General features: G+C 44.5%; 1 protein-coding gene across 1 annotated transcript; it reads left to right on the top strand.

Annotated features, from left to right (window-relative positions):
* The first annotated feature begins 11,649 nt into the window (after window positions 1-11,649).
* On the top strand, window positions 11,650-68,634 carry PPP1R27 (protein phosphatase 1 regulatory subunit 27). The gene is made up of 3 exons (XM_077458849.1): window positions 11,650-11,952; window positions 15,757-15,907; window positions 63,932-68,634. Exons 1-3 carry the CDS (start codon window positions 11,787-11,789, stop codon window positions 64,053-64,055), a joined length of 441 nt encoding a protein of 146 aa, XP_077314975.1. The 5' UTR covers window positions 11,650-11,786; the 3' UTR covers window positions 64,056-68,634.
* The last annotated feature ends 1,824 nt before the right edge of the window (window positions 68,635-70,458 follow it).

The raw sequence follows: 70,458 nt of genomic DNA, 5'->3' as shown, positions 1-70,458 counted from the left end.
GTATAACCATGCTTCTTACCAGAAAGATAAATCCCAAATTATAAGGGTCAAAAGCGCTCAAGTCAAATGTGATGAGCTGCAGTGCTCCATCCCATCGGCTCTATCAGGAGACTTGATAATGTTGGTTGCTTTGCCTGGATATGAAATGCTTCCAATATAAATCCAAACTCCAATGGTTACGCTGTTTAATGCTCACCAGCACAAGGATGTCAAGACAGTGGAGCACAGCAGGCTGTACCTCCTGGCATTTCTACACTTTTTTTTGTTGTCTCCTTGTGCTGGTGAGCATTTAGCAGGGCAACCATTGGAGTTTGGAAGATTTGGGTTTATAAAGGAAGCATTTCATATCCAGGCAAAGCAACAAACATTAGGTCTCCTAATGGAGCACTGCAGCTGATCACATTTGACTTGCATGGTTTTGATCCATATAATTTGGGATTCATCTTTCTGGTAAGAGGCTTTGTCACACAAGTGTGAAGTTCTTAAGATTCCATAGTAAGGCACCTATGGACATTTGTTTTCTGGAGTCACAACCACCAGTGGACACTTATGAAATTTTATGTGGATCATTTGCTTTTGTGTATATATTTTTGAATTGGTAATTAGATTCTCAAGTAGCACTTGCACACTACTCTACACTTTTCTTATGGGGAAGTGCAAATTTCTATATAGTTGTAAAATAATGCATTCAATTTTAATTAAACCCATTTGTTTGCATTTTGGTCAACTAAAATCCAAGTCAACTCAAGATTAAAACTGTTCTTCACAGACAGATCTGGGGGTCTAACAAGTCCCCACATCTCTATGCTGTAAAGACTGAGAAAAAAAAATTGGATCTCAGGCTTTCCAGGTAAATGGCGGTATTTACTGGAAGTGACCTGATACTGCTGGACTCAAGGGTCATAGAGATGACACTGGAAAGGCCAGAGAAGCATTGGAAGGGGGCCTGTAAAAGATCAAGTAGCTAAGATGGCTTTTTTTTTTTTTACTACATGTGTGGGAATCACTGGTGTAAAAATCTGAATGATGCCTGCTGCTGCAGGCATCATTCAGATATCACTATGGGCAACGCTTTCATTTTTGGATAGTGAAGGGTTGTGTACTTTTGAGTGTGTATATATATATATATATATATATTTTTTTTTTGGGTTTGACTTTGTCCCATTTTGGCAGATTTCCTGTCCCGTAGCCAAAGTGACAGAATTGCTGCAAATTTAGGGAAATTTGCAACCCCCAGGTCAGAACTAGAGTCCCCATTGGAAGATTGCTTTTTAATTTATTTTTTGGGAGACTACACAATGTGGGTTTCTTTCAATAATGGGATGAGTAGAGGGTGCATCTCCTTAAAGTGGGAGTCCCGCCGTTTTTTTTAATATATAAATGCAGCTGCTGACTTTTAAAATGGTGACACTTACCCGCCCAGCGTGCCTGCGATGTCAGCACCCAAAGCTGGTCTCTCGATCGTCTCTCGGGTGCTGCCGCTGCCATCTTGGGTATGGGAATCAGAAAGTGGAGCCTTTCGGCTTCATTTCCCAGTTCCCTACTGCGTATGCGCAATAAGGATGGTCCCCACTGTCTCTGGGATCTGTGTGTTTCCCAGCAGGCAGCGGGGGACTTTCGGAAAGGTGCGTCGATTCTGCAGAATCAACGCCGGCAGTGGGTGCAGATACCTGTACTGTACAGGTACCTGCACCCCCCCTCCCCCCCTGAAAGGTGCCAATTGTGGCGCCTGAGGGGGGAGGATTCCAATGAGCGGAAGGTCCACTTTAGGGTGGACCTCCGCTTTAATGGGGAACAGACAGCAATAAAAACTTGACATGCCTAATTCAGTGTTTCTCCTCTTCAGTCCTTCAAGAGGAAGTAAACCCTGACGGTGTTTTTTTTTTTTTTTTTTAAATACTTCCTCTGTCCCCCTGCATAACATCTTGGGCTTATACGTACTGCATACTGGATCATTATGTGCTACTTACCTGCAATCGAAGCCTATGCTGTTCCTGCTGATGGTAGCATCCATCTTCTACCCTCTTTCTTCTGGGGCTGTGGACTCCGGCTCTGTGACTGAGTGAAGAAATGGGAAGGTGGTCTGTTCAGTGCATGTGCTGAAGACATTGGTGCACTACAAGGTAAATATTGCCTAAATGACGCATGTTTAGGAGCTATTTCCACTACCTATAGGTAAGCCTTACTGCTAGGTAAAAGCAATGCAGGAGGGTTTACAACCACTTTAAGGTGCACCAACAGGTCATGTTTCAGGATTTCCCTCAGATGAAACGGCTGTGGTAATAACTAAGGCAAGGAAACTGATCAAATCACCTGTGCTAAATAATGGAAAGCCTGAGTGCATGACCTGTTAGGGTGCCTTGAGGACTGGAGTTATGAAACAGTAGTCTAATCTGTCGCCACTCTGACTGGACAGTCACTGCTAGCGAGGAAGACAGGGACATCAGGCAAGTGTCACATAATGGGCTATCATGTGATGTATAGTAGCCCATTATGCTTTACCTTTGCAGGGAAACAAAGAGGAAGTAAAACCCATCGGGGTTTACCTCCTCTTTAAAAGCAAAAAAAGTCACTTTACTTTTATATAAAAAAAATAATAAAAATGGGCCCCTTAAGGCCAGACATGACAACTGACGTCGCTCTAAACCACCAAGGGCATAGTCGAATGGGGGAGTTTCGTCCCATATGGCTAGCCATCACATTTGGCTACCTGCTGGAGTGCGCATGTGCGACGCCGGATTCCCTGACCCGTCAGAATGTGTAACGGAGGTGACGTTCCGTCGCCGCCATCATCTTGCTACACTTTGCACTTCTCTACAGTAAGCATACACTGAAAAGGGGAAAGCGGACATCTTGTTACACCCACCGGAGTTGTGCATTTTATACTTCTTTTTTAATAGTAAAGCGAGTTTCTATAGTGCAGTGATGGCGAACCTTGGCACCCCAGATGTTTTGGAACTACATGTCCCATGATGCTCAACTACACTGCAGCGTGCAAGAGCATCATGGGAAATGTAGTTCCAAAACATCTGGGGTGCCAGGGTTCGCCATCACTGCTATAGTGAAATACAGCACTTAGAACTCCATCTGACTGGTTAGATGTTGAATTTTAAAAGCAGCGGCAACATCTAATCAGTCAGACGGAGTTCTAAGTGCTGTATTTCACTATATAAACTCACTTTACTGGTAAAAATAAGTGTAAAATGGAAAACTCCAGTGGGTGTAACAAGATGTCCGCTTTCACCCTTCTCCAGTGTATACTTACTGTAGAGCAGTGCGGGGTGTAGCAAGATGGCGACTAAAGGTCACTTCCATTACACATTCTGATGGGTCGCTTAATCTGATGAATCATATGGGCAAGTTAAGCATGCGCAGTGCAAATGTGACGAAACAGGGCCACCTTGTCCTCACTCAACTTCCTGCTCATCAGTCCATCATACTGGATTGTACTTCGCGGCTACTAATGTCTCCGGTAAGCGGGGGGGTTCACCTCTCTCACTGCCCATAAAAGTGACCCTGTGGCGAATCAGCTGCCGGGACCACTTTTATCTGATCCCAGATCGCTTGCAGTGTAAAAAAAATATACCGGGGGGGGGTTACGGCAGCTATCTGCTGCCATAGCCACGGTATATAACATCAAAGTAGCAATGTATATACACAGTGGGTGGTCTGTAAGTGGTTAAGTTGACAGTTTAAAGGCAATAAGCACCTAGAAGCTACCGATTTGCTTTTACTGGCATTGTGCATCCTGTCGTATGCCAACTGCCTGAAACAAAGGTGTCAAACAATTTCATTGTGGGTCACATCAGCATTATGGTTGCCCTCAAATGGGCCAGTTGTATCTGAATGCCCATATAACTGTGTCTGCTCAATATATATGATATAATTGCCTCTGCATTAGATTATTACTGGTTTTAGTAACGATGTATAACTTAAGCTGTGGAGGGCAGTACGGAGCCCACCTAGGTAGCAGATGGTGGAAGTTTGAAAAGGAGTGTCACACACCACTGATATCCACAGTAAACTTCATGGGAGACCTGGTTCTGTCTGGGCAGTCTAATAAAGTGCTTGTGGATTATACCAGTGGGATGTGACCCTCCATTTCAACTGGCATAGAATTGTGTTACTCTCATTAGCAGATTTCCAGAGAACTCCACCCCCCCCCCCCCAAAATCAGAAGTCAAGAGTCCCCCAACCTCCCTTATGTCACAGTGCACCCCCTTATCCTGTGCTGCTGCTGCTGGGGGTGGAAATGGAAAGCAGAAAGTGTTGGGTCTAGAGGAGGGCTGCTGAATAGGGATGAGCTTCGTGTTAGAGTCGAACATACGTTCGACTCGAACATCGGCTGTTCGCCCGTTCGGCGAATTCCGAACGTTATGGGCCGTTCGCACCAAATTCGTGTGGCGCTCACTGCCCACAATGCACTGCGATGGCGCAGTGCATTGCTGGCTCATGATTGGCCAAGCATGCACTGTGACCCCACATGCTTGGCCAATCACAGCGCCGGCAGCGAGGAGAGCCATGATTGGCCACAGGCAGGATGCCTGTGGCCAATCATAGCTCAGGCTGTGTAGTACACGCCCCACACTATATAAGGCCGCCAGCGCGGCGGCCTTGTGTAGTGTGTTGGCATCTGTAGCAGTTAGTGGGTGTTCTGTGTACCTTCAACACAGTATACACCGATCGTTATCGGACGATTTTTCGTTCTTGCTCTTCTGTAGTGGTTGTTGTCTACGTGCCCTGACCGCAGTATACACCGCTATATTCACCTATATATCTAACGATATATCTATCTTTTATAATAGAGCTGTCAGTCAGTGTTAAGAGATTGTGCGTGCTGTCTGCGTGCTCTGAACACAGTACACACCGCTATATCCACCTATATAGCTAACTATCTTGCTCGTTTTAAATAGAGCTTGCAGTCAGCGGTAGGAGATTGGGCGTGCTGTCTGCGTGCTCTGAAAAAGACGGACGGCAAAACAAATTATACAGGGGTGATAACCCTTCCCTATGTTTTCCAAAAAGCTTAAAAATAGTTTTTTTGACTGGAGCTACACTTTAAAAATGTACCGGTTGAAAATTACAAACAGATTCAACTTAACACAACAAACCTACACAGTCCCTGTCTTGTTTGCACCGCCTGTATACTGCTGTTCTGAGTATATAGGGCCTGGGGGCCACACGTATTTCCTTTTTTTAATATGGGTACGGGGTTCCCCTTAATATGCGTACAAGACCCAAAGGGGCTGGTAATGGGCAGGGAGGGCTACCCATGCCATTTTTCTCAATGATTTTCAACCATATTGCAGGAACCAGATATAACATTAAAACCGCAAGCAGCTTTAAATGACGTTATTTCCGTTAAATGTCATTTTGTGCAGGGACTGTTCTAAACACGGGAAACACGTGGCACTTCACAGGCATACTACAGACACCCCCCAGGCACCATATTTAAAGGAATATTTCACTTTTTTTTTTTTTCACTTTAATCGTCATTAAAATCAGTGCTCCCGCCAAAACGGCCGTTTTTAAAAGTTTTTTTTGCATTGACCCATGTCCCCTGGGGCAGGAGCCAGGTCCCCAAACCCTTTTTAGAACAGTATCTTGCATATTAGCCGTTAAAATTAACACTTTTCATTTCGAACGTTCGAGTCCCATAGACTTCAATGGGGTTCTAACGTTCATACGAATTTGGGGTCCGTTTGAAAGTTCTGGTGCGAACCGAACCGGGGGGTGTTCGGCTCATCCCTACTGCTGAATGCTGAGACCAGTGGCACCGGAGGGGGTGCTGCAGAGGTGCAGAATCTGAAGGAAGTGTTCTGCCCTCTCTGCTTACTGCTAAGGCAGGATTTGGCAGAGGAGTTCTGTCCTCCTCTCTGTTGCCAACTGCTAAGACAAGGTGGGGCGGAGATGAGGGATTGCTGCAGCTGCAGGAGAGGTGTGAGGGCCACATGAAATGGCTTAGTGGGCTGTATTTTTGCCCGTGGGCCTTGTGTTTTTCACAATTTCCATAAAGACGTGGATGAGCGAGTTTGTGGTGGAGGAACTTGACTGGCCTGCACAGAGTCCTGACCTCAACCCAATAAAACACCTTTGGGATGAAATAGGGTGGAGACTGTGCGCCAGGGTTTCTCGTCCAACATCAGTGCCTGACCTCACAAATGTGCTTCTGGAAGAATGGTCAAACATTCCAATAGACATAATTCTAAATCTTGTGGACGGCCTTCCCAGAAGAGTTGAAGCTGTTATAGCTGCAAAGGGTGGGCCAACTCAATAATGAACCCTACGGACTAATGCTGCGTATACATGGTTGGACTTTCCGGCAGAGAAAGTCAGACGGAATCTTTTCATCGGATATTCCGATCGTGTGTGGGCCTCATCAGACTTTTTTTTTTTTAATTCTGACGGACCTAGAAATAGAACATGTTTTAAATCTTTCCGATGGAATCAATTCCTATCGGGAAAACCGCTCGTCTGTATGTTGTTCCAACGGACCAAAAATGACGCATGCTCTGAAGCAAGTACGAGATGGCAGCTATTGGCTACTGGCTATTGAACTTCCTTTCTCTAGTCCCGTCGTACGTGTTGTACATCAACGCGTTCTAGACTGTGGGACTTTGGTGTGATTCAGCAGAACTCCGTCGGAAAAACCGTCAGGGTTTATTACATCGGAAAAACCGGTCGTGTGTACGCGGCATTAGACTGGGATGCCATTAAAGTTCATGTGGGTGTAAAGGCAGGCGTCCCAATACTTTTGTCAATATTGTGTATCTTTAAATGACTGTTGAGACCATATCTATTGAGACCATATCTACTGAGACTGTTGACCATATCTACACCAAGGTTTCCTGACTAGACAAGATGCTGACGTAAAAGACCAGTGACCTCAGCAACTGCAGAATGACATGGAAGCAGAGGTCACATTTCTCTGGAGGAGTAAAAGACGCCAAACTGACGTTTTTGGACTTCTGAAAAGTGAAATGTGTGTTTTTTTGTTGGATCACCAAACACTCTGCTGGCTGTTGAATTCTTAGTCCCCAGAAGTGATTTTCAATCCTATCGAATTTAGGACCCAGCCAATTTAACCACTTGACTATAGATTATTTCTTGCTATTCAGCACTGCTATTTTACCTGGCGATTGCACGGTCATGCAACACTGTACGCAAACAACATTTTTAACATTTTTTTAACCACACAAATAGAGATTTCTTTTGGTGGTATTTAAAAAAAAAAAAGATACAGAAAATTTTGAAATATATATATATATATATATATATATATATATATACATATATATATATATATATATATATTTTTTTTTTTCCACAAGGTTTAGGAGTACTTTAGAAGCACTTTTGTGAGGTCAGGCACTGATGTTGGACAAGAAGGCCTGGCTCGCAGTCTCCGCTCTAATTCATCCAAAGGATGTTCTATCTGGTTGAGGTCAAGACTCTGTGCACGCCAGTCAAGTTCCTCCATTCCAAACTCTCTCATCCATGTCTTTATGGACCTTGCAATCAGTTAGTGGAGGGGGGATTATGGTGCGGGGTTGTTTTTCAGGGGTTGGGCTTGGCCCCTTAGTTTCAGTGAAGGTAACTATTTAGGTATGGGTGCTCAACCTGTGGCCCCCCAGCTGTTGCAGAACTACCTATGAGGCACTGCAAGGCTGACAATTACAAGCATGACCCTCAAATACAGATGCATGATGGGACTTGTAGTTCCACAACAGCTGGAGGGCCACAGGTTGAGCACCCATGTCTTAAGGTGTCAGCATACCAAGACATTTTGGACAATTTCACACTCCCAATTTTGTAGGAACAGTTTGGGGATGGCCCCTTCCGACACCCCTCCTGTTCCAACATGACTGCGCACCAGTGCACAAAGCAAGGTCCATAAAGACATGGGAGAGCGAGTTTGGGGTGAAGGAACTTGACTGGCCTGCATTAAGAATTAAAAAAATAAAAGACACCTGTCCACAGAATCTTTCTTCCATTCAAACCTTCGCCATCATAGGCAAGACCAAAGAGATGTCAAAGGACATCAGGGACAAGATTGTAGACCTGCAGAAGGCTGGAATGGGCTACAAGACCATCAGCAAAAAGCTTGGTCAGAAGGAGACAACTGTTCAAACGATTATTTGCAAATGGAAGAAATACAAAATAACCATCAATCGCCTTCGATCTGGAGCTCCATGCAAGATTTCACCTCATGGGGTGAGGATGATCATGATAAATGTGAGGGATCAGCCCAGAATTACACAGGAGGAGCTTGTGAATTATCTCAAGGCAGTTGGGACCAAACAAACCATTGGTAACACAATACGCCGCCATGGATTTAAATTCCGAAGCGGCTGCAAGGTCTCCCTCTTCAAGAAGGCACATGTACAGGCTCACCTGAAGTTTTCCAATGAACATCGAAATGATTTAGAGAAGGATTGGTAGAAAGTGTTGTGGTCAGGTGAGATCAAAATTTAGCTCTTTGGCATTAACTCGACTCGCCCTGTTTGGAGGTAGAAAAAATTCTGACTATGACCCTAAGAACACCAACCCTACCGTCAAGAACGGAGGTGTGGAAACATTATGCTTTGGAGCTGTTTCTCTGCTAAAATTGAGGGGTCAATGGACGGGGGTCATGTATTATAAACTCTTGCATGAAAACCTTCTTCCCTCAGCCAGAACACTGAAGATGGGTTGTGGGCAGTGGCATCGCTAGGGGGTGGCTTTGGGGGCTATAGCCCCGAATATGGGGCCCATAGCCCCGAGTCTCTGCAGGGGTCATTAAGGGGAGAGGAGGCACTCTGGGGACCCTGATGTAAGTGGGGGGCTCCTGATGCAAGGGAGAGGCTCTCTGGGGACCCTGATTTTAAGGGGGAGGCTCTCTGGGGACCCTTATTTTAAGGGGGAGGCTCTCTGAGGACTGTGATTTAAGGGGGGCTCTCTGGGAACCATGATATAAGTGGGGGCTCTCTGGGGACCCTGATGTAAGGAGGAGGCTCTCTGGGGACCCTCATGTAAGGGGGGTTCTCTGGGTACCCTAATGTAAGGGCGGGCTCTCTGGGGACCCTGATGTAAGGGGGAGGCTCTCTGGGGACCCTGATGTGAGGGGGGGCTCTCTGGGGATATATATATACACACACACACGTATATTACTGTATATACATGTTTATGCCCGCCGAAGCGTATGACTTTCTTTACTACACTGCTATGGGCTCTAGCCCCAGATCTTTTGTAGACCTAGCAACGCCCCTGGTTGTGGGTGGGTTTTCCAGTATGACAATGACCCAAAAGCACATTAAGTTCATTGAGTGGCCTAGCCAGTCTCTTATAGAAAATTTATGAAGGGAGCTAAAACTTTGAATTGCCAAGCGACTTCCAAAAATCTTTAAGGATTTAGAGAAGATCTGTAAAGAAGAGTGGACCAAAATCCCTCCTGAGATGTGTGCAAACCTGGTCACCAACTACCAGAAACGTCTCACCTCTGTGCTTACCAACAAGGGTTTCCCCACCAAGTACTAAGCCATGTTTTGCTTGGGGATCAAATACTTATTTTACTCACTGAACTGGAATTCAGTTTTTTTAACATTTGTATCATGTGTTTTGTTTTGTTTTTTCTGTATTTTTAGTTGATATTCTGTCTCTATCTTTTAACCACTTGCTTACTGGGCACTTAAACCCCCCTCCTGCCCAGACCAATTTTCAGCTTTCAGAGCTGATGCACTTTGAATGACAATTACGTGGTCATACAACACTGTACCCAAATGAAATTTTTATCATTTTTTTCCCCACAAATAGAGCTTTCTTTTGGTGGTATTTAATTACAGCTGGGAGTTTTATTTTTTGCTAAACAAACAAAAAAAGATGCAAAAAAAAAAAAAAAATCATGTTTAATAGTTTGTTATAAAATTTTGTAAACAGGTAATTTTTCTCCTTTATTGAAGTGCGCTGATGAGGTGCACTGATAGGCTGCACTGGTGGGCACTGATAGGCACTGATAGGCATAGTTAAGGCGGCACTAATAGGCACAGATAAGGTGGCACCGATAGGCACAGATAAGGTGGCACCGATAGGCACAGATAAGGCAGTACTGATGGGCACAGATAAGGCGGCACTGATGGGCACAGATAAGATGGCACGGATGGGTGGCACGAACGGGCACTGATAGGTACCACTGATAGATGGGACTAATGGGCACTGATAGGTGGCACTGCTGGGCACCGATGGGCGGCACTGATGGGCACTGGTAGATGACACTGATGGGCACGGATATGTGGCACTGGGGTGCAGCACCGTTGTTGAGGCAGATTGTGGGCACTGCTGGGTGGCACTGTGGGCACTGCTGGGTGGCACTTACAGGGGGCACTTATTTATTCCTGAGGGGGGCAGGTGGGCACTGGTAAGCTGGCCGTGATCGGGACTGATGTCCCGATCACGGCCGCCGGTGATCGGCTCTTTTTTTTTCTCCTCGCACTGTCAGCGCGAGGAGGAATAATAGCCGATTACCGGCTCCGTTGTATCACATGATCAGCTGTCATTGGCTGACAGCTGATCACGTGGTAAGGGGTCGGGATCGACCCCTTGCTCGGATCCGTGATCAAGCGAGTCTTATAGACTCGCCGATCACAGAGCGCGCCACGCACGCCCCTCAGGGGGCGCGCAGGCCGCTCGTGCACGGGACGACATCAATAGACGTTGTCCCGGCAAAGGAGGTCCGCGCTGTAGCCGTCATTTGGCTATAGCGCAGATCTCTAGTGGTTAAAATACACCTATGATAAAAGTGATAGACCCTTCATTTCTTTGTAAGTGGACAAACTCACAAAATCTACAGGGGATCAAATAATTATTTTCCCTGCTGTAAAACTATGTTACATGGGGCACTCAGAAAGCCAATAACAGCCGTGTTAATGCTGGAGACAGACTGTATCATATATGCTATTTTTTTATTTAACCCATGGTTCTCTAATAATATCCATATTTGTTTATGCGGTACTGCTGTAGGATATCTTTAAACTGTTTACCACATGTTTGGTAACGCAGCCTTCTCCTTTCAATTCATACGTGCTAAAGTCTTTTAATTCTTTTATTAATCTGTCTTGCAATTTAAACCATGTAGCTTTGAGAAAAGAAGAGTGGGGGATCTATTTTCTTGGCATCAGGGTAGCCATTTTCTATAGCATTAAAGCCTTCCTTTTTGCACTCGCCGATAATTTTGGACCTGGCTAGACAGCTTGACCTAGCATGGCTGACCCCCCATATAGCGAGTCGCGGCCTCCTCGTGTGTGTGGACAGATAGCTGTCTGATCACGTCGACGGGGCTTGTCAGGGATCGCCGCGCGAGCGCTCATTCCCCACCCCAAACTTGCAGCCAATTTTTGTTTCTTGCTTGTGACCCTGCAAAGCTCTGAGTAGCAGCTGCTCTCTCGATCAGTTGACCTGGTAAGATGAGCCTTTCCATGAACTGCAGTGGGCGTCTGCATCGGTCGTTTGCCTTACAGTGAGATGAGATGAGTGTCCCTTAAATAGATAGGAAGGCAGAGCTATAAAAAGGGGGGTTTTGTGTGCCGCTTCTGCTCGTGTGGAATTGGTCATCAGCCTTCGGATCTGTGTCTCAGGGCAACGGACCTCAAAAAACAAAATTCAAAAAAAAAAAAAAAAGTGGGCGAACGATTTGCCAACGGTCGGTGGAGCAGTACCCAAAAAACCTGATTCTACCTTTTGTGGAGACAATCTATCAGACAGCGCTGGCGCTAAGTTCACCTTCCGGCACCCCCGATCACGGCATCCTCAAGATGAAGTTGTATCCCACCCGGCGGTCGCGGAGCCTGAGGTCGACGCGGTCGGTGCGTTTTCCAAACGAAGTCGTCTTCCTGGATCACATTCGACAGGGTGACCTGGAGCAAGTTGGGAGGTTTATACGTGCTAGAAAAGTGACACTGGATAAAATCTACCTAACAGGTGAGGGCATCGATAGTCGATAGATATGGAGCTAACAGAATAAGGACATTTTTTTGGGGGGGATTCGGTCAAAATGTTCCAGCAGGTAAAGGAAGCCTTGCTGACCATCTTTAAAAATAGCCACAAATGTTGCGCACCATGGCTCCCTGCCTCCAGGGGTTTGCCCACTCTTGGTCATAATTGTAAGCTCCAACAAGCTGGACCCTCTCCACCAATGACATGCGTTTGTAGGTGGATCTTGTTTGTTTGCTGCTCGGGAGTTGATAATGTTTACTTCTCAGAGGTACAAATACTAATGCAAAACATGTGCTTTATGCCAAATTTTTTTTTTTTTTATTGTGATGAGGAACATCTGTAGATGTTGACCCAAAATTCTTTCCGAATTTCCGGTGCCGAATAAAGCATTTCTGTAGACAGCTATTCAAAAATACTAACATCAAATTTTTATTGGTTGACCACTAATGGGGGGGATTTTAATGTGTGAATATTCTATACCACCAAAAACTCTTTATATACTTAAATGATGATAATTGGTCAGGGGACAACCTCCAACAATACTATGTAGCGAAGGGATAAAGAAAAGAGAGTCTTATTTTAATGCGCTCAAAGAAAAATATGTTCTACAAATTGACTAAAAATTTTAGAAAATTGTGTTCAATAATTCTAAAAACCGGTCGGGTGTAATAAAGCCAGACAAATATAGAAACGTGTGCATTGTCTATATATTTCTATATATATTGTTTATATGTTAAGACGTATTTCTATAGTTCTGTATAGGAAATCTATAGACGTGATAATATGCCATTATATTTATTGACTTAAATTGGAGAATATTGTGTTTAATAATTATAAAAGCCCAAAAAAGGAGGGGTATAATATAGCCAAAAGAAAGTACAACTTAAGCACTGTCTATATATTGAGATACTGAGACAATTCTATATGTCTCTATAAAGCCTTGTACACACGGTCGGAGAATCCGTCGGAATGCATCTTATCGGACCGTGTCGTCGGATAATCCGACTGTGTGTGGTATGCATCGGACTGATTCCATCCGAATCTCCGTCGGACCCAATTTTCCAACATGTTGGAAATATTTTCCGACCAACTGGTTTGATCGGACATACTCCGATCATGTGTAGAGAATTTTGATCGGACCAAGTGCCACGCATGCTCAGATCAAAGCTATTGGCTACTAGTCCCATCGTAACGAAATTACGTCATCACGTTCTGAATGATCGGATTTTTCGACAACTTAGGCCGACCGTGTGTATGCAACAGTTTCGGGCAAAATCCGACGGACAAAATCTGACGGATTTGGTTGGCAGAATGTCCGACTGTGTGTACAGGGGCTAAGACCTATCTGGAGAGATATATATGTGATTATATCAGTCATTATATTTATTGACTTAGAAGTGGAGAAAATTGTGTTCAATAATTCAAAAAATCCAAAAAAGGGGTGTAATATAGCCAGAAAAAAATGCACAACTTAGGCATTGTCTATATATTGAGAGGCTGAGGTATTTCTATGGGGTTGAGTTCCTAAAACTGGAGTGTGCAAAATCTGGCGCAGCTGTGCATAGGAACCAATCAGCTTCCAGGTTTTATTGTCAAAGCTTAATTGAACGAGCTGAATTTAGAAGCTGATTGGCTACCATGCACAGCTGCACCAGATCGTGCACCTTCCAGTTTTAGTAAATCAACCCCTATACAGTATGTCTTGTACAAGACATATCTCGAGAGATATAGACATGATAACCCGTCATAATATTTATTGACCAAAAAATAAAATGTTATTCAATAATACTAAAAGCCTATACAGGACTTAATACAACTAGACTGATGTACAAACTTGTCCATTGTTTTTATATATATATATATATATATATATATATATTGACAGATTGACAGATTTTATATTTTTTCTATATGTCTACATAAGACATATCTGGAGAGATACAGATATGATTATATCAGTCATTATATTTTTTTACTAAAAATTTAATAATTCTAAAAGTCCAAATAAGGTATAATATAACCAGAAAAATGTACAACTTTGCCATTGTCTAATGTCTATATATATTGTATACATATAGAGAGATTGAGGTATTACTATATGTCTTGTATAAGACAAATCTGGAGAGATATAGACATGATAATCAGTCTTTATATTTATGGGCTAAAAATGGTAGAAAAAAAATGTATTTAATAATTCTAAAAGCATATATGGGGCATAATACAACCAGACTAATATACAAACTTTGGCACTGTCTATACATATTGTTTATATGTTGAGAGATTGACGTATTTTTATGTTTTTCTATATGCCTATATAAGACAAATCTGGAGAGTTATAGATTTGATAATATCAGTGAATATATTCATTGACTAAAAATTGGAGAAAATTGTATTTATTAATTCTATGAGCCCAAATAAGGTGTAATATAACCAAAAGAGTGTATGACTTGGACATTGTCTATATATTATTCTCTCTCTCTCTCTCTCTCTCTCTCTCTCTCTCTCTCTCTCGCTCTCTCTCTCTCTCTCTATATATATATATATATATATATATATATATATATATATAATGTCTGCATAAGATATATCTGGAGAGATATAGATATGAGTTATATAATTTTTTATATTTATTGCCTAAACATTGGAGATAATTGTTTTCAATAATTCTATAAGCCGCAAATATGGTGTAATATAACCAGAAGAATGTACAACTTGGGCATTGTCTATTGTCTATATATTGAGATATTGTGGTATTTCTATATGTCTGTATAAGACATATCTGGAAAGATATAGACATGATAATATCAATTTTACATATGTGAGATTATTCTTCACTTGATGAGTACAGTTTATATTCCAAGGCTCAATATGCCCAATTTTGTCTAGTAATCTGATTTTGTTACACCTTATATAAGCTTTTATTCAATAAAATGTTCTACAATTCTTTAGTCAATTTTGTGGAGTATATTTTTCTTTGTTCTATGGGGACAAAATACGCCTGTACTTCTTTTTTTTCCTTATTCACATCTATTCAAAAATATTAAAGTTGACTTTGTTGACAACTAACTCTATATAGAGGTGCTGAATGCAAGGCCTAATGAGCATTCAAAAACAGTGGCTTGGTTGCCTGAAGATAAAAATAGACGTAAGCAGGGCTTTTTGTTGGAACTCCACTCTCCAGAATTACCCCCTTGTCTCTGCCCCTACACACCTCCAAGTACCATCCCTTGTTTCCACTTCCTACTCACCTCCAAGTAACCCCCTTGTTTTCCACCCACTACCCAACTGCCAGCACCGTCCCTTGTTTCCACCACCTACCCACCTCCAAGCACCGTCTCTTGTTTTCGACTCCCTACACACATCCAAGCACCATCTCTTGTTTTCGACTCCCTACACACATCCAAGCACCGTCCCTTGTTTCCACCACCTACTCAGCTCCAAGCATTGTCCCTTGTTTCCACCCCCTACCCACCTCCAATCACTGTCCCTTGTTTCCACCCCCTATCCACCACCAAGCACCGTCCCTTGTTTCCATCACCTACCCACCTCCAAGCACCGTCCCTTGTTTTCACCCCTTAATCACCTCCAAGCACCATCCCTTGTTTCCATCACCTACCCACATCCAAGCACCGTCCCTTGGCTATAAAAATATATATATAAATTGTCCATATTGGCTATAAATTCTCCCCAAAAAGCAGAAATATGGAAATCCTGAAATATCCAACAAGAAAGTAGAAACGGAGTAGGGAAAGGAAGTACTAATTGAGATCCCTGTATTGTGTTTCCCAGGCATGGGTGCTTTGCATGAAGCTGTTCTCTCTGGGAATCTGGAATGCGTCAAGTTGTTGGTGAAATACGGAGCGGACATCGAGCAGAGAGATGAAAATGGCTGGACCCCTCTGCACATGGCGTGTAGTGACGCACATCCGCACATCGCCAGGTGAGCTCTGTGATAGCATGAAATTGAACTTCTTACTGTATGTATTGTAAAAAGGGCCGTGGAGTGCAGAAAGATGAATCGATAAAGGTTGGTTGCAGGTTGGGATCAAGCAGAAGCGTAGTCAAGGAACAAGCCAAAGGTCGATTAAAATGGTTTTAGGTTGGGATCAAGCAGAAGCTTGGTCGAGAAATAAGCCAAAGGTCAGTATTAAGTGGTAATAAACATAAAGACAGCTGCAGGTATACAAAGGAGTGATATATCGGCTGAAGAGAGCACAATAATCTGACCAACAGGAAGTGCAGAGACAAGGCTTAAATCAGGAAGTTAGTTGGAGGAGCAAAGAGTTCAAGGTTCACTGGAAACAAGAGAAAAGGCAAAATTTTCCAATAGGTCAGGCAGAGCACTGTCTCGCATCTCAGGTAGCACAGTGAGAAGAAAAACAGCCAGGCACCACAGATGTCATTGGTTCAATTCTGGACCCCGACATTACCTGATGCAGAACAGTTTCCACTCAAGCCCCCTTGGAAGTTGAGACAGGGTCTGCAAGGCAGGTGGAAAGTCACAAGTGCCAGGGTGTTGACATTGTGGACTGGAACTTGTACTTGGTAGTACACTGAGGATGTGCTTAGTTCAGTTAAAGTCCGATCCCAAGCCTGGTGTGGTAACAGCTAAATGGGAAGGCACCAAGTTGTAGGCAGGATCAGAGTCAGGGACAGCGACTGTGTTTACAACAGAGTCACTGTTGGCAACAAATGGGCAGTGAGGTATGAATTCATTAGACAGGACGAGGTCGGTAATCCAGGTAGAGGTCAGTAGCAGAGATAGACAGCGAACAAAGCTGACAAGGGTAATTCAAAAGTGAGGTGAAAGCTGGGTCAATTGCAGAATCAGAATGAGTATCAGTATCAAAAACACTTGTCAGGAGTCAACAGCAGGGATGACCAGATCTATGTGGCTACGCTTAGAAACTGAGATTAGACTATATATAGTAAGTGTATTATTAGTAAAAGAAAATACATCCACACACCAGCAAAAGAAAGCAAGCAAATCTGAAAATACAAGTGAACAACAACCACATAACCAAAATGCCTAAGTAACAACATAGGTGTTTGCAGCCTATTGCATTAGCGTGTGCACCCCAAAGCTCAAACGTGTGTGTGTGTCTATATATATATATATATATATATATATATATATATATATATGGCACACTGATTTCCCTGCTGGCATAGTGAAAGAGGAGTGCTGTGCACTAGGTAACTAGGGCGTGCCCAAGCACATCTGGAACACCCTGTGAGCACGCCTATGAGTAACAGTAATGGGATGGAGAGACTTCTGATGTGATGGGGGGAACCTCTGGTGGGTTGGGGGAATCTCTGATGAGACGGGAGGACCTCTTATATGATGGGGGAACTCTAATATGATGGGGAGACCACTGTTGTGATGAGGAAGTCCTTTCATGTGAAGGAAGGCTCTGATGTGATGGGGGGTCTTTGGTGTGATGGGAGACCTCTGATATGATGGGGAAAACTTTGATGTGATGGGGGAACCTCTGATGTGATGGGAGATCTTCTGATGTGATGGGGGACCTCTGATATGATGGGAGAACCTTTGATGTGATGGGGGACCTCTCAAGTGATGGAGGATCCTCTGATGTGATGAGGAACTGCTAATGTGATGGGGAACCTCTGATGTGATGGGAGATCCTCTGACTTGATGGGAGACCCCTGATTTGATGGATGAACCTCTAATAAGATGGGGAGACTCCAGGTGTGATGAAAGGGCCTCCGAGGTGATGGGAGGACCTCTGATGTGATGGAGGAACGTCTGATGTGAGAGTGGTGTGATGAGGGACCTCTGATGTGATGGAATGACCTCTGATGTGATGGGAGGACCTCTGATGTGATGGGAAACCACTGATGTGATGGAGGAACCTCTGATGTGATGGGAGATCCTCTGATATGATGGGGGAACCTTTGATGTGATGGGGGAACCTCTGATGTGATGGGAGATCTTCTGATGTGATGGGGGAACTCTGATATGATGGAAGAACCTTTGATGTGATGGGGGACCTCTCAAGTGATGCAGGACCCTCTGATGTGATGAGGAACTGCTAATGTGATGGGGAACCTCTGATGTGATGGGAGATCCTCTGATTTGATGGGAGACCCCTGATTTGATGGATGAACCTCTAATAAGATGGGGAGACTCTAGATGTGATGAAAGGGCCTCCAAGGTGATGGAAGGAACCCCTGATGCAATGGGAGGAACCTTTGATGTGATGGGAGGAACCTTTGATGTGATGGGAGGAACCTTTGATTTGATGGGGGGACCTCTGATATGATGGGGAGACCTCTGATGTGATGAGGAAGTCCTTTCCTGTGAAGAGGGGCTCTGATGTGATGGGGGTGGGGGTCTTTGGTGTGATGGGGTGAACTTAATTTATTAAGGCTGTTGAGTTCATCGTCCCAGGCTCAGGTTTCCCAATGATAAGTAACATTTTCTGTATATATTTTACATTTTTAGACTGGGGTGCCTTGAGATTTTGCTTAATTTTATAGTGCGCTGCGACTGAAAAACGGTTGGGAAGCGCTGCACTAACAGATACTAAATCAGATCCTTTTCATGTGCCTCGTTATCTAATTATGAGTCACCTTTTAGCTAATATAATCCTATAAAGCACTTTTGGTATTAGTTATAATCTTTGTCCAGGGGCAGACTGACCATTTGGCCACACTGGCATTGCCCGAGGGCCCCGGGCCACTAGGGGGCCCCATCAGGTTTGGCAGCCTCAGTAAAACCAGGGACAGTATGTAAAAATCTGTGTTTTTTTTATATCTGTCTCTGAAATGTCCCTTACCAACATCCTTTTGTTCTAAAAATCCCGAGATTATAGCTGCCCCACCTCTCCAGTACCTTCTTAGCCAATAGAAACATGTTTGTGTATACTGTGTGGCCCCATAATCTCTGATTGCCTGGGGGCCCCATAATCTCCTATTGCCCGGGGCCCCATGAGTTGTCAGTCCGCCCCTGTCTTTGTCTGTTCCTACATTTGGTCCATGTATTGTCTGCGACAGTTCAGTCCTGTTGTCTCCTTATTTTTATATTCCTAGCAGACCTCATTCTCTTGTAGAAATGTGAAAGTCCTGTTGTTCTTAGGGAAAGACTCCTGTGAATGCAATTGCATGAGACATATTTCACACCTCCATCAAATATCAGTGCATTTAAAGGGATTGTAAAGTGAATTTTTTTATTTTTTTAAAAATAACAAACATGTTATACTTACCTCCACTGTGCAGCTCGTTTTGCACAGAGTGGCCCCGAACCTGCTCTTCTGGGGTCCCTCGGCGGCTGTCTCTGCTTCCTCCCGCAGGTGCTTCTCACGTTCATGTGAGCTCCCTCGCATGGTGAGAAGCATCTGCGGGCGCGCTCCCGTGATACAGCCGGCGGCTATAGCGGCTCGCTGTATCACACGGCCCTGCCCCCCGACGCTCCGCGTCAGTGGATGTGATTGACAGCAGCGCGAGCCAATGGCTGCGCTGCTTTCCATCCATCCACTCCAGCCAATCAGCGGCCAGGCTGAACGGTGGAAAGGACGTCGGGGGACGAGCGCGGGACTTTCAAGGGGTGAGGTAAGTAAAACGGGGGGGCTGGGGGCGCCGAGACTGTCAGATGTTTTTTCACCTTAATGCATAGAATGCATTAAGGTGAAAAAACATTTACCTTTACAACCCCTTTAATATTTCTGGTTTTATTACAAGTATAGTTGGTGTTTTCTTTAGAAATAGATCACCCATTAGCCAATAGCAGATAATAAGGACAGCAAAGTATCAATTTATTGGTAAACGACATTCAGTCTTGATTAGCCCCCTGTTCACACCGGTGCGACTTGTCATGCGATTTGACAGGTCCGAATTGTGCGACAAGTCGCACCCTATTGTCGTCAATGGAACTGTTCAAATCAGTGCGACTCCAACTTTGTGGTGCTGCACCGAATTGAAAAATGATTCCTCCATTATTTTTGCGATTTCAGGCACGACTTGCATATATATCTGTGCATGAAATCGCACAGATGTCAGCCAAGCTGCACCTGAAGTCGCACTGAACTGCAGTTTATAAATTGTGCGACTTCAAGTTAAGTCACACGATTTCAAAGTTGGATTTAGTGTGAAAGGGGGCTGAGTGTATTTCTTAAACAAATGACATTTGTTTCATCAAAGAGTGTTTTGCGAGAGACCCTTTCAGGCTCCCGTTCACATCTGGCAATGTTGGATTGTGGGAAGAATCGCCACGATTCTGCCCGCCACTCCAAAATTGCACTGCAATAGTGGCAAAACGCACCATGGGTGTTTGGGTGGCACCTAAACACATTGTGGTTTTGGCGTGATAAATTGTGTTGCAATCTCTGCAACCTGCATTGTGCGAAGCTTGTTGCATCAAAAGAAGCTCCTGCTCCTTTTTGGGGCCACATGCTTCATGCAATACGTTTTATCAAGCGACAATCACGACAAAACACAAAACAGCACCGTGTTTAGATGCTGTTATAAAATGAATGACACCCAAACATGCATGGTGTGTTTTGCCACTATTGAGGTGCGATTTGGAATTCTGCCTGTGATCCCAAATCTCCAGATGTGGACGGGACCTGAAGATGATAGGACAATTGCACAGTATTGGCTATGTGTTTATGTACTATCGAAAAAGAACACATATTTGCAATTGTTCCTATTATGATGAGACAATATTCGATCCAAACATTGCTAGAAGCCTGACCTTGCTTTCCAGAAAAGAACAGGGACTGGCCAGATTTCGATCCATGTGTAGCAAGGTCCCCGGCCTCCCTTGATCTAATGAAAACCTCCAGGGATAGCTGACAACCTTCTATATGTTGTGGGATGCGAAGCTTGGTGGGTATATAGTTGTTAAAGTTATTGGGCACCAGACACTTCTTGGATGCAAAAGAAAGTTTATTTCTCTTAACAAACTTTTTTTTTTTTTTTGCGGGGAGAGAGGGTTAGGAAAAGGACACCCTTAGGTAGTTGCAAGATTAATTGGCAGAGTCCGAGACGTCAACCGGAGGACAGCCGTGCAGGGAAAGGCATCCAGCAAGACGCCACATCTGCATGTGTAGGATCGATGTCTCCCATGGTAGCAGTCTTTAACAGTTCCTAATGCAAAGCTTAACAGTTCCTTCACTTTCACTATAATCATTTCATGTAGTTCTTCAGCCCACTGAGCTCCCAGTCTCTCACTAGACTACATGATTCCCTGCCACTGAATCCCTTGAGCTCTTCCAATCTTCACTGTAGTATCTTCCTTAAGCATCACCCCCACTCCTCTGCTGGGTCCCTAGCTTGGCACACAAGATACTTCTCAAGCTTCACCCATGTTGGCCCACTCGGCCCCTGGCTTGACACACAAGGCTGCTCTGCATGGGTCACCTCCGCTGGTTGGGTCCCTGGCTTGATTCCCACTGAAGTTTCCCGATTCTTCACCGTCCCCGGGTTGGTGAGAATACTGCTCCGGTACTTGATTCAGTTACTCACTATGGTCCCTGGTAACAAGGTTTTAGGTCCCTTAGTGGTGACAGCTTCTCCTCTCCCTCCAACCACGGCAGGTTCTCCGGCCAACAGAACCGTCACTTCTGGTTGGACTGCAAGCCGCAATCGCAACCCTGTGCTGCTCTCTTATTTCTGGGTAGGCTCTCAGACAGCCCAGCAGCCAGATGTGCCGGGGATAGGCCCAATTTCCAGCCTAGCAACCCAGGCAATACAACACACGTCCACCCAGACAGCTGTCCTGGTGACACAGAACCCCGATCACCTGACTCCACCTGAATATATAGATCAGTGATGGCGAACCTTGGCACCCCAGATGTTTTGGAACTACATTTCCCATGATGCTCATGCACTCTGCAGTGAAGTTGAGCATCATGGGAAATGTAGTTCCAAAACATCTGGGGTGCCAAGGTTCACCATCACTGATATAGATTCTCCCAGCAGGCCAAGGGATTCAAGAAAACCCCTGCTCATTGGCCAAGATACCCCACATACCCATAACCTGACCTTGGGTTGCCCTTCTCATATCTAGTACAACCAAGTACCCGGCCACCTAGTGGTAGAAGAGAAAAGTGCAACAAGGCCAAACTTAGGGAGAAAACAATGGATCTCTAACAATCAACCAGGATAACTACTCCTGGCAAGTAGATTTGTGAGGAGCATCCCCGCCTTAAAGTGGTTGTATAGGCAAATTGGGGACTTTTACCTACAGGAAAGCCTATAATAAGGCTTACCTGTAGGTAAAAAAAATATATCTCCTAAACCTGTACGGTTTAGGAGATATTCCCCTCGCAATGCGCCTCTGACTGCAGCGGCGCATGCGCACAGGGGATTCCCGGCTGGAAGCCCGGCATACGCCGGACCCTGCCAGAGAGAAATCTCCTGCGTGCATGCGCGGGAGTAACGATATCGCGGCTCCAGCCACTCACAGCGCTGGAGCCGCGACACCCGGAAGAAACGCAGAGGGAACACGTCAGCTCCCTTGGCGTGGATCAGGACAGATGTCGGGGCCTCGTTCTAAGGTAAGTATTTCATAATGAGCTAGTATGCGTTGCATACTAGCTCATTATGCCTTTTGCTTTGCAGGTCAGGAAAAAAAATAAAAAATTCAGCGGGTATACAACCGCTTTAACTCCAGCGGGCTACATATGTATGAGCTAGCTGGTTGTACACAAGTCGATCTATTGATTGGAAAGCTCTAGCTGTGTGTGTAGGTGAGCCTAGCTAGCCTATTGCATTAGGGTGTGCATCCCCAAAAGTTCAAACACACATACCTTCCTCTGCAGCCTCAGCTGCACTGGACATTGAATGAATGGGAAGTGCTGTGTGCTGAGCGGCTTCCTGTTCATTCACAAACGGAAGCATAGTAAACACAGTTGGAAATAATGTGGGGGAAAAATGGACATCAATTTATTTATTTGAGTAGAGTGTCGCATGACCGCTCAATTTTCAGTTAAAGTAATAAATGGTCTGGTCATGAAGTGGGGTAAATCTTACAGAGGGCAAGTGGTTAAAGGTCTGACAGCAGCCATGTGTTCTTCAATCTGTAACAACCCCTGAAGGAGACTGGCCTGTCACGTCTTGACATAAGATCACTGTCACATTTTTTTCCAAGTGGTCACCCAAGAACAACAGCAGGTTACCTTTTTAGATGAGGCCAGAGGATTTCTTGTGAACCGCCAGATGACAGATGTCTTCATGTGGGGCCAAATAAAAAAAAAAAAAAAAAAAGAATATTTCCCAAGAAGTTATTTTAGGTAATTTGTTCAAAAGTGTATAATTATTTTACATTTTTCAATGATTTTAATATCTTGAAATCTACAAACCAACTAAAAGATGAATTTAGGTTTCTGGCAGAAGTATAAGTGGCAGTTGATGAGTCAGAGATAGGGACTACTTAAGGGGATTACAGGGGCTTAGGAGTTGCTACGGGCGGAGCGACATACTGATGTCGATTGTGGAGCTCGATTACCGGAAGTGTGGGTTGCTTTCTCTAAGCCGGCCAGCAAGACTGTTTTAGCGTTTTACAGTGCCTCCGGAAAGTATTCACAGCACTTCACTTTTTACACATTTTGTTATGTTACAGTCTTATTCCAAAATGGATTAAATTGATTATTTTCCTCAAAATTCTACAAACAATAACCCATAATGAAAACGTTAAAGACTGTTTGTTTGAAATCTTAGCAAATTTATTAAAAATAAAAAATGAAAAAAAAAATCCCATATTTATTACATAGTAGGTGAGGTTGAAAAAACAAAAAAACACAAGTCCATCAAGTCCAAATTTTAGACACATAAGTATAAGCCCTTGAACACACGGTCGGACATTCTGACCACCAAAGTCCGAAACTTGCATACACACGGTCGGACAAAGTTGTCGGAAAATCCGATTGTACATAACGTGATGACGTTATTTCCTTACGACGGGACTACATTCAGGCTAGTAGCCAATAGCTTTGGTCTAGGAATTTGATCTGAGCATGCGTGGCACTTTGTCCGTCGGAGTAGGCTACACATGATCGGAGTATGTCCGATCGGAGCATTTTGTTGGAAAATTTTACCGGCAAGTTGGAAAAGTTGGTCCGTTGAATAATTTCCGACGGAAACAGTCCGATGGAGACCACACACAGTTGGAATATCCGACAAAATGGTCCGATAGGACACATTCCGTCGGAATCTCCGACCGTGTGTACAAGGGCTTACAGCCTTTGCTCAATACTTTGGTGAAGCACCTTTATCACCAATTACAGCTTCACGCCTTTTTGAGTTTGATGCTACATACTCGGCACACCTATTTTTGGGCAGTTTCTCCCATTCTTCTTTGCAGGACCTCACAAGTACCATCAGGTTGGATGGGGAGTGTTGGTGTACAGCCATTTTCAGACCTCTCCAGAGATGTTCAATCAGGTTCAAGTCTGGGCTCTGGCTGGGCCAATCAAGGACATTAATAGAGTTGTTCTGTAGCTGCTTCTTTGTTATTTTGTCTGTGTGCTTAGGGTCATTGTCTTGTTGGAAAATGAACCTTCGCCCCAGTCTGAGGTCCAGAGCGCTCCGGAGCAGATTTTCATCAAGGATGTCTCTGTACATTGCTGCATTCATCTTTCTCTCGATCCTGACTAGTCGTCCAGTTTCTGCCACTGAAAAACATCCCTGCAGCGTGATGCTGCCACCACCATGCTTCACTGTAGGGATGGTATTGGCCAGGTGCCTGGTTTCCATCCATACATGATGCTTGATATTTAGGCCAAAAATAATTAAATCTTTCTTCCATCAGAACAGAAAATTTTGTTTCTCATGGTCTCAGAGTCCTTCAGGTGCCTTTTGGCCAACACCAGATGGGCTGCCATGTGCCTTTTACTAAGAAGTGACTTTTGTCTGGCCACTCTACCATACAGTAATTAATAAAAAGATAAAAGTTGTCACTAGAGCTACACCCAATTAAGGAGATAACTACGGAGGAAAACAGTGCAAGACAATTCCTCTACCTAGTTATGGGTGCCATCACCCAATTCAAATAAACTAAAGGTGTGTTCCTCTGAATCAGGGCAACATAAAGAAAAAGAGAGGACTGAGTCAAAAAAGAGGATTCTTCAAGGAGGAAAAACCTGTATTATCAAAAATCCTTATCTTTATTTTAATTATTTCCACATACAACATAAAAATATCCTCAACCACATTGAAGAATTTAAAAAAATTACAACGTTGTCAAGACACAGGTTGCTACCACAATCGACTCTCACACTATCAAATATATAATATATAATATAATGGCTGAAATGCTCATCTTGGTGGGAATTATATTCACATTACTGGATTGGCTGACCACCAACTGATCTCAGTATGGAGTATCCACCATACAGGCCTGATTGGTGGAGTGCTGCAGAGATGGTTGTTCTTCTGGAAGGTTCTCCTCTCTCCACAGAGAAACGCTGGAGCTCTGTCAGAGTGACCATCGGGTTCTTGGTCATCTCCCTGACTAAGGCCCTTCTCCCCTGTTTGCTCAGTTTGGCTGGGCAGCCCACTCCTGGTGGTTCCAAACTTCTTCCATTTATGGATGATGGAGGCCACTGTGCTCATTGGGACCTTCAATGCTGCAGAAATGTTTCTGTACCCTTCCCCAGATCTGTGCTTCCATACAATCCTGTCTCGGAGGTCTACAGACAATACCTTGGACTTCATGGCTTGGATTGTGCTCTGACATGCACTGTTAACTGTGGGGCCTTATATAGACAGGTGTGTGCCTTTCCAAATCATGTCCAATCAACTGAATTTACCACAGGTGGACTCCAATCAATCAATCTGTAGAAACATCTCCAGGATGATCAGTAAAAACAGGATGCACCAGAGCTCAACTTTGAATGTCATGACAAAGGCTGCGAATACTTATCTACTTGTGCTTTTTGTTTTTTTTATAAATGTGCAAAGATTTCAAACAAACTTCTTTCATGATGTCATTATGGGGTATTGTTTGTAGAATTTTTAGGAAAATAATGAATTTAACCCATTTTGGAATAAGGCTGTAACCAGGGCCATCTTTAATATTGATTGGGCCCTGGGCAAAACTTTTCTTGGGCCCCCCCATGCAGTTTTGCTCTCCACCTGCTCTGAGACATACAATAAATAGCAGCTAGACTCAAAATCAGTTTAATGAATCATATCAGGCAGCTATTGCGATTGGTTGCCAGAGGTTACAGTGTATCATTACCGCTCACTGACTGGTTGCTAGAGGTTACAGCACACATTACAGCTCACTGATTAGTTGCTAGAGGTTACAGCACATGATTTCTGTTTGTTGAGATTTACTGTACAGTAATACTGCTCACTGATTCGTTGCTAGAGGTAGAGGGTCATGCTATACATATGGATGTTACCTTTATTTACATATCTATGCAGCTATTTACATATGAATGCTGCTTCTATTTACATATGAATGCTTCTTCTATTTACATATGAATGCTGGTTATTTACATGTAAACACAGGGTCTGCAGGTGAGTCATCTGTACACAACAATAGGGCAGAGCTGGGCAGCATTAGTACCAACACTTCACACTGAGATATCAGGACACAGCAAGAGACAAGGAAATTTAAACTGGGATAGTTGGCAAGTATGAGGCAGCTGCTTTGGGCCCCACAACAATAACTGGACCCAGGGCAGCTGCCCCTTTTGTCCTGCCTTAAAAACGGCCCTGGCTGTAACATAACAAAATCTGGAAAAAGTGGGGCACTGTGAATACTTTCCAGATGCACTGTATTTCTACATTGTTGTAAGTGTGATTCAACTTTTTTTTTAATAAGTTACCATTACGTTTTTACACTATGAGGAGCATCTTCTACTTTTGGGTATGATACCATGGAGAGTGTGGTTGGATGACGCTTACCTTGGCCCAAGGGAACCCAGCAGGAACATCTTTGAGAGGCCCTAGCTGGGTATTTAGCCAAAAGTGCTTTTGACCTTTCTTGATTGAAGGTCCATTCTAGCCGGTAAGCAGGCAATTTTACCATTCCAAGATGGCGGTGTCTTCTGAGGACTTTGCACATGGTGATGGCTGGTGACTGCATGTATTCCAACCTGGGTCACATATGAGACGGACTTTACTTCTAATAATGAACTCTTACAGCATCCCTTTGGATTCTATACTTGGACTCATTTGTAGTGTTATATCATTTTCACTATGTTTTTACACAAATAATCTCTTTTTATATATGATTATGTTTGACTGTGCCTATATCACACAGTAGAGTTGTAGCTTGTACAACTACTGTTTTTGTCTCACCCAAATTTATATTTATGTTTTTTTATTATTTTTTTTGTAAGATACAAAAGCGCAGTTTTTCCTCTTGGAAATTGTTTAGGTTGCTTCGCCAGTGTCAGTGCAATGCTGGCATGGATGAATCAAAGATGTATGTACATTACCTAAAAAAATATTTCCTTTGTATGCATTTCAGCTGTGTAGGTCCTTCTGTTCTTGTGATCTAGGCCAGTGATCTAGGCCATCTTCCATACCCCAATAGTTAACCGTTTTCAATACCGGGCACTTCTATCCTCTTCCTGCTCAGGCCAATTTTCAGCACTGTCACACTCGGAATGACAATTATGCAGCCATGCAACACTGTAACTATACAAAATGTAAAAAAAAATTCACACAGGGCTTTCTTTTGGTTGTATTTAGTCACCGCTAGTTTTTTTATTTTTTGCTAAATAAACGAAAAAAGACCAAAAAGTTTGAAAAAAAAACAGAAAATTGTTCCATACTTACCGTAATTTTCTTTTCCTGGTGCCTATCCATGGCAGCATACCTGTGACAAGCTCCGCCTTGGCTCCTCCCTCAGGACTAGTGAATATTATAAAAGAAAAGGTTAGTACAGCCCCTGCATTCTCGTTAATATAGAATACCGAGGGTGGGAATGTATGCTGCCATGGATAGGCACCAGGAAAAGAAAATTACGGTAAGTATGGAACAATTTTCTGTTTTCCTGGTGCCTCCATGGCAGCATACCTGTGACAAATAACTAGCTGAGACGGGTGGGATAATGCTTAGAGGTTTATTAAAGAATTTATTATTTAGAAGAGGCTAAGGCCGAAGTGATTGCCTGTCTGCCAAACTCCACTGAGGAGAGAGCTCCTGGGTCCACCCTGTAATGTTTCAGGAATGTGTGTTGGGATGACCAGGTTGCTGCCCGACAAATAGTTTCGATCGACACATTCGCTCTTGCCGCCCAAGAGGCAGAGACCGCTCTTGTGGAGTGCGCCCTGACCGCTGAAGGGGTCTCTAGTCCCTTTGTCCTGTACACCTTGTGGATGAGTTTGACGATCCATGAAGCGATCGTTCTGGCTGATGCCTCCTTTCCTTTATGTTTTCCCCAGGGAATTATGAACAGTCTGATGGAAGCCCGGAATGGAGCTGTGGCTTGGAGATAGCATTTCAGAGTGGAGGCGATGTCTAATTCATGAAGACTGACAGAGTCCTGTTCAGAAAATGTTGGGAGTGCCCAGGGTTCTGACATGCTCAAGGATGAAGCGACCTTGGGAATGAACCCTCGTATTGTTCTAAGTTCCACTCTATCTGGGTAAAAAATAATGTGATCCTGATCTGCTCCCAAAGCTTGAAGCTCTGACACCCGCCTGCCGGAGGTTATGGCTATCAGAAAGGCTAATTTTAAAGTTAGGTTCCAGAGTGATATTGAGTCCGAAGGGGCAAAGGGTGGATTGGCTAAGGACTCCAGGATGACCGTAAGGTCCCAAGTGGGAAAAGATTGTTTAGACGGTGGTCTGATCTTCCTGACGGCCTTAAAAAATTGGATTAACAATGGGTCCTCCGCCCATCTTCTACTGGTTGCTGCTGAGATCGCTGACACCTGTACCTTCAAAGTACTCAATGCAAGACCCAGGTCCAGGCCTGCCTGCAGGAACTCAAGAATTTGAGATGACGAAGGGGAACCTGGATCACAGTTTCTATCAAGCATGAAGGTCTTGACGTTGTTCCATACTTTATCATATATGTTGTTTGTGGATGGTTTTCTTGCCTTGAGCAGGGTTGCGATCACCTTGTCGGAGCACCCTAGGGATTGGAACCTTTCCCTTTCAGTTGCCAGATGTGAAGGTCCAGCCTGCGGGGATCTGGGTGGGTGTGACATCCTTGCGACAGGAGGAGGGGTACTATTGGAACTTTGACTGGAGGACTGGTGCTCAGATCCATTGCCGTAGGGAACCAAGGCCTTCTTGGCCAGTATGGCAGAACCGCTATCACCGTCGATGTCTCCCTCACGAGTCTTGACAGGAACCTCGGTATGAGGGGCCGCGGGGGAAAAGCGTAGGCCCGATCGCATGCCCACGGGGCTGATAGGGCATCTGTTGCCTCCGCCTGGGGGTGCGGAAATCTCGAGATAAACCTTGGAAGTTTGGTGTTGGATGCTGTCGCAAAGAGATCTAGCTCGAGGGGCCCCCACTGGATCATTATCCAGTTGAAGATTTCCGGGTGTAAGGACCACTCGTTGGTGTCTGCGAACCTGCGGGAAAGGCTGTCTGCCCTTGAGTTGAGATGGCCGGGCAGATAGACTGCCCTCAGGTCCTTCAGATTCCTTTCGGCCCAGAGGAATATGGGCTCCACCTCGTTCAGGAGGGATCTGCTGCGCGTTCCTCCTTGACGGTGCACATAAGATACCGCGGCCCTGTTGTCCATCCTGAGGAGAACTGGTTTGCCCGAAATCTCGAACTCCAGGGCTAGCAGTGCAAGATAGGCCGCTCTGAGCTCCAGGACATTGGACACCACGCCTGCTGCATTGAAGGACCATCTCCCTTGTACTGAGGTCTTGTTGGAATGTGCTCCCCAACCAGCTGCGCTGGCATCGGTAGTAATTATGATCCAGTCGACATGCCCTAGCGGGCGAGACTTCAGAAGCGACTGTCTCTTCATCCACCAATGTAGACTCCTGAGCATCCGGGTTGTCAGGTGTATGGGTTGGGATAGATATCGTTTGTTCCACATTCTTAAGAACTCCAGCTGAAAATGTCTCAAATGCCAGTGGGCCCAGGGGACCATAGGGATGCATGATGACATCCGACCTATCAGGCTCAAACAATTTGAGGCTGTCAGGTAGGATCTCGAGCTCACCTTCTTCATCTGATGGATAATGGAAGATACCTTCTGAGGTGGGAGAGACACTGATCCTTTCATTGTATTGAACAGGGCTCCCAGATAGACCATCTCTTGGGTCGGAGAGAGAAGACTTTTCTCGTAGTTTATCTTCCAACCGAAATCCACTAGTGTTGTTAACAGGATATCCCTGTGTTCTAATAACTGGGTTGGGTTCTTCGCCAGGAGTAGAAGGTCGTCCAGATAGTGATACACCCGGAGCCCCAATTCTCTCAGAGGTGCTATGATGGCAATCAGGGTTTTTGTAAAGACTCTGGGTGACGTGCAGAGGCCAAACGGAAGGCTCCGAAATTGGAGATGTACTTGCCCCACCGCAAATCTCAGGTATTTCTGGAATGTAGGGAGTATGGGTATGTGTAAGTAGGCGTCTTGCAGGTCTATTGACAACATCCAATCCCCTGGTTGGACTACGCGAATGATCGTCTGAAGAGACTCCATCTTGAACCTTTCCAGAAAAATGTAGCGATTTAGCCTCTTTAGGTCTATCACAGGTCTCCACCCTCCGTTTCTTTTGGGGACTAGAAACAGGGTGGAATAGAAACCTGAAAATCTCTCGGATGGAGGCACTGGAACTACTGCCCGTTGTTCCTGTAGGGAAAGAAGAAATCGCTTCAGAGCTTCCGCCTTTTGAGGAGATCTTGACACCCTTGTCGGAGAAAAATAGTCCTTGGGGGGTTGGTTTAGGAAGGACCAGGAATGACCGTGTTTGACTGTTGCAACTACCCAGGGATCCCTGCATTTTTGTTCCCAAATCTTTGAGAACTGTTTCAACCTGGCCCCTACAGGGATCACTTGGGCTGGCCTGGCGTCAAAAAGATTTTGATGGCTCCTGTGGGGTAGGTACCGGCCTCTGCCTCCTGGACTTGAGAAACGTAGACTGTGTGCTCTTCCAGTTGTGCCTGAAGCCTTTCCCTTGTCTTGATTGTCGGTAGTCCCTATTTTTGGAATATTGGAACCTTGGTGCAGAGGATCTGAAACGTCTAGAACGCCTGTCTTGAGGAAGTAGGCCTGACTTTCCGCCGGTGACCCGAGAGATGGCTTTGTCGAGTTTTTCCCCGAACAAGGCTTTACCGTCAAAAGGTATCTTGCACCAATTTTGCTTCGAGGCAACGTCCGCTGCCCATGGTTTTAGCCACAGTGCCCTTTTGGCCATTACTGTGTGAAGCATTGCCCTTGCGGAGCAACGAATGGAATCGATGGCGGCTTCTCCAATGAAGTCGGCTGAGAGCTTCAGCTCATCCAATGCCCTTATTATCTCTTCTTTAGGGATATCCTGTTGGATTGCCGACTCTATATTATCTGTCCAGACGCGTAGTGCGTTGGACACTGATGTCAGAGCTATTGCAGGTTTACAGGCATATCCTGCCATCTGATAGGCCTTCTTAAGGTCAAGGTCCATCCTTCTATCCAGAGGGTCCTTGAAGGAGGTTGAATCATCTAGGGGTAAAGTGACGTTCTTGGCCAGCCTTACCACTGCGGCATCTACCACCGGCGGGCCGTCCAGCATTTTGGAATCTGCCTCAGAGAGAGGGTATAATTTTCCCAATCGATTGGTGGAAAGTCTTTTGTCTGTCCTCCCCCATTCTTCCTCGATCACCTCCCTGATTTCCTCCATAAGAGGGAAGAAGGAGATCTGGCGCTTAAGGAAGGGGAAGTATGATTTGGACTTCCTGACCTCCACGTTGGAATCCTCCCAACCGATTGCTTGTTTAACGGCCTGCACATAGGGCTGGACCATGGCAAAGGCAAAGCCAGAGGCATCTGTGTCATCTGAGGAATCCTCTGAAATGGCCATTTCGTCCTGATGCTTAGAGGAGGAGGGAGGGAACAGACGACCACTTCCACTGGTGGATGGACCAGGAATGGAGGCCTCCGCCATCAGCTCCTGAGGAGGAGATGCCGGTTGTTGTGTCGGCCTTATAGCGACCAATTCCGTAAGGGAGTCTTTTACTGCCTTTTTAAGGAGATCTGCCACCTGTAGGCTCTCAGACTCTCTGTCTGCTGCATAGTCTCTAAGGCAGTCTCGACAAATTAGTTTGTCCGGAAGTGGGGAGCCTCCGCAGGCCTGACATCTGGTAAGTCTAGGTCTCGGGGAGCGCGAATGACGGCGCCTCTTAGCTGAAGCTTTCCTGCCGCTTCTGTAATGCCCATGTCTGGGTGACCTGTCTCTGCTGTGACAGGAATCATCATCGTCATCTCCATATCGCCTTGAGGTCTTCTTAGACGTCTTCTGGCGTACAGGACTGAAATACAAAAGTATCGTCCTTAGTGCACTCTTTTTTTTTTTTTTTTTAAACTTACCTGGGCGTAGGTCCTTACCTTGGGAGTAGAGTAGGATCTTGAGCGGGCGGCGAAAGGCTCATGTTTAGGCGGCTTAGCAGAGGTAACGGCTAGGACAGAGTCAGAGGAAAAGGCGTCAACCGGTCGTGCGCTGATTCATGGAAAAGAAGGGAATTTGCCTACAAAAGTGACGATTCCCACCCCCCGTTACTGTGTGTTGTGTTTTGTGTTTTTTTTTTTTTTTTTAAAACCATTTTTTATATATATATTTTTTTTTTTTTTTTTTTTGGAGGCTCCGATTTAAATAATTTAATATATTAATAAATTAATTCTTTTTAAGTGAAAAGAGACATTCCATCAGAGCTATACCAATATATTCGGATGATCACATGTACAAAAACAAATGCATTAAAACATGCCTTACCTTAACAGGGGTGGGAATAGCCTGGAACTCTAGAGTGTAATTCTCTTGTTGACCACAGGCATTTCACTTGTGCTGCTGGGGAAATAAATAGGAGGAGGGGAAGTGATGTCGTGCTAAAGCTCCTCCTCTGACACTCTGAGGGCAAAAAGAACCATTTGCCCTCAAAAAAGATGGCCGCCGAAGCTTCCGACGCTACCGCACACGCACCGAACGTCAAAACTGACCGTCGAAACATACAACCCGCCGGCGCATGCGCAGACGACGGCGGGAACGCTAGACTATTATAAAATGACACAGACTCGCCGCGCGCGGCCCCTAGTGAGTCTGGGAGTGACAAACAGGAAGGACAGATGAGACTGGAGGGAAAAAACAAACCTCAGGGACAGAGCAAAGCTGCCACCTCTGCTGCCATAGACTGGAGCCTGAACGCCCGTACTGCAGGTAAAGCTCTTACTTAAGAGACAAACTGCTTGTCCCAAAAGATCCTACAGAAGGGACTTCCAACCTTATAAGCGCATTTAGCTGCCCAAGAGAAGGAACTGCGTCCGGGAGAGGCTTGAACCCGGACGGACGCTGCCGAATGCAGAAGGTAAGGACGCCGACCAGGATTCACTGCCATGAGGTATGAGGAAAAAAAGGAGAATGCAGGGGCTGTACTAACCTTTTCTTTTATAATATTCACTAGTCCTGAGGGAGGAGCCAAGGCGGAGCTTGTCACAGGTATGCTGCCATGGAGGCACCAGGAAAAAATGTTTTCTTTGTTTCTGATATAAAATGTTGCAAATAAATAATCTTTCTTCATAAATTTAGGGCAAAACGTATTCTGCTAAATTTTTTGGATGAAAATAACCAAAATCAGTGTATATTATTTAGCCTATAGGAAAGTTATAGAGTCCATAAACTGTGGTAAATATCTGAAAGTCAGTCAATCCTTAATGTGCTGATGGCCTATTTCTTGAGGGCTGAAAACACCAGGACAGTACAAATATCCCCCAAAAGATCCCTTTTTTTGGAAAGTAGACAGTCCAAGGTTTTTTGAAGTTGTACTTTTTTTTTGTGACAGTTTTGTGGAAAATTAAGAAAAAAAATGGTTACTATTTTTTTGTTTTTTTTACATACTGTCTTCAGTGCAGTACAGCATTCTCATATAACAGATGAAGCGGTGATAAGGGACACTGACTGGTGACAGTATGTAAAAAAAAAAAATTTTTTTTTAAATGTTTTCAATTTGTTTTATTTTTTGTTACATTTTTTCTTTATTTTCTTTTATTTTTTTTATTATTTTTATTTTTATTATTTTTTTTAAACACACTGTGACCAGAGCAATAAAGTGTTATCATATGATCGGAAATTCCGCCAGCAAAAGTTCGATGTGAGATTTTGGTCGGAAATTCTGACCGTTTGTACGCTCCATCAGGCTTTTGCTGGCGTAATTTCTGCCAGCAAAAGATTGAGAGCAGGTTCTCTATTTTTCCAATGGAAAAAGTTCTGATTGGAAATTCCGATCATCTGTAGCAATTCCGACGCGCAAAATTCCTGCGCATGCTCGGAAACAATTCGACGCATGCTCGGAAGCATTGAACTTCATTTTCTCGGCTCGTCGTAGTGTTGTATATCATCGTATTCTTGACGGTCGAAAGCCCAGAGAACTTTTGTGTGACCGTGTGTATGCAAGCCAAGCTTGAGCGGAATTCCATCGGAAAAACCATCCAAGATTTTTCGAATGGAAATTCCGCTCGTGTGTACGGGGCATAACACTGTACTACACTGGGGAAGGCCCTGTGGTTGAGAACCACTGATCTAAGCAACCCTTCTGGAAAGAATGGTCAGGTCACTGACCTTAGTCCTCTCCGCTGTAGTTATAGTATATTTTAAGGCAAATCTTTGTTTTATCGATGATTGTCTTTTAAGAAGTAGGAAAGGATTAGAACCCTTGCACTCAACTTGATGTTCTTCAGTTGATTGTGTCCAAAGTTTTATTGTCCTCTTGTGGAGATGCCTTGAAAAGATGTACCAGAGTGTGGATCACATGCTGATTGCTGACTATTCACAATATTCATCGTTGCCATTTGCCCAGTGCCCAGTTTGGGTTTCTAAAATTAAGACCATCTTCATGCGAATGAATCTAAAGCCGCGTACACACGGGCGGACTGTCTGGCCAACTTAGTCCGTCGAAACTCATTTCAGCGGACAGTCCGCTCGTGTGTGGGCTTCAGCTGACTTTTTCAGCGTGCAGTCTGGCGGACTAAGTATTTCGGAATTTCCGTAATATTGTCCGTCGTACTTTGTTTTCAGCGGACAATCCGCTCGTGAGTAGGCTAGTTCGACGGACTAAGTATGGCGCATGCTCAGAAAGGATTTACACGGTGAAAGGTTGCATTGCTGTGTATTGGACTTCCTATTTCTAGTCCCGTCGTACGTCTGTACACGTCATCGCGCAAGCTTTCGACGGACTGTTTGTGCATCCGTGTGTGGTCAAGTCCATTCATTCGAAAGTAGGACGGACTGTCCGTCGGATTGTCTGACGGACTAAGTTGGCCATGCAGTCCGCCCGTGTGTACGCGGCTTAACATATACATTACATAGCAGGCACCCTACACTCTTCTCTCACATTGTCTCCATCTGTTGTCAGGGCCCCTTATGTACAGTAAATGCCATTATTCTGTATTCTAAAAGTAATTTTTTTGTATACATCTTTGCACACACTCTTACTTCCCACCCCCTTGGGCCAGGATAATGGCTTCTTAGAAACGACCACCGTGCCAGTGGAGACACGGGGAAAAGTAGATTTCCACTCTTCTAGAAAGGCCGTCCACAAGATACTAGACCAGTGATGGCGAACCTTGGCACCCCAGGTGTTTTGGAACTACATTTCCCATGATGCTCATCCACACTGCAGAGTGCATGAGCATCATGGGAAATGTAGTTCCAAAACATCTGGGGTGCCAAGGTTCGCCATCACTGTACTAGAGTATGTATGTGAGAATTTCCACCTGTTCAGCCAAAAAAACTTTTGCAAGGACACTTACTGACGTTGGATGAGAAAACCTTACAATCAATGTTAAAATTCATCCCAAAGGTGTTCAGCAGGGTTGAGGTCAAGCCTCTGTGCAGGCCACTTGAGTTTCTCCACATGAAACGCATCAAACCATGTCTTTATGGAACTCACTTTTGTGCACAGAATAGTCATGATGGAAAAGAAAAAGGCCTTCCCCAAACTGTCACATGGTTGGAGATGCACAACTGTTTAAAGTGTCTTTGTATGCTGTAACATTAACCGCACCCTTTTATGGAAATTTCTGAACACATGTCCATATTCAACCAATAGAAAAATATCCAAATTATTTAATTAAAACCCATAGTTGATCCACAGGAAGGCAAACAACCCTTATAAAACGTAGTCCCAGAAAAAAAGGATTCCTTCCTGATCCCCAGATATTCCATGGATCAACAATCTCTGGTGGTATTACTCAAAATACTTTTGAACATGTAGTAGGTGTGATTGTGAGGTGTGCACAAACATTTGGTCATAAGGTGTACAGTGCATTTCTTACTGTCATTGGTTTTATCAGAGTATGGGCAGCCCCTGAGCCTGCACCTTCAACAGCATTCATGGCTACCATGTTTGCATCCTGATAGGTTCCCTTTAATAATCAATTAACCTTCTCGTAAAATTTGTATTCTCATTTTAATGTGGATTCTGGAGAGTTTTAAAGATCTTCCTGGCTCTTGTTGTGTGTGGAAGAAGACAAGCTGTTCCTGCCTTCTTAAAAAGACACAGCCATCTGCTCATTTAGCGTGAAAGTTCCTCCTAATAACACCCCCAGCAAGGTATTCCCACTGATTTATGCTACCTCTTTGTCTTCCCCACTAAAGGAGTCCACGCCAAGTAAGCATCGGTGTTGGATGGTGTCGGAGCCTATCCTGGTGGATGATGTCACTGACCCCCTTCCCATGTGACAATGTTTGGACTTAGTGATTAACTGCGCAGACCCAAGTACTGCCACATATGAGAGGTCACATCATACTCTATACCTGGAATCCTAGCTCTAATGCTGCGTACACACGACCGGACTTTTCGAGGGACTAGGTCCGACGGTCTTTCCGACGGACTTTCGGCGGAATTCCGACGGACTTTCCGAATGAACGGACTTGGCCACACACAATCACACCAAAGTCCGACGGATTCGAACGCGATGACGTGCGACCAGACTAGAATAAGGAAGTTCATAGCCAGTAGCCAATAGCTGCCCTCACGTCGTTTTTTGTCCGTAGGACTAGCATACACACGAACGGATTTCTCGGTCCGGTGGAAAAATTTAAAACGTGTTCTATTTCTAAAGTCCGCCGAATTTTTGGCAAGCAAAGGTCCGATGGAGCCCACACACGATCGAATTGTCCGACGGACTCGTTCCGTCGGACCTTTGCTGTCAAAAAGTCCAGTCGTGTGTATGCGGCATAATAAAGCAATGGAAAGGGAGGGAGCATAGACTGGTGTATAAATTCATGGGTGGCATCAGATGGCTTTATCACTTTGCCCTGAATTGGCAAAGCATCTCTTTATACTTGACATTCAACATCACAATGTATCATTCCAGTAGCCATCACAGGTACTGGTGCTCCACTTTGCTGAAATCCATATGAGGTTTAGGGGGCACTGGGGCCACCTTGGAAGCTCCTTGAAATTTGCTGTTAATACAGTACCTACAGATACCCTCAGGCAAAGCCTTTACCACTGCTGTCTTCACCCAAGTAAGTGACATCGCCATTGATTCACCATGTTGCTCTCTTGCTCCTCTTTTATTTGGCATAAACAGAAAGCTCTTAGGTATTCGGTTCTGCTATCAGCAGCTGCGAATTTCTGGTCTGTGTTATCTAGTAACCAAATTGAAACAGTAACACGGCCTCTACTACTGCCTCCCTCTGTAATGTGACTGGGGAGGAAAACATGGAAAACTGGATAAAAGAGGAGCAAGAGATTAACGCGGTCAATCAATGGCAACGTCACTTACTTGGGTGAAGACAGCTGTGGTAAAGGCTTTGCCTAGGGGTACCTGTAGGTACTGCTTTAACAGCAAATTTCAAGGAGCTTCCAAGGTGGCCCCAGTGCCCCCTAAACCTCATATGGATTTTCAGCAAAGTGGAGCACCAGCACCTGTGATGGCTACTGGAATGATACATTGTGGTACATGGTACATTTGTTTTTTATTGTCCTAACCACACATTTAGGCTTTTACCTTCTGATAAGAGATTTCTCAACCGCCACCAGAGAGGCAGCAGCCTAGGACCCAAAGAAGGTCTACACACACTGATGTTTCCATGGGTTTACCCCTCTCCTAGCAGTACACCCCTTGCCTTCCCCCATGTTGGAATTATGCTAAAACCGAGTGTATCGCTTACCCCAAAGGGAACCACTGAGGTATCATTCCAGTAGCCAGGGGCGTTGCTAGGTCTGCAAAAGATCTGGGTCTAGGGCCCATAGCAGCGGTCACCAACCTTTTTGCAGGCTCGGGGGGATATGGTAAGCAATTTTTCCAGGGTGATTATAGCACACTGTTTCTATTATTACATTGTAATATAAAATGAAATAGTTCAACTCACCATAATGCAGACCCTGCAGCAAGAGACTTGGGGCTATGGGCCCCAGATTCGGGGCTATAGCCCCAGTAGCCACCCCCTAGTGACGTCCCTGCCAGTAGCCATCACAGGTGCTGGTGCTCCACTTTGCTGAAAATCTATATGAAGTTTAGGAGGCACTGGGGCCACCTTGAAAGCTCCTTAAAATTTGCTGTTAATGCAGTACCTACACATACCCTCAGGCAAAGCCTTTTGCCGCTGCTGTCTTCACCCAAGTAAGTGACATCGCCATTGATTGACCGTGTTGCTCTCTTGCTCCTCTTTTATTTGGCATAAACAGAAAAGTTTCAGCTCTTAGTTATTCGGTTCTGCTATCAGCAGCTGCGAATTTCTGGTCTGTGTTATCTAGTAACCAAATTGAAACAGTAACACGGCCTCTACTACTGCCTCCCTCTGTAATGTGACTGGGGAGGAAGACACGTAAAACTGGACATAGTATATCAGCTTCCACATTCCATCTGCTAGGCGGTTTATGGGCAAATTCAGGAGGATGGCGGTGTTTCCAGTTTCTGCTTGGTCATGCTTTCTTGTACAGGCGCCTACTATTAGTAACAACTGATCATGCCCTCTGCCCCGGGAACACACCTCTAAGCCAATTATAATTTGATTATCATGTCTTAGAAAGGTTTACAAGAGCGTTATGATTGGAAGTGAGGGAAATAAAAGTAAGAGACTCAAGAGAAGCTCCATAACAGCTTAACACGAGAAATATTTTGCATGGCTTCTTTAGTATCAGTTTAACCTTTGCACTTTATTTATTGTAAGCTTAGACATGGATCAGTATACATTTGTCTTGACACCCCAAACCTGTCTGTTATCTCATATCCTAGTGGATATGTGGTTAAGAGCGCCTAGTAAAAAAAAAAAATGGTAATCTCGTGTGGCGGTTCATTTGAAATGTTTATGTGAGGAGAAATGTCAGCCCTACTTTAAGCTACAAATATCATTTCTTCCCGACACCTTTACACTTTATTGCTCAAGCCCTGAAGAAGGTCCAGTTTCCCCCGAAACGTGTATCTGACATATTCAAATTAACATTCCAAGTGAGCCTCCAAACAAGACATTTGTTTTTTATTTTCCTAACCACGCATTTAAGATTTTTACCTTCTGATAAGAGATCTCTCAACCACCACCAAAGAGGCAGCAGCCTAGGATCCTAAGAAGGTCTATACACTGAGTGCCCATTCACACAGGGGCGACGCGACTTGCAGCGCGACTCACAGACGCGACCTGCACACGACTTCAGCGCCGACTTGCAAAACGACTTCTGTATAGAAGTCAATGCAAGTCGCCTGAAGTCGCCCCAAAAATAGTACAGGAACCTTTTTCTAAGTCGGAGCGACTTGAGTTGCTCCTATTAGAACGGTTCCATAGTACAGAACGGAGCGCGACTTGTCAGGCGGCTAAGTCGCCTGACAAGTCGCGGTAGTGTGAACGGGCACTGATATTCCCATGGGTTTACCCCCTCCTAGCCATACACCCCTTACCTTCCCCCATGTTGGAATTATGCTAAAACCGAGTGTAGCGCTTACCCCAAAAGGAACCACTGATGTATGGATCCCCTGATACAGAAAGGGAATTACAATAAGCAATAGCAGATAAAGTTTTTTTTTACAACACCACTAGCAGTGATGGGACCTCTTTAACCACTTGTCTACTGGGCACTTTTTACCCCTTCCTGCCCAGGCCAATTTTCAGCTTTCAGCACTTTCACACTTTGAATAACAATTGCGCGGTCATGCAACACTGTACCCATATGACATTTTTACACAAATGGAGCTTTCCTTTGGTGGTATTTAATCACCACTGGGTTATTTATTTGCTAAATAAAGGAATAAAGGCCAAAAACGTAGAAAAAAAAAACTTTCCTAGTTTGTTATAACATTTTGCAAACAGGTAATTTTTTCTCTTTCGTTGATGTGCACTGGTGAGACTGCACTGATGGGCACTGATATACTACACTCATGTGCACTGGTAGGTGGCACTGATAGGTGACACTGATGAGGAGGCACTGGTCAGCAGCACTTGTGGGCACAAATTGGCTACTCTTGCGGGCACAGATTGGCAGCACTGGTGGACACTGTTGGGACTGCATTGATAATCAGGACACTGATTATAAGTGTAGATGTCCTTTTTAGAGAAGCCGGTTATCGGCTCTCTTCTCCTCATGCTGTCAGCATTAGGAAAGGAGTGCCGATAACTGGCTTTTGTTGACATCCATGATCAGCTGTGATTGGACACAGCTGGTCACGTGGTAAAGAGCTACTGATTGGCTCTTTGCTCAAAATGTGATCAGCAGTTTCCTTCAGACACTGCGACCACAGAGCTCGCCGTCTGCGTCCCGGTGAGCGTGGCAGACGTGATCACGGCATGCCATCATATGATGGCATCCTAGAACTAGACATCCATGCTGTAGCCGTCATTCGGCTATAGCACGGATGGCAAATGGTTAAAGCCCAACCCCAGGTGTTGATAGAGTGGACAAGACAAAAACAGAATGGTGCACAAGTGGATACCAAAACACACTGATAACCCAACTACAAGTCTGTAATGTCCAGGAAGTATACGTATGCAGCATTAGTGGCAGCTCCCTTGAGAGCGAAGCAGTCCCTGGAAGAACAATGGGAGTAAAAAATAAGGTGCGCCAAAAAAATAAGTGCAGCAGAAGATGCAATGAATGGTATATTTAATTAAAATAACACTAATATAAAGATCAATAGGCATATAACAGTGTAATACTGTGGTCACTCAGCGGGTCCCCGGTGGATGGTGGTGTGTAGATATTAACACGAGAGGAGAGGAACAACTTTGAAACGTTATCTCCGTGTTCTGACGTCATTTCTGATGCGACTCCGAGTGTGTTCCATGCTGGTTCCGAGACGACAAAACGGATGTCCGGCCGGTTGTTCCTATCTTCTCCTCTCGTGTTAACATCTACACACCACCTTCCATCGGGGGACCTGCTGAGTGACCACAATATTATACTGTTATATGTTCACAGTTTTTGAAGGAACTACACAGGTAGGTTGTTCCAAACATCTTGGAGAAGTTACCACAGATCTCTGTGGATGTCGGCTGCCTCACATCCTTCTGTCTCTTCATGTAATCCCAGACAGACTCCAAAATGTTGACATCAGGGCTCAGTGGGGGGCCAAACCATCACTTTCAGGACTCTTTGTTCTTCTTTACACTTAAGATAGTTCTTAAAGACATTGGCTGTATGTTTGGGATGGTTGTCCTGCTGCAGAATAAATGTATAGCCAATCAAACGCCTCCCTGATGGATAAGTGTCTGCCTGTATTTCTCAGCATTGAGGACACCATTGATCCTGATCAAATCTCCAACTCCATTTGTAGAAATGCAGCCCCAAATGTGCAAGGAATCTCCAACATGCTTCACAGTTGCCTGCAAACACTCATTGTTGTATCGCTCTCCAGCCCTTCGCCAACAAACTGCCTCCTGTTGCAGCCACATTATTCACATTTTCACCCAACAGTCCAGAGCAGAGCAACTGCTGCCATTTTTCTACACTCCAGTTCCTATGTTTTCATGCATTGTTGAGTTGCTTAGCCTTGTTTCCATGACCTATACATGAAAACATAGGTACTGGGGGATAGAAAAATGGCATCAGGCTCTCTGGACTGAGGAGTACACTATATTACCAAAACTATTGGGACACCTGCCTTTACATGAACTTTAATGGCTTCTCAGTCTTAGTCTGTAGGTTTCAATATTGAGTTGGCCCTTTGCAGCTATAACAGCTTCAACTCTTCTGGGAAGGCCGTCCACAAGGTTTAGGAGTGTGTCTATGGTAATGTTTGACCATTCTTCCAAAAGCGCATTAGTAAGTTAGGCACTGATGTGAACTAGAAGGCCTGGCTCGCACTCTCCCTTCTAAGCCCTTGCACACACGGTCGGAAAATCCGACGGAAAATGTCCGATCGGACCGTGTTTGTTGGATAATCCGTCCATGTGTGGGCTCCATCAGACTTTTTCCATCAGAATGTCCGACCAACAAAGTTTGAGAGCTGGATAAAAAATTTCCCCACAACATGATCCAATCGGACTCGTTTGTAGAGAATTCCGATCGGACAAAGTGCCACACATGCTCAGATCAAATTATGAGACCAAAGCTATTGGCTACTAGCCTGAACGTAGTCCCGTCGTACGCAACGAACGTCACCACATTCCGAACGATCGGATTTTCCAACAACTTTGTCCGACCGTGTGTATGCAACACCAGTTTCGAACAAAATCTGTCGGAAAAAATCCAACGGATTTTGTGGTGTGTACAAGGGCTAAGCCATCCCAAAGGTGTTCTATCGGGTTGAGGTCTTCATGCAGGCTAGTCAAGTACCTCCACCCCAAAGTCACTCATCCATGTCTTTATGGACCCAATACTTTTGGTAATATAATGTATGTTTGAATACTGTTGACTGGTACTGTGTGGACGTTCTGTTGCATCCAACTCTGTGTCACATCCCACCACAACCAAAATAAAGACCTTTGTCTGAGAATATAGAGACACTGCCAGAGGGCGGAGCTAGAAAGTAGAAAGAAGAAGTGGTGCATGTATTAAAAGTTACAGAAAAGCTTGCTCAAGCTATCAGATTAAAGTTGTCTGAAGATGGAAATCCCCTTTAAAAATAACGTGGGTTGAACAATGCGGGACATTGGAACGAGGTCACTGTGTAACCATAAAGCAATCCCTTAATCCATCTAAAACCCCACACAGGAACTGCCCAACTAGAGAAAGCAAGAAGCCAAAAATGAAAGTTTAGAACTGATCCAGACCGGTTAGATGCTTTGAAAAAATTGCGGCATGGCTGTTACATTAATTACAGTCTGAGATGGACAAATTAAGGGGAAGTCCCAATTTTAATAGCAATCCACCATTCATTTATTGGTACTCTACTGCTGCTGTACCTAAAAAATGATTATTATAATGATTATTATTATTAATATTATTATACACGATTTCTATAGCGCCAACAGTTTATGCAGCAATGTACAATGTATAATACTATATTACTAGTTCAGACCTGATCTTAATGCCTCTAATACTAGTGAGCTTTGTTTAAAGCTTTTTCCCATGGGTGGCTGTCTGTACTGCCCTCTGAAAAGTAATCTGCCGTGAATGTTTTTTTTTTTTCAGAGGGCGGCAGAACAGTGGCTGCCAGGCATTTAGAAGGTGATACTGCCAGGGGCGATTTTGTATTGAAATACTGCACCCTTGGCCAAGCGGCTAGCTCACAGTTATGGCCAGTGCTGGGACAAGGTCATCTAGAGCTCAGGGCGAACATGCCAAACTGTGCCCCCTCCCCCAAGATGTATGATCATTTTGTGCTAGCAAAATTACACCCACAAAACCACTGAGCACTAATCCCCCCTAAGCATAAATCCCCCCTCCTCCCAGTGCAAACCCACCTTCCTGCTTAAATACCCCTTCTCAGCTCAAATATTTGCCCCCCCTCATCCCCCCAGCTCAAATGCCCTCCCCACAAAAATGAATCCCTCTTAGCACAGGTCATCTACCACTAAAATGTCCCCTCTTAGTACACATTTCCCCCCCACACACACTTCAAATACCCCCTCCCAGCACAAATTCCCCCCAAATACCCCCTCCTAGCACAAATTGTCTTCCACCATACCCCCTGCCAACACAAATCCCCCTAAGTCACCACTATGAGCACCCCCCCCCCCAAATTTCCCCACCGAGAACAATACTTACCCCCTGCCACTCCCCCCTAATTCTCTCTTCCACCACAAATACCCCCCAATATCCCTGCGGTGCCCCTCACCTCACATGATACCACAGTGCCCAGGGAAGCCGTCCCTCCTGCCCCCCCTTGTCCCGGCCCTGGTTATGGCACAGTTCCATTGACCTATATGGACAAGTTTGACAGGTGGTGCTGCCTGTCAAGCTCTGCAAGCAGCCATAAAGCAAAGCCACTGCAGCCGCAGCGTGTGCACTACACCATCCAGGTGCAAAGTTAGGATTTACAGTATGTGGGTGGTTGGGGGGGATCCACTGCCTGTTTTTGCCTAATTTATCACCCATGTGAAATGGCCCTTAAGCCAGCCATAGACGGTTCGAATCTCAGCCGCTTCAGCAGGAACTAACCAAGATTTGAACCATTAATGGGCAGGCTGAATGTACCAACTTGATTGATCGATTAGCTTGGGTACAACCAGCCTGCCGGATTCGCTTGCTATTATCACAAGTTTAGAACCCCTGTAAACTCATTTTATTGCCATTATTTGGAGTAGATCTTCTGTTGTGAGACAGGAAGTGAAGGGAAATCTCTCCAACGGGGCCACAGCAGGAAACTTTTTTTTTTTAGTCTGACTCATAGTAGTCACATTCAACTGGACTTGTTCTGTAATGTTGAATGGAGAAGCTTCTCTAAGCTACTTCTTCAGTTCTAATGATATAGGGATCTACCCCAGCATTTACATCCACACTGGTAGTACAGACACCTTGATTCAATCACAATGGAATGTTAGGATGTTAATTGTCCCAGAACAGGGTGGGAGGTGTGAAAGTTGTGGAACCATTCTGTTCTAGTTACATAATCCTATGGTGTTGTAAAGTCTCTAAAAGCATTAATCTTTCAATTCACAAGCATGGTACACGCGATGCGATTATCGGACAAATGATCATCCATTTTTTTTTTTACATGCCAGTCTCCATATCGAAAATTAAGAGGTTTCTAAAATTTTACGAAAAATTCTTGTACGACAGAATAAAAATTAGCAATTTATGTATTGTATTTATATTGTATTTTTGGACTTAAAACTGTACTGATTAAAGGAAAATCATACGATTTAGTTCCAGTTTGACGTAGATGGCCTCTTTCATACCTCTTGTGAACCATTTGTCCTCTCTGTCCAAAATGTGAACCTCAATGTCCTCAAATGAATGACCCTTTTCCTTAAACGAGAATTCCAGACATGGATATTTTTACATTTAACATAGAAACCTCTCACCAAATGAATGGCCCAACATAGGAGGACAAAATTCTACATGTCAAGACTCAGCAGTCTTCATACACCTTAAAGCTGAATTCCAGGTATGGATATTTTTACATCGTTCTATTGTCCAGTTTGGACCAATGTAGTTCTGCATATACCATACCTTTGGGATCCCTCTAGAAGCCGTAAATCACTGTAGTAGGCACCAGTGGCAGGCCGTCCATAAGGGAGCGCAGCTCCCTAATCCATACACTCAGCCCCTAATCTACACGCAGGGTGTCAGACGCATGGATTCCAGTGGGTTGTTTTTTTCTTCGAAGCACGTGATTAGAGCCTGAGGCCCTAATTGTCTTCGAAAAATGAGCACTGCGCCCTGAGCCCACCCAGTTGTCTGACAATAGCGATCTAATATTCGCTATTGTCTTCCTGATTCTCTTCCCAGCTAATCAGGAAGCTTGTCCTGAGACCCAATTGGCTTCCTGTGTGGCCGGGAGGAGAAGCAATGGCCCGGCTCTTCCTTCCCCCTGCCTCCTAAAGTAAGGCCTCTGATCGCCTTCCCGACTGTCTCCTGGGGGTTTGGTTTTGGGGTCGATCGCCGCATTACTGTGCGTCTCCTGTGGGGGAGACGCACAGTAATGCGTCTCCCTCCAAATTTTGCCACTGGAAGGCACTCTTAGTACAGTGAGCTCCACTAGCTTCCAGGTCCCATCCTGAATGGCTGCCCTGATTCTTTCTGAACACAGGAGGTCGGCTGCTGGGCATGAGCACCGTTCAGAGAATGCTTTGCTTTTTCTCAATGAATGCGAAGCATTCACTGATTGGACAAAGTGGAAAGATGGGGCAATGACCTCATGCCCACACCACATCCACTGTTCACAGTGCAGCAGGGCAGCTACTTGGCCCAAGACCCGTAAACTAGTGGAGATGACTGTAGTAGTGGTGCTTACTACAGTGATTTCCAGCTTCTAGAGCAGGGATCTGCAATTAGCGGACCTCCAGCTGTTGCAAAACTCCCATCATGCCTCTGCCTCCGGGTGTCATGTTTGTGGCTGTCAGAGTCTTGCTATGCCTCATGGGACTTGTAGTTCTGCAACAGCTGGAGGTCCGCTAATTGCATATCCCTGTTCTAGAGGGATCCCAAAAGTATGGTATATGCATAGCTACATTGGTCCAAGCTGGATCTATGGATTTATGTAAGAATATCCATACCTTGAATTCAGCTTTAAGGTGTATGAAGACTGCTGAGTCTTGACCTAGAAATTACCCTCCTATGTTGGACCATCCTTTTGGTGAAATGTTGCTTCATTACCCCAATGTACAGGTCTTTGTGTTCCTTGTAAAGGCAGGTGTTCCAATACTTTTGACAATTTAGTGTATACTAGGTTACTTAGTTTTTGTTTGGGCATTGGGTATTTTGGGTGTAAAAGCTTCTGTCTCAGTGTATTGCTCAAATTTCTTTGAATTGGATACATAATGTTGTCTAGATAAGTCATTAGATAACTCATGTTATTCATCTTTTAAATGGATATGTTCTATTTTGTATTGTTTGTACACTATATTACCAAAAGTATTGGGGTGCCTGCCTTTACACGCACATGAACTTTAGTGGCATCCCAGTCTTAGTCTGTAGAGTTCAATATTGAGTTGGCCCGCCCTTTGCAACTATAACAGCTTCAACTCTTCTGGGAAGGCCGTCCACAAGGTTTGGGAGTGTGTCTATAGGAATGTTGGACCATTCTTCCAGAAGCACATTTGTGAGGTCAGGCACTGATGTTAAACAGAAGACCTGGGTCACAGTCTCCGCTCTAATTCATCCCAAAAGGTGTTCTATTGGGTTGAGATCAGGATTCTGCGCAGGCCAGTCAAGTTCCTTCACCCCAAACTCGCTCATCCATGTCTTTATGGACTTTGCTTTGTGCTCTGGTGTGCATGTTGTCATGTTGGAACAGGAAGGGACCATCCCCAAACTGTTCCCACAAAGTTGGAAGCAGGAAATTGTCCAAAATGTCTTGGTATGTTGCTACCTTAAAAGTTCCCTTCACTAGAACTAAGGGGCCAAGCCCAACCCCAACCCCTGAAAAACACCCCCCCACACCATAATCCCCCTCAGTGGTGTCACTAAGGTTGGTGTCACCCAGTGTGGTAAAACTTGGTGTCACCCCCCATCAACTGTAATCGCCCCTCAGTACAGACCCCTCTCCACTTAGTATAGACCCTCCCTATGTGTAAGTTATCCTGTGTCTATTAGGGGCACAGGGTGACCAAGAACCCCAGTCGGGTCTGCACTAACTAGACTCACCATATACAACCACGCCGGACTCAGCATTTCATGTTACCACTGTTATCCTGGGTCTTATGTGTGTGGTTTGTGTTGAAAGAATGAAGGGGCTCTTCCACTTTGGACAGTAATATTTCTGAACAATATACCTCAAGAAAATATGAAGATTAATTCCACCTTTCCAACTGCCGGGAATATTGTATGAGTTTGGTCTCATAAACTGTTGTAGACTTTTTACTAAATTGTTTGAGGTGTGGCTTTATCCTATTGTTCTATTGTTTGTCTGCCTTGGGAGCAACTTATTATGGGATGTATATGTGTTTCTAGCATGTAGACCGGGGCAGGGTGGAGGGGGGAATTCCTTCAACAGCCCTCCCTGCTGGTAAGACGGTCTACTGCTGGAAAGTTGAATACACCTGTGCGTCTCTTGTTACTAAATGAAGTTTACTACACCCTGTGTCATTATGCAAAGCAGGGGGGGTTGTCCCCTGAGTGTACATCTCTTTGTGCCTGTGTTTGAATAAACAGTCTTATGTTTGTTACCACCCTACACTTATACTTTTGCAAGTGACTGGGTGGGCTAAGGGACCCTGGACCGTGCTGGTATCGGAAAAGGGAAGCTTATATACGGCAGACATACTCTTCTTGAGTACGGAGGTCTGTTACAGTGCCACCTCAGTACAGACCTCTCTCCCTCAGTACAAACCCTCCCTCCACCAAGTATAGTCCCCCCTTAGTATAGACCCCCTCCACTAAATACAGACCCCCCTCCCTCAGTATAGACCCCCCCACTAAGTATAAACCCCCTCCCTCAGTATAGACCCCCCTCAGTACAGATCCCCCTTCCTCAGTATAGACCTCCCCCTCGGTATAGACCCTCCATTAGTATAGACCCCTTCCCTCAGTACAGACCCTCCTCCATCAGAATAAACCCCCCTCCATCAGTATAGATTCCCCCTCAAACAGTACAGACCCCCTCCATCAATACAGACCCCTCCCATCACTATAGATCCCCCCTCCCATCAGTACAGACTCCCCCTCCCTCAGTACAGAAAAAATATGACCCACAATTTTGGTAAAATATAAAAGATGATATAACAATGAGTAAATAAATACCCAAAGTGTCGCACTTTAAAATTGCGCCCGCTTGTGGAATGGCGGCAAACGACTGTACCTAAAAATCTTCATAGGCAACGTTTTAAATCTTTTTACAGTTTACCAGTTTAGAGGTACAGAGGAGGTTTAGAGCTAGAATTATCGCTCTCGCTCTTAGCTAGCGATACCTCACGTGTGCGGTGCAAACACCATTTACAGATGCATGTGCGACTTACGTATGCATTCACATCTGCGTGCAAGCACTGAGAAGGGGACACTTTAAAAAAAAATTCCCTATTTATTAAATTTTTTAATGTTTTGTCTGTCCCTTTAATTAATAAATTTTTTTAATCACTTTTATTCCCATTACAAGAAGTATAAACATCCCTTGTAATAGAAATAAGGCATGACAGGTCCTCTTTATGGAGAGATCTGGGGTCTATAAGACCCAAAATCTATCCTTTACCTTTGAAAGCAAAATATCAAAAAAACAAAAAAAATCTTTTGGTTTAAAAAAAAAAAAAAAAAAAAATTGTCCCGTGAGGCATTGTAAAACTCTGACCTTCACAGACATGACTAGGCCTCATGGGAATTGTAGTTCCTGGACAACTGAAGGGCTGTAGTTTGGAGACCCGTGTGCTAGATCATAGAGGTGGGGAGAGACGATGTGGTCTCTGTTCACCTCTGTGACCAACCACACGAACCGTCGGATCCTTTCCCGGGCACGCCAGGAAGAACGGTAAGCCAGAGAAACACCGGCGAGCGGCGGGAGGGGGAACGACCCTTCAAGCCGCTTCTTAAAGCAATCCAGCCGCTTGGATCATTTTTATGAGAAACAGAATCGGCAGCTGAAAAAAATAAAAATAAAAATTGAGGTTATGGCTGATAGCTTTAATTGAAAGGCGCAACGTATATACTGTGGTCGGGTAAGCGGCGTGGGTGAGCGGCAAATTATGACTTTTTGGGTTTAGATCATTTTTACTATTCGTAAAATATATCTGTAGTATCGAATATGTATACATTTATAATGTGATACCGTAGTGTGCTGATAATTGTTTTGCCCATGTAGCCTTGGCGGTCTGCGTTTGTATTACATGTGAAATAACAGCCGTAGGATTGGGGTTGCAGCAAGGGCATGCCCTTATGTTGATATATTTGGACTTTGCACCCTTCTTTCCCATGTTGGGTGGTACGCTTTGGCATGAAGCCCTCCTCCCCTTGTCCCTGGCTGTATGAGTGCTGTGAGAAGCATCGACTGGCATTTAAGACAATCCCTTTCAAGTTGATCTTGGGCAGTGCCTTGCCATTTAGTGCTGGGGGAGGAGAGGGCAAGTCACATTCCCAAGACATGTGTTGGGACCAGTTTAGATTTTTCTCTCCCAGCAGCTTACCACGGTCATCCCTTGAGGCCAGCTAGCTTCACAGATGAGAAGTCTCCATGTTACTACTTCTCTACGAATGTTCAAACCAGACTTGGGTCAAAACTTTTTTTTAGAGGGTTAGAACTCTTAGGTTTAAGACCACTGTGGACCTTTTCTTCTGAAAATGCAAGTTGCCTGGCTGTTATGCTGATCTAATGGCTTTCATAGATTAGCAAGGAAGGTGCAAGCATGCAGGTCCTGATTTTGCTCTAAATGTAATTTATTGCACGTTTGGCCTGCATCTCAATGTGAGCTCAACAAGATGGCCAGGCAGCTATAATTTCCCTAAAGCAAATGTCCACCTTGATAAAAAATAAATAAAAAAATTGTCTGCATTATCCAGCTTTGTAAAGAATAATAAAAGCTGCAATGCTCACCTCCTGTCTGGGGCCGTCCCCTGCTGAAAGTTCTCCAATGATGCCCATAATCCTCCAATCCAGTTCCTGTGGGCCCAGGCTGTCATGGACACACCCACTGTAGGCGGTGTCAGCATGCAACCTAGGCTAATGCAACTGATCCACAGCTGTCATGGAAACCCCCACTGGGGGCGGTGTCAGCATGTAACCTAGGCCAATACAACTGGACCCAGGCTGTCATGGACACACCCACTGGGGGTGGTGTCAGCATATAACCTAGGGCCTAGGCTAATGCTACTGAGCCCAAGCTGTCATGGACACACCCACTGGGGGTGTTTTCAGCATGTAACCTAGGCTAATGCAACTGGGCCCAGGCTGTCATGGACACACCCACTTGGGGGGGGGGGCAAAGGTGTCAGCATGTAACCTAGGCTTATGGAACTGGGACCAGGCTGTCATGAACACACCCACTGGGGGTGGTGTCAGAATGTAACCTAGGTTATTGCAACTGGGCCCAGGCTGTCATGGACACACCCACTGGGGGCAGTGTCAGCATAGAACAGAGAGAGGCACTTCTAAGTGCAGTAAAATCAAGTCTTTAATAGCCAAAAACACTTACAAGAGAGAATGTGTAAACAGGCTCATCAAATGTATGAGACTCCCAGAGGGAGATTCTGCTGGGATTGTCTATTCAGCATGCCTCCTAGCTGGCCAGTGGTGTGGAGGTGCGTTGCAGACACCCTGGAAATTCCGTCACACTGCCGGAACCAGCGTGGAAAGCAATACCTGGGTGTAACGTCAGGAGGGGGCAGTGACACGTTTCGGAACATGCACACAGGCTTCTTCTTCATGAGGGCCATGAACTTTTCCTATTTGGTCCCTTTGGTCTCTTAACCACCTTCAGACCGGACCATTTTGCTGGTAAATGACCAGAGGTCTTTTTACAACTTGGCACTGCGCTGCTTTAACTGGTAATTGCGCGGTCATGCAATGTTGTACCCAAACAAAATTTGCGTCCTTTTCTTCCCACAAATAGAGCTTTCTTTTGATGGTATTTGATTGCCTCTGCGATTTTTATTTTTTGCGATATAAACGTAAAAAGACCGCAAATTTAGAAAAAAAATGATATTTTCTACTTTTTGTTATTAGAAAAATCCAATAAACTCAATTTTAGTCATACATTTAGGCCAAAATGTATTCAGCCACATGTCTTTGGTAAAAAAAAAGTCAATAATTGTATATTTATTGGTTTGCGCAAAAGTTGTCACATCTACAAACTAAGGTACGTTTTCTGGAATTTACGCAGCTTTTAGTTTACGACTGCCTATCTCATTTCTTGAGGTGCTAAAATGGCAGGGCAGTACAAAACCCCCCCAAATGACCCCATTTTGGAAAGTAGACACCCTGAGGAAATTGATAAGTGGCATGTTGAGCCCATTGAATATTTTATTTTTTTGCTTCAAGCGATTGAATAATGACACAAAGTTGTCACTAAATGATATATTGCTCACACATGCTATGGGCATATGTGAAATGACACCCCAAAATAAATTCTGCTGCTTCTCCTGAGTACGGGGATACCACATATGTGGGACTTTTTGGGAGCCTAGCCGCGTACGGGGCCCCGAAAACCAAGCACCGCCTTCAGGCTTTCTAAGGGCGTAAATATTTGACTTCACTCCTCACTACCTATTACAGTTTTGAAGGCCATAAAATGCCAAGATGGCACAAAACCCCCACAAATGACCCCATTTTAGAAAGTAGACACCCCAAGATATTTGCTGAGAGGCATGTTGAGTCCATGGAATATTTTATATTTTGCCACAAGTTGCGGGAAAATTACAAACTTTTTTTTTATTTTTATTTTTTTTCACAAAGTTGTCACTAAATGATATATTGCTCACGCATGCCATGGGCATATGTGAAATGACACCCCAAAATAAATTCTGCTGCTTCTCCTGAGTACGGGGATACCACATATGTGGGACTTTTTGGGAGCCTAGCCGCGTACGGGGCCCCGAAAACCAAGCACCGCCTTCAGGCTTTCTAAGGGCGTTACAGTTTTGAAGGCCATAAAATGCCAAGATGGCACAAACCCCCCCCAAATGACCCCATTTTGGAAAGTAGACACCCCTAAATTTAGGGGTACACTAGTGAGACTAGGTAATAAATGGCGGGTGCCCTGAAACTATAAAAAAAATAACTAACCAATCAGCGTCACCTGTAACAGTTATATGGTGATCACTGGTGAAAGGGTTAACTAGGGGGCAATCAGGGGGCTTTATGCGGTAGTATATGGGGGTCCCTGGCGCTATAAAAAGCTGCGGCGAACCTAAATACCTACCTGCCTAACTAGCGTCACCTGTGACACTAATACAGCGATCAGAAAAACGATCGCTTATTAGGCTGGGTTCACACTGGAGCGATGCGGGAACGCCACGAATCCGCGGCGGGTTCCCGCATCGCATGCCTCCCGGCGGCAGTTCACACTGCCCTATGCGAACTGCTGGGAGTGTCAGTGAAATGTTAATGACACCCCCAGATCAGTTCGCATATCGCAGTGCGATCTGCAAACTCGGATCGCATGGTGTGAACACCCATGCGATCCGATTCTGCTGCGGACCAAAAAAAGGGTCCCGTGCGAGTTTGCGGCGGGTGCGACACGAATTCAGCCATACTATCTGTATGGCTGAACTCGAATCGCACAGAGATCGGATGTGATTTGCACTGCAGTGCGGTGCGAATCACATCCGTTCTCATAAACCGCTGCAATGTGAACCCAGCCTTAGTGACACTGGCGACGGGGGGTGATCACGGGGTTAAACCTTTATTGGGGGGGTTAGGGGGGTACCTTAGAACTAAAGGGGGCTAACTCTAACTGCCCTAACAGTTATTACAGTCACAAATGACACCCGCCGGGTGATCAGGGGGTTAAACCTTTATTAGGTAATAAATGGCGGGTGCCCTGAAACTATAAAAAAATAACTAACCAACCAGCGTCACCTGTAACAGTTATATGGTGATCACTGGTGAAAGGGTTAACTAGGGGGCAATCAGGGGGCTTTATGCGGTAGTATATGGGGGTCCCTGGCGCTATAAAAAGCTGCGGCGAACCTAAATACCTACCTGCCTAACTAGCGTCACCTGTGACACTAATACGGCGATCAGAAAAATGATCGCTTATTAGGCTGGGTTCACACTGGAGCGATGCGGAAACGCCACGAATCCGCGGCGGGTTCCCGCATCGCATGCCTCCCGGCGGCAGTTCACACTGCCCTATGCGAACTGCTGGGAGTGTCAGTGAAATGTTACTGACACCCCCAGATCAGTTCGCATATCGCAGTGCGATCTGCAAACTCGGATCGCATGGTGTGAACACCCATGCGATCCGATTCTGCTGCGGGCCAAAAAAAGGGTCCCGTGCGAATTTGCGGCGGGTGCGGCGAATGGCTGAACTCGAATCGCACAGAGATCGGATGTGATTTGCACTGCAGTGCGCTGCGAATCACATTCGTTCTCATAAACCGCTGCAATGTGAACCCTGCCTTAGTGACACTGGCGACGGGGGGTGATCACGGGGTTAAACCTTTATTGGGGGGGTTAGGGGGGCACATTAGAACTAAAGGGGGCTAACCCTAACTGCCCTAACAGTTATTACAGTCACAAATGACACCAATGCAAAAAAAAAAAAAAAAAGCAATTGGTGTCACTGTGACTGGGGGGGCAGGGGTAATTGGGGGGTGATCGGGGGGTAAAGGGGGGGTGTGAGTGTGCCTGGCATTTTCTACTGTGTAGTGTAGTGCTTGTGCAACTCACCGATGCTCTCTCCTCGGTGCCGGAACGAAAACTACCGACACGGAGGAGAGAATACATCACTTCCTCTCCTGTGTTTACATTACAGGAGAGGAAGTGATGTCACCGGACAATTTCATTCGCCGGGAGCGATCGCGAGGGGGTGGCCATGAATGAATGGCCGTCCCCTCGTCCCGGATCGCTCCCGAACGAATACCGACCGCCGCAGGCACCGGGCGGGGGCCCGATCGGGCCCCCGACCCGCGGGAGGCAAGGGACGTACATGTAAGCCCTTATGCCTGCCCGTGCCATTCTGCCGACGTACATCGGCGTGCGGCGGTCGGCAAGTGGTTAAATATACCATTGAAATCGTTTTGTTATATTTTTATTATAAGTGCAAAAAATACCTGTTGATTCTGCCAAAAATCTAGTGAGCTGAAAGCTACTTGTGCTCTCTGCCTGTGATGCACTCTTTATCATTGTTTAGCTATCTCTGAGGACTACAGAACCCCTCCTCTCTATGTTATAGGGAAGAGAAATGGAAAGGGGGAGGTTATCGAAGGCACATCCTTCGGTGACAATGCTGCTGCTGCTCCACAGTACAGTGAGTCAGCGTTGTCACCCTAGGACAGGAAGTGTGGTTCTAGCTGGATCACCAGGTGAAAATAAAGGGAAAAAAAGCCAGAAAAAAAAAAAGAAAACTAATGTAGCTGGCACATCTAAAGCTGCAATTTTATGTTTTTGTTCTTGCATCTTTATCTCTGTGTGTATGTATGTGTGTGTGTGTATGTATGTGTGTGTATATATATATATATATATATATATATATATATATACATATATATATATATATATATATATATACATATATATATATATATATTGTAAGGGATCTTCCCGGGGTAGGGTGTGTTTGGACACAGTTCACAGCAGACTTGGAATTTATAAAGCAGATCTTGGCGTTTATTCATGGTACAAACAGTCCAGCAAACAAAATATACAGCAACACCGTGCTTTCTAAGTACAACAAAAATAAAAGTCCTAGCCCGGCTGGGCGCTTACTAACAGGTTCTGCTCACCTATCTGACACTTACAAACACAGCGTCTTTCGCCTGGATGTCGCAGGGTGAGTTTTAGCTCCAGCAGTGGCTGTGCTTGCAGCTTCCTTCAACACACAGATTGTTCGTTCCCTGGCTGAGAGCAACCACCTGCAGACCCTGCAGAGCCTTTAGCTTCCCAGGCTAATTAGGATCAAAGCTCACCTGATCCCAAACCCAGAACTGGATCGGGGGATGTGGAATGACAGGTCCCTCTACCAAACCTACCTGCCATTCCATATAAACCCAGGCCCGGAAAAATTAAATAACAACTCAGCAGCATATCGCTGCTGAGAAACTGATCCATCCTGGATTTACCATCTCACACTGTGTAGCAACCTAGGTGAGATGTACACCCCCTCAACCACTTCTCCAGTGACATGTCTACATATCCCCCCCCTCTTTTTCAGACCGGAGGGCTGAGCCTTTTGTCCCCACAGACAACTTACCCTTGACAATGCGTCAGCATTTGCCTGTAATTTCCCTGGCCTGTGTTCCACAGTGAAATTAAAGTTTTGTAGGGAGAGAAACCATCTAGTCACTCTTGCATTTCTCTCCTTGTTTAACTTCATCCATGTTAGGGGGGCATGGTCTGTCACCAACTTGAATTTCCTGCCTAGCAAGTAATACTTTAACGATTCTAGGGCCCACTTTACTGCCAAACATTCTCGCTCCACAATGGCATAATTTTTCTCGGCCGGGGTTAGTTTTCTACTCAAGTACGTCACCGGATGCTCCTCACCATTCACTACTTGTGAGAGTACTGCACCTAAGCCTGTGTTAGAGGCATCTGTCTGGACCAGAAATTCTCGCCTGAAATCGGGGGTAACTAACACAGGTGGTTGGCACAAGGCAGACTTAAGGCTTTGGAAAGCCTTCTCGGCCTCTGGGGTCCACGTGACCATTGCTGTCTTTCCGCCCTTTGTCAAGTCAGTTAGTGGAGCAGCAACTGAGGCAAAGTTCGGCACAAATCTACGGTAATACCCCGTAATACCCAGGAAAGCTCTAACCTGTTTCCTTGTCAGGGGTCTAGGCCAATTCTGTATTGCCTCAATTTTATTTAGCTGTGGCTTAATCAACCCTCTCCCAATAATGTAGCCCAGATATTTGGCCTCTTCTAGGGCTAGAGCACACTTCTCGGCATTTATGGTCAACCCCGCATCACTTATGGCATCCAACACGGCCTGTACCTTACAGAGGTGACTTTCCCAATCAGGGCTAAAAATGACCACATCATCGAGGTAGGCAGCTGAGTAATCACGATGTGGTCGCAGAATCAAGTCCATCAACCTCTGGAAAGTTGCAGGCGCTCCATGTAACCCGAATGGCATCACTACATACTGGAATAGCCCATCAGGGGTGGAGAATGCAGTTTTCTCTTTAGCCTCACCAGAAAGTGGAATCTGCCAGTAGCCCTTTGTGAGATCGAGAGTGGTTATGTACCTGGCGTTACCCAACTTCTCAATCAACTCATCTACCCTGGGCATAGGATACGCATCGAACTTGGAGACCTCATTCAACTTTCTGAAATCGTTACAGAACCTCCAAGTTCCATTGGGCTTTGGGATTAGCACAATTGGGCTGGACCATTCACTCTGTGACACCTCAATTACCCCCAGAGCAAGCATACGTTTTACCTCGGCAGATACGGCTTCCCTACGTGCCTCGGGTATCCTATAGGGCTTAAGGTTTACTCTGCTTCTAGGCTCAGTTTCAATGTGATGATGGATGAGGTGTGTACGCCCTGGGAGGTCAGAGAACTTGTTTTTGTTTTTCTGTAAAAATTCCTGAGCCTCCTGTTTCTGTGACACTGATAGAGTATCACCTACCTTGACTGGAGGGATTGGTTGTGACAAATCATTAACAGTATTTGTCGCCACCAAGGATTCCCTGTCTTTCCAGGGCTTGATCAAGTTTATGTGATAAACTTGGAAAGGCTTCCTTCTACCTGGTTGGTGCACCTTGTAGTTCACCTCACTGATCTTTTCAACAATTTCATAAGGACCTTGCCACTTCGCCAAGAATTTACTCTCAACAGTGGGGACTAGTATAAGGACCCTATCGCCTGGGTTGAATGTCCTGATTCTTGCGGACCGGTTGTAAATTCTACTTTGGGCCTCTTGAGCCCTCTGGAGGTGTTCCCTTACCAGGGGCATTACAGTGGCTATACGGTCCTGCATTTGTGCTACATGCTCAATAACACTCTTGTATGGGGTGGACTCATTCTCCCATGTCTCTTTTGCAATGTCTAGTAGACCCCTAGGGTGATGACCATAGACCAACTCGAATGGTGAGAACCCTGTGGACGCTTGGGGCACCTCCCTAATAGCAAACATGAGGTAGGGTAATAAATGATCCCAGTCACGACCATCTTTTGCCACCACTTTCTTCAACATATGTTTCAAAGTTTTATTAAATCTCTCCACCAATCCGTCCGTCTGGGGGTGGTACACAGAGGTACGGATGTGTGAGATTTTAAATAGTCTGCATAATTCCTTCATTACTTTCGACATAAATGGCGTACCTTGGTCAGTTAGGATTTCTTTGGGGATCCCAGTCCTAGAGAACATATAAAACAACTCACGTGCAATTGTTTTAGATGCAGTGTTTCTTAAGGGTACAGCCTCAGGATAGCGGGTCGCATAATCCAGGACTACCAAAATATACTGGTGTCCTCTAGCTGACTTTACAATGGGACCCACTAAATCCATGGCAATACGCTCAAAAGGCACCTCTATAATAGGGAGCGAAACCAAAGGACTGCGAAAATGTGACACTGGGGCACTAACCTGACACGTGGGGCACGACTCACAGTATTTTTTAATGTCATCATATATGGCCGGCCAAAAAAACCTCTGGAGAACCCTCTCTCGCGTTTTGTCAGTCCCCAAGTGTCCCCCAAGAACATGGTTATGTGCCATGTCAAGCACCTGACGCCGGTACGGCTTAGGTACCAGAAGCTGTTCCACAATCTCATCTTTAACCTTATTGACTCTATAGAAAAGATCATTAGTCACCGAAAAATGTGGAAATCTTTTTTCAGCATCTGGTTCCTGAGGTACCCCGTTCATAACAGCAACCTGCTCTCTCGCATTTTTGAGAGTGGGGTCCTGTAATTGTGCAGTCCCAAAATTATCGCTAGACACCTCTAAGTCTAGTATATTTTGCTCAGTGGGAGGAGCCTCCTCCTCCCCAGCCAGGACCTGCAAAGGAAAACAATCATTTTCATCCTGCACATTTTTATCATTCATAGTGGACAAGGCAACCCCCTTAGAGGTATCCTCACTCCTTTTGGGGATTTTTCTTTTTTCCCAAAGAGCCCAGAATAATGGAAAATCACGCCCCAATATTACATTATGCATGAGGTTTTTAACCACACCCACTTCATATTGTACGGTGCCTTGTTCAGTCCCGACTTTAGCCAGCACTATAGGGTACACTTTTGTATCACCATGTATGCACACAACACTCATATGCTTTTTAGACTCTAAGTCCCCAGTCACCAGGCTAGCATGCACCAAGGTTACAAGGCTTCCTGAGTCCATTAACGCTTTAACAGGAAAGTCATTGATTGTGATGTTGCAGATTTGCGGTTCAGTCTCTAGTCCAGGAACTGCAGCACAAGATGGTTCCGCAAATAGCGACTGACGCCGGCTAGCGTCACATTCCATGGGTTCAGAGGTAAGAGGGCAATGGGCCGACACGTGTCCCGCCTCATGGCATCTCCAACACTGGATAGGGCCTGGTCTCTTTGGCAAGGAGTCCTTTTCAGAGCCCCTTAGCCACCCGGGACCATCACCAGTCTTTAGCCAAGTCTGTCCACACCGTTGCCCCTAGCAACCGCGTTGCCCGCATTCTCCACCAATTGTAAGGGATCTTCCCGGGGTAGGGTGTGTTTGGACACAGTTCACAGCAGACTTGGAATTTGATAAAGCAGATCTTGGCGTTTATTCGTGGTACAAACAGTCCAGCAAACAAAATATACAGCAACACCGTGCTTTCTAAGTACAACAAAAATAAAAGTCCTAGCCCGGCTGGGCGCTTACTAACAGGTTCTGCTCACCTATCTGACACTTACAAACACAGCGTCTTTCGCCTGGATATCGCAGGGTGAGTTTTAGCTCCAGCAGTGGCTGTGCTTGCAGCTTCCTTCAACACACAGATTGTTTGTTCCCTGGCTGAGAAGCAATCACCTGCAGACCCTACAGAGCCTTTAGCTTCCCAGGCTAATTAGGATCCAAGCTCACCTGATCCCAAACCCAGAACTGGATCGGGGGATGTGGAATGACAGGTCCCTCTACCAAACCTACCTGCCATTCCATATAAACCCAGGCCCGGCAAAATTAAATAACAACTCAGCAGCATATCGCTGCTGAGAAACTGATCCATCCTGGATTTACCATCTCACACTGTGTAGCAACCTAGGTGAGATGTACACCCCCTCAACCACTTCTCCAGTGACATGTCTACAATATATATATACAGTGCCTTGCGAAAGTATTATTATTTGGTCCCCTGCAGATTTTGTAAGTTTACCCACTTACAAAGAAATGAAGGGTCTATAATTTTTATCATAGGTGTATTTTAAATGATAGAGACAGAATATCGGCCAAAAATCCATAAAAAACACACAATACAAGTGTTATAAATTGAGTAAAATAAGTATTTGATCCCCAAGCAAAACATGACGTAGTACTTGGTGGAGAAACCCTTGTTGGTGAGCACAGAGGTGAGACGTTTCTTGTAGTTGGTGATCAGGTTTGCACACATCTCAGGAGGGATTTTGGTCCACTCTTCTTTACAGATCTTCTCTGGTTTCTTGGCTGTCGCTTGGCAATTCGAAGATTTAACTCCCTCCATAAATTTTCTATAGGATTAAGATCTGGAGACCGGCTAGGCCACTCCATGACCTTAATGTGCTTCTTCTTGAGTCACTCCTTTGTTGCCATGGCGGTATATTTTGGGTCGTTGTCATCCTGGAAGACTCATCCACGACTCATTTTGTAGAGTAGTTAAGGAAATGGGATTATTGCGGTGCCCTTCAATCAAACAAAAACAAATTGATTTTAAAAGAAACAAGATATATGGAATACAAATTTAACAAAAGGAAGATTTTTTTTTATTTAATACAATAGAAAAATGACAAAAATACATAGACAGGGTACACAAGGATCATTGGATTAAAATACACATTTGGTGAATCTAATTGGTCAAAGATGGCAGCGACCTTGTAATTACTCCGTGGTCAAGAATATCCCAACATGTTTCGCCATTACAATGGCTTCTTCAGGGGAGCCAAAACTTGACCAAAGAAGAGACGAGATAAGAGGCTAAAGAAACATAACAGAAAAAAACAAAACCATTAGAAAAAATTCCGGGTTGTGTGCTGCTTGGCTTTTTAGCTGAAGAGATCTCGCAAATCAAAATAGAATTTGATTGAAAAATATGTTCATCCATCATTTCATTGAGCACAATGGGTGAACATATTTTTCAATCAAATTCTATTTGATTGTGAGATCTCTTCAGCTAAAAGCCAAGCGGCACACAACCCGGAATTTTTTCTAATGGTTTTGTTTTTTCTGTTATGTTTCCTTAGCCTCTTATCTCGTCTTTTCTTTGGTCAAGTTTTGGTTCCCCCGAAGAAGCCATTGTAATGGCGAAACATGTTGCGATATTCTTGACCACAAAGTAATTACAAGGTGGCTACCATCTTTGACCAATTAGATTTACCAAATGTGTATTTTAATCCAATGATCCTTGTGTACCCTGTCTATGTATTTTGGTCATTTTTCTATTGTATTAAATAAAAAAATCTTCCTTTTGTTAAATTTGTATTCCATATATCTTGTTTCTTTTAAAATCAATTTGTTTTTGTTTGATTGATGGGCACCGCAATATTCCCATTTCCTTAACTGCTCTACAAAATTCTAACTCTGGGATGAGGTGCTTTAAATGTATTGGATTCCCCTGCTTGATTTCTCTATTTTCTACTTATTTTACTCACTGAACTGCAACTCAATTTATAACATTTGTATCACGTGTGTTTTTTTTTTCTGGATATTCTGTATTCATTTGAAATACACCTATGATAAAAAATGATAGACCCTTAATTTCTTTGTAAGCGGGCAAACTTACAAAATCTGCAGGGGATCAATAATTATTTTCCACACTGTATATTGTGCATTCACATCGGTTCCTGCCCTCAACTCAAGCAGGTTACAATCTTAAAGGCCCATACACACGATCAGACTTTTTGACAACAAACATGCAAATTAGCTGTTTATGAGCAGCATCCGATCGTGTGTACGCTCCATCGGACAAACTTTTTTGGTTTTCATCAGACTTTTGTTGGCTGTGCGAACGGACAAACTTTCTGGCAACAAAAGTCTGATGGAGCAAAGTCTGATCGTGTGTACAGAAAACCATAGGACTTTTGTACAAAGTACAAAAAGGCATGCTCAGAACCAATGCAAAAGATCAGACAACAATACAGAAGTTGACCACAGGTGGCGGTAAAGAGCAGAAAAACCACGTGATTTGGTGAAAGTTGGCTGAAAAAGTCCTGCTGTGTGTATGCAATACAAGTTCAGGGCCGACGCCCTTTGTACAAAAATCCAAGGGAAAGTTTGTACAAAGTCCTATCGTGTGTATGAGGCTTTAGCCTCATACACACGGTCGGACTTTGTACAAACTTTTCCGTGGACTTTTGTACAAAGGGCGTGGTCCACAAGTTTGTATTGCATACACACGGTCGGACTTTTTGACAACAAACACGAACGTAGTGACGTCACAACGTACTGACGCCACTTCAAAAGAGGACGTTCAATGACTCCAGCGCCACCTTTGGTCAACTTCTGTATTGTAGTCTGATCTTTTGCATTGGTTCTGAGCATGCGTGTTTGTACCTTGTACAAAAGTCTGATGCTTTTGCGTACACACGGTCGGACTTTGCTCCATCGGACTTTTGTTGCCAGAAAGTTTGTCCGTTCGCACAGCCAACAAAAGTCTGATGAAAACAGAAAAAGTTTGTCCGATGGAACGTACACGCAGTCGGATGTTGCTCCAAAACAGCTAATTTGCATGTTTGTTGTCAAAAAGTCCGACCGTGTGTACGGGCCTTAAGGCCCATAACTCACATTCATACTTAAGGCCCATAAACACGATCAAACTTTTTGACAACAAACATGCAAATTAGCTGTTTTGGAGCAACATCCGACCATGTGTATGCTCCATCGGACAAACTTTTTTGGTTTTCATCAGACTTTTGTTGGCTGCGCGAACGGACAAACTTTCTGGCAACAAAAGTCCAATGGAGCAAAGTCTGATCGTGTGTACAGAAAACCATAGGACTTTTGTACAAAGTACAAACAGGCATGCTCAGAACCAATGCAAAAGATCAGACAACAATACAGAAGTTGACCAAAGGTGGCGGTAAAGAGCAGAAAAACCACATGATTTGGTGAAAGTTGGCTGAAAAAGTCCTGCTGTGTGTATGCAATACAAGTTCAGGGCCGACGCCCTTTGTACAAAAATCCAAGGGAAAGTTTGTACAAAGTGCTATCGTGTGTATGAGGCTATAGACAGGAACCAATTAACCTACCAGCATGTCTTTGGAGTGTGGGAGGAAACCCACATAGGCACAGGGAGAACATGCAAAATCCAGGCAGGTAGGGCTGTGGTTGGGATTCGAACCAACGCCCTTAAGGCCCATACACACGATCAGACTTTTTGACAACAAACATGCAAATTAGCTGTTTTGGAGCAACATCCGACCATGTGTACGCTCCATCGGACAAACTTTTTCGGTTTTCATCAGACTTTTGTTGGCTGCGCGAACGGACAAACTGTCTGGCAACAAAAGTCCGATGGAGCAAAGTCTGATCGTGTGTACAGAAAACCATAGGACTTTTGTACAAAGTACAAACAGGCATGCTCAGAACCAATGCAAAAGATCAGACAACAATACAGAAGTTGACCAAAGGTGGCGGTAAAGAGCAGAAAAACCACATGATTTGGTGAAAGTTGGCTGAAAAAGTCCTGCTGTGTGTATGCAATACAAGTTCAGGGCCGACGCCCTTTGTACAAAAATCCAAGGGAAAGTTTGTACAAAGTCCTATCGTGTGTATGAGGCTTTAGTGCTGCTAGGCTGACTTTTGCCCTTAGTGCTTACAAGGCAGACTTTTTTTTATTTTATTTAGGATTATTTTATTTTATTGTTTTTTATTTTTTTTTGGAAGGTATATAGACTTCCCTTAGTTATCTAGAGGAGATATACAGTACTTCCAATTCCAACAGAACTTGATCATAAATATTAGCAACTACATTACATTTTATAGGGCGAGGGTCCACTGAAAATTTGAAGGACCTGAACCACCTGGCTCCTAGCATTGATACATCCCCTTGTATTATTCTACACAGCCCTAATACAAGTTTTTCTTTTCTCCCTCTGAACCCAGGTATCTTCTAGCTCTCGGAGCGCAAAAGGATGTTGTGAACAGCGAAGGGGAGACGCCATCCGAGCTCATAGACTCTGACTGCGAGGAGTTAGTGCAGATCTTCTCCACGAAGAAGGGCGACTGATGAACCCTTACAAATTGACTACCAACCCCAGCAGGGGTGCATTTTTTGACACGTGCTGCCCCCTGGTGGGAGCTGGTTGAGCACACAGACTGCAGAGGTTTCTTCCAGAGCTCTTGCCCAACTTAACCCAACTCACTGCCAAGCGGGTACGTCGTGCCACCTAAGATGGGGGAAGGTGACCCAGCAGCAAGAGCGTGTGTATCAAAGGTCTTCAAAAGTCTTTAATTTAAAACAAAAAAAAAAAAAAAGCATGTGTGGATTCATTATGGCAGCCACCAGTGACCCATTCACTGGTATAACTGGGTTGTGACTGTGCAGTCAAGAGGCCCTGTCTGAAAGAGGACAATAAGTTACCAAGGAAGGGAAAAGTGTTACCTGATTTTCCCGCACGCGGGGCAATGTTGTTTTGTCTACTAAGATTTTTGTTTTTTTTGTTTTTTTTTCGGAATGTACATTTCTTTATACAAATTTGTGGGTGTAATAAGCAGTGTATTATTTTATAACTCCACATTAACAGAACAGCTTTTGTTAGACAAAAAAGCATAAAAAAAAAATGCAAAAAAAAAAAAATGATAAAACAAACAAAAAAAAAAAGTAATATAATTGCTGACTAAAATGGTGCTTTATGTGCATATGTGACACTTATTTTATTTATTTTATTTTATTTTATCTATCTATTGGTGGCGACAATTTTGTGCAGTTACTGCACACTAGACTGACAAGTTTCGATGAGGTTGCTTAGTTTTAGGCTAGGTTCGCACCCATGCTTTTCCAGTGCGTTTTCAGTTTTGCAGAAACGCACTGCAGTCCATTTAACATGATTTCCTATGGATCACGTTCACATCTGGTGCATTTTTTTGAAAGGGTCAGGGACTTTTTTTTTTTGCCTGCTGCAAGTTTGCGTTTTTGGTTCAATAGACTTTAAAAAGTAACTCCACTTTTGTTGAGAAAAAAACATTCCCCTCTGGGTGATCTATGTACATTGTAAGGATTTTAACAAACTTTGTTTCAGATTCTGACCTTTTGTTAATCTAAAGAAATCCCTGTCTGTGTCCATGTGGTGAGGTAATCTAATGGGAGTGGTTTCTAAATTATCAACCAGCTGCTTCACCTGCAGGGAACCAATTAGGAAAGTGGGAGGGGTCTGCATCCATTTTAGACTTGATTTTTCTATTGGGAGTATCGCACCAAAAATGACATTTTTGTTGCAGGGGATGCCTGATATCTGACTTGTGTCTTAGTGCAGGCTTCTGGGTAAAATCAGGGAGCCAATCACAAAAGCAGGAAATGGAAAGAGAGGTCCCCCAAAGAGGGTTGGGACTTTGAAGGTAACTAAGTATAGGTACAAAAAACAAACAAAAAAGTTTATGATAATATGATTTATTAAAGCGGGAGTCCGCCGTTTTTTTTTTTTTTAAGCCAGCAGCTACAAATACTGCAGCTGCTGACTTTTAAAATAATGACACTTACCCACCCAGCGCGCCCGCGATGTCGGCACCCGAAGCCGATCTCTCGATCGTCTCTCGGGTGCTGCCGCCGCCATCAAATAGAATTTGATTGAAAAATATGTTCACCCATTGTGCTCAATGAAATGATGGATGAACATATTTTTCAATCAAATTCTATTTGATTGCGAGATCTCTTCAGCTAAAAACCAAGCGGCACACAACCCGGAATTTTTTCGAATGGTTTTGTTTTTTCTGTTATGTTTCTTTAGCATCTTATCTCGTCTCTTCTTTGGTCAAGTTTTGGTTCCCCTGAAGAAGCCATTGTAATGGCGAAACATGTTGGGATATTCTTGACCACGGAGTAATTACAAGGTCGCTACCATCTTTGACCAATTAAATTCACCAAATGTGTATTTTAAAGCGGGAGTTCCGCCGTTTTTGTTTTTTTAAAAGCCAGCAGCTACAAATACTGCAGCTGCTGACTTTTAAAATAATGACACTTACCCACCCAGCGCGCCCGCGATGTCGGCACCCGAAGCCGATCTCTCGATCGTCTCTCGGGTGCTGCCGCCACCATCTTGGGTATGGGAATCAGGAAGTGGAGCCTTTCGGCTTCATTTCCCGGTTCCCTACTGCGCATGCGCGAGTCGCGCTGCGCAATAAGGCCGGTCCCCTCTGTCTCTGGGATCCGTGTGTTTCCCAGCAGGCAGCGGGGGGACCTTCGGAAAGGGGCGTAGATTCTGCAGAATCTACACCGGAAGTGGGTGCAGATACCTGTACTGTACAGGTACCTGCACCCCCCTCCCCCCTGAAAGGTGCCAATTGTGGCGCCGGAGGGGGGGGAAGGTTCCAATGAGCAGAAGGTACACTTTAGGGTGGACCTCCGCTTTAAGTATTATAATAAAAAGTCAATGTATGTATAAACAATGCAATTGACTAGTTAAGAACAATATCAAAACATGAACAGCAAGTACAAAATGACGTAGTCTCCTAAATAGAGATTAGGCCTGACGTGTTTCAGGATCTTGTCCTTTCTTCAGGGGCAAACCCTTGTGGAGAACAGTGTACATAAAAAAACATATATTAAAGTTGAGAAACATAGTAACAAGGGGCATAAAGTTTCTCAACTTTAATATATGTTTTTATCATAGATATACACTGTTCTCCACAAGGTATTGCCCCTGAAGAAAGGACAAGATCCTGAAACGCGTCGGCTCTAATCTCTATTTAGGAGACTACATCATTGTCATTTTGTACTTGCTGTTCATGTTTTATTATAATACCTAATAAATCATGTTATCATAAACTTGTTTTTTTTTACCTATACTTAGTTGCCTTCAAAGTCTCAACCCTCTTTGGGGGACCTCTCTTTACCTATTTATGTATAGGATGGTGGCAACGCTTTAGTCCACCTTTGGTGAAACCTCTTTCCAAGCAGGAAATGGTGTTTCGGGGGGGGGGGGGGGGGTTCTGTATACCATCTGTGTACAGAACACCTCCAGGTTGACATATTGCATTTTACAGGAACTTATAGCACTGCAGATTGAAAAGCAAAGTAATTTTAATAACATTCAATAACAATATGACTTGAGGTGCAATTGTATGTGTTGTATTATTATTTATTTAAATTTCTTTTAAATTTCTTTTATTTTTATTTTAAATTTATTCCAATTTCTTTTCCCCAAGAAAGTGCTGTTACCCTTTAATGGAAATGGAACGGAAATGCGCCAAAAACGCGCATAAAAAAACGCACTGGGAAAACGCATCAAACGCGACCAGCATAAGTGTGAACCTAGCCTTAAAGAATAATTCAAGGCATTGGCATGTTATACATAGTTATAGTGCCTTGAAAAAGTATTCCTACCCCTTGAAATCTTCCACATTTTGTCACGTTACAACCAAAAACGTAAATGTATTTTATTGGGATTTTATGTGATAGACCAACACAAAGCGACTCATAATTGTGTAGTGGAAGGAAAATGATAAATGGTTTTCAACATTTTTTTACAAATTAATATATCAAAAGTGTGGCGTGTATTTGTATTCAGCCCCCTTTACTCTGATACCCCCAACTAAAATCTAGTGGAACCAATTGTCTTCAGAAGTCACCTAATTAGTAAATAAAGTTCACCTGTGTGTGTAATGTAATCTCAGTATGAATACAGCTGTTCTGGGAAGCCCTCAGAGGTTTGTTTGAGAACCTCAATGAACAAACAGCATCCTGAAGGCCAAGGAACACACCAGACAGGTTAGGGATAAAGTTTTGGAGAAGTTTATAGCAGGGTTAGTTTATAAAAAAATATCCCAAGCTTTGAACATCTCACGGAGCTCTGTTCAATCCATCATCTGAAAATGGAAAGAGTATGGCACAACTGCAAACCCACCAAGACATGGCCATCCACCTAAACTGACCGGCCGGGCAAGGAGAACATTCATCAGAGAAGCAGCCAAAAGGCCCATGGTAACTCTGGAGGAGCCGCAGAGATCCACAGCTCAGGTGGGAGAATCTGTCCACAGGACAACTATTAGTCGTCTCTCCACAAATCTGCCCTTTATGGAAGAGTGACAAGAAGAAAGTCATTGCTGAGAGAAAGTCATAAGAAGTCCCGTTTGTAGTTTGTGAGAAGCCATGTGGGGGACACAGCAAACATGTGGAAGAAGGTGCTCCGGTCAGATGAGACCAAAATTGAACTTTTTGGCACACTAACACTGCACATCACCCTTAACACACCATCCCCACTGTGAAACCTGGCGGTGACCGCATTATGTTGTTGGGATGCTTTTCTTCAGCAGGGACAGGGAAGCTGGTCAGAGTAGATGGGAAGATGGATGGAGCCAAATACAGGGCAATCTTAGAAAAAAAACTGTTAGAGTTTGCAGAAAACTTGAGACCGGGGGGGGAGGTTCACCTTCCAGCAGGACAACGACCCGAAACATACAGCCAGAGCTACAATGGAATGGTTTAGATTAAAGCATATTCATGTGTTAGAATGGCCCAGTCACAGTCCAGACCTAAATCTAATTGAGAATCTGTGGCAAGACTTGAAAATTGCTGATCACAGACGCTCTCCATCCAATCTGACAGAGCTTGAGATATTTTGCAAAGAAGAAGAATGGGCAGAAATGTCCCTCTCTAGCAGGGCTGGACTGGGACAGAAATTTGGCCCTGGACTTCATCCAGACCGGCCCACTTACATTTTGAGTGTCCCATCAGCACTCCCTTACATCAGAGTGTCCCAACAGCACCCCCTTACATCAGAGTGTCCCATCACCAGCCCCCTTACATGAGAGTGTCCCATCAGCACCCCCTTACATCAGAGTGTCCCATCAGCACCCCCTTACATCAGAGTGTCCCATCAGCACCCCCTTACATCAGAGTGTCCCAACAGCACCCCTTACATCAGAGTGTCCCATCACCAGCCCCCTTACATTAGAGTGTCCCATCACCAGCCCCCTTACATTAAAGTGTCCCATCAGCAGCCCCCTTACATCAGAGTGTCCCATCAGCACCCCCTTACATCAGAGTGGCCCATCACCAGCCCCTTACATCAGAGTATCCCATCAGCACCCCCTTACATCAGAGTATCCCATCAGCAGCCCCCTTACATCAGAGTGTCCCATCACCAGCCCCTTTACATCAGAGTGTCCCATCACCAGCCCCCTTATATCAGAGTGGCCCATCACCAGCCCCCTTACATCAGAGTGTCCCATCACCAGCCCCCTTACATCAGAGTGTCCCATCATCAGCCCCCTTACATCAGAGTGGCCCTCTGAGCCATCGGCCCACCGGGAAACTCCCTGTAGTCCCAATGGCCAGTACATGCCTGCTCTCTAGATGTGCAAAGCTGGTAGAGACATCCCCAAAAAGACTTGCAGCTGTAATTGCAGTGAAAGGGGGTTCTGCAAAGTATTGACTCCAGGGGGCGCCATACAAATGTACCCCCCCACACTTTTCACATATTTATTTGTGAAAAAAATTTAAAACCGTTTAATATTTTCCTTCCACTTCACAATTATGTGCCACTTTGTGTTGGTCTATCAAATAAAATCCCAATAAAATACATTTACGTTTTTGGTTGTAACATGAAAAAATGTATATATATCACATGGCGATACCTGGAATTATTCTTTATTACATTTTGTCTTCGCAAATCACAGTAGTTGTTTCCTACCGCTTGTTTTTTTTCTTTCTTTTTTTTTGCCGTGACAGTGTAAGAAAAAAGTTGTACGAATGTGAACTTGTGGCATCTCCAAAACGAATAAACAGGATCCCCACAAGCCAGGTAATAAAAGGTGCTTGCTAATACCTTTAAATGTGTCCAATGCTTCTTTTGTGTTCAAAGGGTGCCCCAAAACTGAGACACAGTTCAGGAAACATCAGATTTTTGCTCTGATTGACTGAGGACATACTGTGAGTGCAGTGACCAAGTCACTGTGTGCTTACAGTGCAATGGTGCAGACAGCAGTGTTGACGTCATGTCCGCATCTTTGATGGCCACCCAACACCAGAGAAAGGGAGAAGCAGAGGAAGAACCCACCTATCATGATTGTCCTAACGGCATCTGAAAAAGGAAAAACAATAGAAAGAAATAATTTACCAGGGGCCCTTTGTGGTTGGTCCATTCTAGGCAGAGCCCCAAGATGGACTTTAATATTACCTGCTTTAACCACTTACAGAACGGAAGATCTCCCCCCTTAATGACCGGGCAATTTTTTGCGATACAGCACTGAGTCGCTTTAACTGACAATTGCGCGGTCGTGTGACGCTGTACCCAAACAAAATTGACATCCTTTTTTTCCCACAAGTAGAGCTTTCTTTTGGTGGTATTTGATAAAATGTGAAAATGTGAAAAATCACAATAAGCGTATATTGATTGGTTTGCGCAAAAGTTATAGGGGGTTATTTACCAATGGTAAATCCACTTTGCACCGCAATTGCACTTAAAGTGCACTTG

This window comes from Lithobates pipiens, unplaced genomic scaffold (assembly GCF_037356315.1).
Source record: "Lithobates pipiens isolate NorthernLeopardFrog02 unplaced genomic scaffold, aLitPip1_a1.2 Scaffold_28, whole genome shotgun sequence".
In the NCBI taxonomy this organism is placed as follows: domain Eukaryota; kingdom Metazoa; phylum Chordata; class Amphibia; order Anura; family Ranidae; genus Lithobates; species Lithobates pipiens.
This window is presented reverse-complemented; position numbering and strand designations above follow the sequence as displayed.

Excerpts from the sequence above, each read along its gene's own strand:
- PPP1R27 (XM_077458849.1), top strand. The coding sequence starts at position 11,787 with ATGAAGTTGTATCCCACCCGGCGGTCGCGGAGCCTGAGGTCGACGCGG. Across the intron at positions 11,953-15,756 it reads GGATAAAATCTACCTAACAG|GCATGGGTGCTTTGCATGAA; the intron begins GTGAGGGCATCG and ends TGTGTTTCCCAG. Across the intron at positions 15,908-63,931 it reads GCACATCCGCACATCGCCAG|GTATCTTCTAGCTCTCGGAG; the intron begins GTGAGCTCTGTG and ends CTCTGAACCCAG.